The sequence below is a fragment of the Myotis myotis genome, unplaced genomic scaffold (assembly GCF_014108235.1).
Source record: "Myotis myotis isolate mMyoMyo1 unplaced genomic scaffold, mMyoMyo1.p scaffold_m19_p_20, whole genome shotgun sequence".
Taxonomy (NCBI): Eukaryota; Metazoa; Chordata; class Mammalia; order Chiroptera; family Vespertilionidae; genus Myotis; species Myotis myotis.
Genome location: NW_023416325.1, coordinates 15563076 through 15634363, shown reverse-complemented (window position 1 = coordinate 15634363; position 71288 = coordinate 15563076). Strand labels below are relative to the sequence as shown.

The 71288-nt window shown below is 46.7% G+C and overlaps 2 protein-coding genes across 3 annotated transcripts; one reads left to right on the top strand and one right to left on the bottom strand.

Annotated features, from left to right (window-relative positions):
- The first annotated feature begins 28591 nt into the window (after positions 1 to 28591).
- On the top strand, positions 28592 to 38065 carry MYL2 (myosin light chain 2). Of its 2 annotated transcripts, none has more exons than XM_036354237.1 (7): positions 28592 to 28705; positions 30172 to 30261; positions 32985 to 33060; positions 34765 to 34869; positions 35666 to 35744; positions 35833 to 35881; positions 37720 to 38065. In XM_036354237.1, the coding sequence occupies exons 1-7, from the start codon at positions 28703 to 28705 to the stop codon at positions 37816 to 37818; spliced, it is 501 nt and encodes a 166-aa protein (XP_036210130.1). In that variant the 5' UTR covers positions 28592 to 28702; the 3' UTR covers positions 37819 to 38065. The 2 variants fall into 2 exon arrangements, with proteins under 2 accessions (XP_036210130.1, XP_036210131.1); XM_036354238.1 differs by lacking the exon at positions 37720 to 38065 and adding an exon at positions 36076 to 36132.
- Positions 38066 to 39937: 1872 nt separating this feature from the next.
- CCDC63 (coiled-coil domain containing 63) lies at positions 39938 to 68755 on the bottom strand. Its single transcript, XM_036354239.1, has 12 exons — positions 68649 to 68755; positions 64736 to 64808; positions 64171 to 64340; positions 60463 to 60652; positions 58645 to 58764; positions 55548 to 55729; positions 54560 to 54738; positions 53643 to 53863; positions 48592 to 48666; positions 44336 to 44528; positions 42833 to 43036; positions 39938 to 40086 (listed from the first exon to the last, which is right to left on the bottom strand). Exons 2-12 carry the CDS (start codon positions 64742 to 64744, stop codon positions 39938 to 39940), a joined length of 1692 nt encoding a protein of 563 aa, XP_036210132.1. The 5' UTR covers positions 64745 to 64808; positions 68649 to 68755.
- Positions 68756 to 71288: the final 2533 nt, after the last annotated feature.

The window sequence follows — 71288 nt, the reverse complement described above, 5'->3', positions numbered from 1 at the left end:
CAAAGCTAATAATTACCCTCCAGACACAATCACACAGAATTAGCTGGAAGACTAATCTGGTCTTTGAACTTTGTCCCTCCTCAGTAATTTTAACTCTGAAATACTGTCATTTACACAAGAAAGAGTTGGTGTGCAGGCGCAGTGGCATGGCCTTTCGATGGATCTGCCACAAGTAAGCGACCTCAGGAGAGGCAGGGTCAGGCGCCAGCTTTGCCCAGAGCTCATCCCTGATCCTAGTTGCAAGCCAAGATTTCCTCCCTCCACTGCGGCCAGACGAGCTGCTGGGGGTTCAGGTGAAGGAAGTACTCCATTCCAGGATGCTGGGCCACAATCACACTTACGCCTTTGCCTTTGAATTGGTGATAAAAGAACACCTTTTACGTACGATTAAATGAGATGAGGCCCATAGGACACTATCATAATGTCTGAAACTCAGTAGACCCACAATAAATGAGACTTAGTATAATTATTTTTATTTTCATTATAGTTATTCAGGATAATATTAAACATGCCTAAAAGACAGCCAATAGAGGGAGAATAAAGAGGTGGGATGGTAATACATTCAGTTTTCTTTGCAGCAGAAGCTCAGAGCAAACACAAACTTTGCCATATTCTCTTTTCCTTCTGTCATAGATGAGTGATGTCCCAGATAGAGGCCACTCCATTAGCCTGGACTACCTACGCACAATTGGCATGTAACACAAGTGAGAAATAAGCCTGTGTTGGTGTAAGCCATGGAGACTTAGGAGATGTTTGTTACTGCAGCATAACCCAGTCTCTCCTGACTGTTTCAGAGGGCAAATGAGTTGCCCAATGATTCTACTCTGTGATATCAATAAGGTTAAAGAAGAAAACTCCCACAAGCTCCTCCAGAAAGCCTTACAAATAAGACATGGCTCCAGTCTGTTCTATCATAACAACAATCATAGCATCAGACTGTTAGCACATGCTAAGGGGGATAATTTGGGTGGAATGGGAAGATGCTCTGTACCCAGTATTTTACTGTTAAGGGCAAATTTGCAGAGATTTGGAAAATTGGGTGCTGTGTAGAATAAACACACTGAACAAGTTTTCAGCTACAACACAGCTGAGCTCCAGGGAATGGGGTTTGATAGTTAGTGTCAGCATAATGAATTTTTAAAAATGTTCCAGAATATCTATGAAACACTGTCAAGTTAAAAATTATGCCTGTGGGTTGTTTTTTTTTACAAGCAATTTCCCTAACCACTATGACTAATAATATCTCATTTTATTAACTCTGAAAGAAGGTCTTTTAAAAATACTGTAACATGTCATTTCCCAGCTTCAATTCTTTCAATGACTTCCCAAAGATCAAGTTGAAATTCTTTAACTGCCCTGCAAGGACCTTCATGACTGGGCCCTGCTTAACTGTCCAGCTTAACTGTCACCTGGGTGATCTCCCTTCCTATCCTATGATTCCAACACTCAAGGACTGAAAATTCCTTTTAAAAGCCATGCCCATTCTTCCTCTGAGCTTTTGCACTTGCTGTTCCCTGCCTGGAACATTATTCTGACCATTGCAAAAAGATTCAGTTCATGTGTAGAGCATTTTTTCTTTATTCTTCAGGTTTTAGAGCAAATGTAACTCTCCCTCCCCAGGAAACCTCCTGTTGACTATGCCCTCCCCATCAAGTTTAGTAGCTTGCCTCAAGGTTACCAGAGTCCCTGATACTTCTTCCAAGGCCACAATCATCATTCAGCAATTTTTACCTAGAAGAAATTTCCAACAATTAGCTCAGCACTTGGCACATAGTAGATGCTAAATAAACAATTTACTGACTGTTAAAACTAAAATATGGCCCAAACCGGTTTGGCTCAGTGGATAGAGCATTGGCCTGCGGACTGAAGAGTCCCAGGTTCAATTCCGGGCAAGGACATGTACCTTGGTTCCGGGCACATCCCCAGTAGGGGGTGTGCAGGAGGCAGCTGATTGATGTTTCTCTCTCATCGATGTTTCTAACTCTCTATCCCTCTCCCTCTCTGTAAAAAATCAATAAAATATGTTTTTTTTGAAAAACTGAAATATGCATTTCTACCCCATTCCAATCCTAGGCAGGATCCCAGTGCCTGATTTGGGGATAAACTCATATGACTGATTGCATTTGGCAATCAGTGTTGATTTGGTCACTACATGGGCTGTCAAATTCAAACAGTAGGTGTGAGCTTTTTGAAACAGGTATTCAGCTCTCATAACTCATACCCCTTTTTAAAAATGTTTTATTGTGGTAAAATATCTATGACATAAAAACTGCTATTTTATTACTTTTAAGTATACACGTCACTGGCATGAAGTATATTCACAATGTTGTGAAATCATCACCACCAACTATTTTCAAAACTTTTTCATCACCCTAAATAGAAACAATGTATCCATTACGCAATAATTATCCCCATTCCCCTCCCCAAAGTCCCTGATAACTTCTAGTCCACTTTCTGTTTCTGAATTTGCCTATTCTAGATATCTATATATATGAAAGCTTAAGCGACCATTCTACCATTCAACTGGTAGCTATGATGCACACTGACCACCAGGGGGTAGACGCTCAACGCACAGGCATGGAAACATGGAACAGACTGATGAATCTGAGGGAAGTAGGGAGGGGAGAGGGTAGGAAGAGATTAACCAAAGATCTTATATGCATACTAGAGGCCCGGTGCACGGGCACTGGTGGGGTCCCTCGGCCTGGCCTGTGGGGATCACAACATCCCCCAATGGCTCTCCAACATCCCTCGATGAGTCCCGGGTTGTGAGAGGGCGCAGGCCAGGCCGAGGGACCCCACCGATGCATAAAACTGTGCACCGGGCCTCTAGTTTCATATAAATGGGGTCATACTCTATGTGACCTTTGTGTCTGGCTTCTTTCACTTAGCATAATGTTTTTAAGATTCATTCACATTGTAGGATGTATCAGTACTTCTTTCCTTTCTAGGACTGAATAATATTCCGTTGAATAGATATAACACACTTTGTTTATCCATCATCAGTTAATGGACATTTGGATTGTTTCCACCATTTAGTGATCGTGACTAATGTTACAATGAACTCTGGCATACAAGTATCTGTTTGAGTCCCTGTTTTTCAATCTTTTGGGTATATATCTAGGAGTGTTATTACTGGGAATTCTGTTTCCTTTCCCATCCCCCTATTTTCAAGTGACAATATTATTGTTTGTGGAGTCCTGGCTATATGCCAGCTCTGTGCTGGGACCTTTATCTGCACATCAGAGCCTTTGGCAACTTCTTGCTGTATGTGCATGTATTACCCCCATTTTTTAGGTGAGTCCTTCAACTTTCCCCAAATTACACACCTACTAAGTGGTGGGCAGGGATTTGAATTCCAGAGTCTGCTACAGGCAGCCTTCCTCCCAAATCACATGGTGTGGTGGTTGAAGGGGGGGCAGGGAAAGGAGGTGGGTAAGACCTTCCTTCCAAGAGTGCTGTTCATCCAATAATTATCAAGAATAAGTAAAATTCCTCGCTTGGTAGTCCCAGAACTTAAATTCAATTGAAGGTTTAATACTGTTTCGATATGAACATCATCATTTGACTATTTTATCTGAGAGAGGAGAAGGCTGGTAGTACCTTACAGTAAGAGCAATGTACTTTACCAAAAATCAAAATGAAAACAAAGCAAACAAGCAAAAAGAGGAAATCTTCTAAATTTTTATTTATATACTTTGTTTATATACTTTCTGGAAACGAATTCCTAGAAACAGAATTGCCTGGTCCAAAGAGAATACCTTGCAGACTTTTGATAATTTCTTAACCAGGCATATTTGATTGTCAGGAATAGACACCTACTTGAACTAGCTCAAATTAAAGATGGTTTATTAAAAGGACACGGGCCTCAGGCAGGGCGAAGGTGGAGCAACCTCAGGGTTCTCAACTCAGTCTTCATTTCAATTTTATCCCAGTTATCAAGAAACGGAATCTGCTTGGTGTAGTCTAAGCCTAGTAACCTGGTTCCCCAGGGTCAGGGAGCTTCATGAGCCAGGTAGGGTCTACCTAGAGTCAGGTAGGAGCAGGGAGGCCCATCTGGAATTCATACCTTCCTATCACACGAAGTAAATCTTAATAATAGTTTGAGAATAGAAATGTGTCAGTAGAGAATAAACAGACTCCTTTCCTTCGTAAATGGATTATTATTCTCTGAACATAGATTAATCAGGATTGTGGTTGTGAGTGACAGAAACCCAGTTCAAACAGGCCTAAGCAGAAGTGTATGGAAAAATCATTAGCACAAAGGTGTTAATAGTAACAGCTTCATGTGACTGGAAAGATCAGGGGTTGATCCATCAACAAACACAGCTGGATCCAAGAAGCCCATAGTGTCACCAGGACCCTCTCTTCCTCCCTCCCCTCTGCTCTGCTTTCTTCTGCAATGGAGTCATCTGCAGGCTGACTCTCCCATGGACATGACTATTTTACCTAAGAGAGGAGAAGGGGTATGACGGCGAATAGCTCCTGTCCTATATCCTACCTCCTTGGCAACCCAACAGGAAGAGGACACCCCTTCCCACCAATTCCAGCCGAAGTTCATGAGTTTAGTCCTATTGGGCCAACATGACTGAACCGCTCACCATGGGCAAGAGAAAGGAATAATCTGATTGGTCAGGCTTAGGTGCTGGGCCTGGCCCTGGGGCTGGGCAGTAGGATCAGCCCCACCTGAACTACAAGATAGTGAGCAGTGAGTAGGAGAAGGGTGACTCCCAGAAGGAAAATTATGGTGCTTTTCCTAAAATACAGGGAACGGGTGCTGAGCAGGAAACACTAATAGTGTCACTACAGGGGAAAAAGTAGGGCTTAGAGTTTTTTTCCAGTAGAGGCAATAGATCATATTGAACCATCCCTGACTTTATTTTTCCTATTTCTCCCAAATGAGAAATAGGAGGTTTTGTGAACATGTTGAAACAAGTGGAGCTGTCCAACAGAACTGTCTGTAACCGTGGAATAGTCGCATCTCTGCTGCCCAGTACAGGAGCCACTAGCCACAGTGTTGCCATTGAGCACTTGAAAAATGTCTAGTGGGACTGAGAAACCAAATGTTAAATTTTAATTACTTTTCATTTAAGTAGCCACATGAAGCTAATGGTCAGTGTATCAAATTTAGCAGAATCAAAGCCTGCTAAATTCTCCTGTTGGCATTGTATAGAAATGTGAGGTCTCCAACGCATCCTGACTTCAGAAAAAGAAACTCTTGCCCTTGTCGGCTGGCGGGGAAACTTTCTGAGTCTCGGGGAATTTTTCCATGAGAGCGATGGGAGGTCTGCGCTGTGTCCGTGGGGCCAGCGGTGAATGTGGCGCCTTGTAATGAAATAACTGTAACATCATTGTGACTGTAGAATCAAGGGTCTTCCTTTCTTATCTCCAAAGTGCCCATGTTTTACATGAAAAAAGCATTTCTAATTAATAGGCCAGCCCCTCTTGAGTTTGATAAAAACAGAGGAGAAAGGAATTTGATTAACCCACGATCTTTTCAATTTGGCGTGTTCTGCATGAGTGAAGAGTGTTTTCTGCAACGGAGCCAAGCCGGGCCCGTCCTGGTTTGCTGTGATAACATTCTTCCTTTGTACAGCCCCCACTTACCCCAGCCTGCCAGGAGAGCTTGCTAGGAGGACATTCTCAGAGGTAATCTGGATTCTCATACAGATAGTGGCCCACACGAGGAAGGAAAAGATGACAAAGGCTTCCATTGTCCCCAAGTAAGAGAGTTTGTTCAGTCCTGAGAGAGAGAGTTGGAGGTTTGGGCTGAGCAGGGTTGGGAAGACTGTAAGGAAGGGTGGGTGACTCCAAGTCAAAAGGTCAGGGATTGCCCGGCCGGTGTGACTCAGTGGTCGAGCATTCACCCATGCACCAAGAGGTCACTGATTCGATTCCCGGTCATGGTGCATGCCCAGGTTGCGGGTTCTAACCCTAGGGGGGAGGAGGGAATGCAGGAGACAACCATTGATGTTGTTTCTCTCTCATCCATGTTTCTCTCTCTCCCTCCTTCTCCCATCCTTTATCTCTAAAATCAATAAAAACATATCTATATCTATATCTATATCTATATCTATATATATATTTTTTTAAAGTCAGGGACTGAGATGGGGCAGGAGGGGGAGAGTCAGTTGTAACACTGTCCAGTGTGGTAACCTGACATCTGTGGGCCCTCCTGGCTCCGGCTTGTGCCAAAACTGTGTGCAGATGACCCCAGCCTGGGCCCAGGAGCTATGCGTCCCAGCCATGACTGGGACAGGTACCTAATCTAGTGAAGAGGGTTCAGGAAAGGCTGCAGAAGGAAGTGACACAAAGCAAACCTCTTTTTGCTACATAATGCTGCAATGTGACAACATGAGAGTCTATAAGAAAGGCTGACTTAATGTAATAAAATGCCTACATACCTTGACATTTCAACTGCTGGCTCATCCACAAGGCTGATCCAGGTTGAACCAACATCCCATGGTTGAGGCAAAATCAAAACACACCCCTTTCCAGAAGTCTCCCCAGGAACCTGGCCTTCCACGAGGGACCAGGAAACCAGCAGCCGGCTTCAGACCTCGCCTGGGCTTCCTGCGGCGCGTGCTTCTGTCCTCGCTGACACGCCGAATGTTCTCCCCAAATTATTTCTGAGTTCTCCTGGCAGCGGCTCAGCCTCCCCCGCCTCCCCTCCCCACTGCCGTTGGCAGATCTGTGTTATAAAATAAGAGGCTCGGGATTATGTCTGTCTGACAACTGAAGAATGAGCAACGGAGCAGATGCAGAGTCTTACAAATCCCGTGAATTATACATGGCCATCTGCAGCCCCGTGCCGTCCAGGATTTCCACCCCTTCGCACGGCATTCCATATGGAGTCATATGTTTTTAGTATCGGAGCCATGCTGTCAACGTCCAGCAATCCACCATGCAGCACATGTGTGATGCAAGCGCCCAAATAAATGTTATCACAGGCCCAGGAGTGCCCAGCAGGGGAGCATGGTGGCTCCCTCCGCCCCATCTTCTCAGAAGGGCGGTGGCCTATACTGTACACTTTTTCAAAATTATAAGTTGTTGAATCTCTTTGCTGTCACTAGCCTGGTAAATCTCACATTCTCCACCTCACAAATGCCCTAAGGAAAGGCCTGATTTTATAATAAAATTTAAAAAGTCACCAGATTTAAGTTGAATGCTGGTGGATGTTAATGGATTCTTTGGAGATGGGGTCCTGGTTCCCACCTTTTGCTCCTCCCTAGGGTTGGGGCGTGAGATCACGTGATCTCACCCTGGCTGGAGCTGATTGGCTCAGGATGGGGCTCCCTGGCTGCAGCTGGGCCAGTGAGACTCTCTTGTCCGTGAATGGGACTCAGGGGTGCTTACTCGGGCCGTGCTAGGACCTTAAAGAGAGGAAATTGGGGGGGGGGGGGGGGGCGGCGGCGAAGAGGGCAGTTGTGAAGCATTGTTGGGCCATGCGCATGGGGAAGGAGAGAATCCAGACTGCAGAGAGGAAGAGAGAGAGAGAGGGAGGCGGGCAAGGTGGGAGGGAGTATGAATGAATCACCATCTCTTTGCCAATTCCTGTTAGTCACTCTCCTCCTGAGCTACATTCTTGCCCCTGTGTCTGAATTCTTCTGGCCTGCCCAGCCGGTGTGGCTTTGTGGTTGAGCATCAACCTATGAACCAGGAGGTCATAGTTCGATTCCTGGTCAGGGTACAGGCCCTGGTTGCAGGCTCAATCCCCAGTAGGGGTTGTGCAGGAGGCAGCCAATCAGTGATTCTCTGTCATCATTGATGTTTTCTATCGCTCTCTTCCCTCTCCCTTCCTCCCTGAAATCAATAAAAATATATTTAAGTTCTTCTGGTCTGAGGGCTGTTTCTTGGTTGAAGGTTTGTGGTGAGAGAGAAGGAACATATTTAAGCTCTCTGGGTTAATCAGCCAAAAGTTGGTGAGGCCTGGACAGGATCTCCTTGCCTCCCAGTTAGGATGGAGAGGGCTAGCGATTTCAGGACACCAGGAGGGGCGGCTGAAGAAGAAACATCTGTGGGCTCTGGTAGCCTCCCCTCGAAAACATCATGGTGTCCAAGGACCTGAGAAGGCGATCCAGCTCTTGGTTGTTCTATTACCTGGAAGATCTGGGTCTTGCTCTGTTGTGCAGTTTCCAACTTTATGTCCACAGAGGCTATCTGCTGTCTGGCCTCCAGGACATCTCTTTTCCCTCCCCTGGTAACAGCACCCTAATTTTCCTTTGGGAGACCACCCCTCTCCCGCTCTGGGTCCATCTGGTTTAGTTGGTTTAGTTAATGGCTCCAGAGGGGACCTTTGATCTAATCTGGGACTTTTGCTGAAACCAGTAGGCAAGAAGCATTCTTTCTACCCAAGAGTTGCTGATCTGGTAAATTGTTAGCCTGGAGCTGCCGATGGGCACTTCTACCATTGCAAGAGGAGAATAAACCAACACAGAAGAAGGGAGTGGGGAGAGATGGGGAGCAGGTAGAGAGATGAGTGGATGACAACGGGACAGAAAGATGGATTAAGTCCAGATGACACAGTATTAAAGCCTGGGTCCAGCCATGCCTGAAGTCCTTTACACCGTAACTTCTCAGTTACATGAGTCAAAAATCCCCTTTTTATGTAAGCCATTGAGTGGTAGGGCTCTGCCCTTGCAACCAAAAGAGTCATGAGTGACACAGCATCCTAAACACCCCCTCCTTGAAGCTAATGAAGCAGGGGAGGCTTTTGGAATAACCAGAGGACAGAGGGTTCCCTGAAGAGACTGCTGAAGACGGTGGTTGGAGGGATGGGTAGAGAACCAGGCTGTGTCATGTGATGTGAGACTTCCTCCTACATCATCAGGAAGCTCTTTCAGGGACCTTGATCTCTCATAGGTGTGGATAAATGCCCTAAGGGTGTAAAAGCAGGTTCTCGTGTCATTGAGGCATCTCAGTTGCTATGACAGCAACAGCCAAGAACACAGAAAAAGACCCAGGTAGGCATCGCAAGACCCAGGACTGGGCCTTAAGCCTTGTGGTTGAAACAGACCTGGATTTGAATCTCAGCCCATCACTTCCCAGCCCTCTTTCCTAGGCAAGTCCCTTCACCCCTCTGAGCCTCAGTTCCCACATCTGTAGAATGGGGATGATGATGGAACCCACCTTATGGGGACATGGTGAAATATAAAGAAAGTAAAGTATCATCACCCTGGCTATATACATCACTGGGAGGTACTAAAGGTGATTCTAAGTTGGACAAAGATTAAGGGGTTTTTTTAAACAATTATGTTTTTATTTTTAAGGTTACTATCTGCTTTTGGCAAGTGATACTTGTTTTCCATTGATGACAGTGACCTAAAGTTCCTTTTCAAATAAGAAGGGAGCCGATTTAAAGTAAAATATTAGGACAAAAACAGTATAGATGGAACTTCCTAAAACTGTGAAAAGAAACTCTAATGACTCATTTGCTGGGGTAATACCTGATACTTGAGATAATGCCCAATGCCTGGCACACAGTAGGTGCTCACTAAAAGTGTATAGATTGAGATGAGATGGCATTTGTCCCTGGCTGCAGGCAGCTGGGCTGTGGCTGAATGAGAGATAAAAAGCCAGAGGTATGTGACCTGATGCTCTGATGCCTCTTAAAGGGCCAGACACACACTATGTTACTCAAATGGTCCTTAAAGGGAAGCATGAATCTCAGAGGAAATGATTCTGAGAGAAGTCAGGCTCGGGCAAGCCCTGGCAATTGCAGCAGCAAACTCTAATCCCCTCTTTGGTCTGGAAAGCTTCCCACCTCAAATGCCTGACCCCTCTTGACAGCTGTCATCACACCCACCACGTGAAAGGAAGAGGGAGCCCAGGACAGAGTGCTGTAAGATGAGGGCTTTTAGCTGCCCCAGGAGGCCACAGGGACTGGTGGGGGGCAGATCACCTTCCCTCTGGAATTGGAGACACAGTCTTCCCTAGAGTGAGCAGTTGAAGGGGCCCAAGCATATGTGTTTTAGGGAGCCTGAGAGGCTTGTAGATCGATGGAACAGAATAGAGAGCCCAGAAATAGACCCACTCATATATGGTCAATTGATTTTCTACCAAAGTACAAAGGTAATTCAAAGGATAGTCTTTTTCAACAAGTCATGCTAGAACAACTGGACATCCATATGTAAGACAAAAACAAAAACATCAACCGATACCTAACCCTCGAAACAAAAATTAATTTGAAATGGAGCACAGATCTAAATGTAAAACCTAAAACTATACAACTTCCAGATGCCTTTGGAGAAAATCTTTGTGACTGGAGTTAAGCAAAGATTTCTTATATAGGACACAAAACCAAATAGTAAAGAAAAAACTGAGATGTGGGATTTCATCAAAATTGAAAACTTCTGCCCAGCCAGTATGGTTCAGTGGTTGAGCATCGACCTATGAACCAGGAAGGTCATGGTTCCATTCCTGGTCAGGGCACATGCCTAGGTTGCCGGCTCGATACCCAGTAGGGGGCGTGCAGGAGGCAGCCAATCAATGATTTTCTCTCATCATTGATGTTTCTGTCTCCCTCTCCCTTTCTGAAATCAATAAAAATATATTTAAAAACATTGAAAACTTCTGCTCTTTCAAAGACACTTAGGAAAATGAAAAATCAAGAAGCTGCATCCTGGAAGAAAATATTTGCAAAACACATATCTTATGAAGGATTTGTATCCAGGATAAGTAGATAAAAACTCTCAAAACTCAATTTAAAAAAGAAATCCAATTTTATTATAAAAACAAACAACCCAATTTAGAATGGGCAAGTCACTATCTGTCCTGCACTGAATTGCCTTTGCACCTTTGTTGAAAATCGGTTGTCCATTTAAGTTTGGATCTATTTCTGGACTCTGTTCTGTTTCATTGATCTTTTCACCAAGAGCACACTGTCTTGAATACTGTAGTTTTACAATGTCTTGAAATCATGTAGTGTTAGTTCTCCAAATTTGTTACTATTTTTCAACACCATCTTCACTGTTCCAAGTCCTTTGCATTTCCATATGAATGTTAGAGTCGGCTTGTCAATTGCTATAAAAAGCCTCCTGGGACTTTGATTAGAACTGCATCGAATCTACAGGTCAATTTAAGAAGAATTGACATCTCAACAATATTGAGTCTTCTGACTCATGAACAACAGACCTCTCTGTTTTTTGGGTCTTCTTTCATTTCTCTCAGCTTTGTAGTTTTCAGTCTACAAGCCTTATGCATCTTTTGTCAGACTTACTGCTAAATATTTCCTATGTTTGATCTACTGTAAATGGCCCTGTTTTAAAAAGCTTCCAATTGTTCACTGCCTCTATGTAGAAATACACTTGGCTTTTGTATAATCATCTTGTATCCTGCAACTTTGCTAAACTCACTAATTCTAGTAGCATTTTTGTAGATTTTGTAAATGTTCTAAGTGATTGATCAAGTCATCTGCAAATTTTACCCCTTCTTTTCTAATATGAACGCCTTTTATTTCTTTACCGTGCCTTATCAAAGGGGACATAAACTCTACTACAGAGGTTAAACAGAAATGGTGACAGTAGACATCCTAAACCTTGCCCCATATACAAAAATTAACTGAAAATGGCTTTTAGACTTAAATATAAAAATATAAAACTATAAAGCTAGGTTAGCACCAAGATGCCAGCCAGATGAGTCTTAGTGGATCTTCCCACCCCCAGTTGAGCTGCATCAGCAGAGGCCCCATGGAGCAGAGACAAGCTGGCCCCACTGCGTCCTGTCCACATTGCTGATTCATGAGCACAATAAGTGATTATTGTTTTTTCAAGCCAATAAGTTATGGGGAGGTTTGTTTCACAGGAATGAATAAATACAGCCCTTATCTAGAGATATTTTTAAATAATATAGAAATGACCCCAGAGTCTGGCCTGTGTGACTCAGTGGTTGAGGATCAACCTATGATCCAGGAGGTCAGAATTCGATTCCAGGTCAGGGCACATGCCTGGGTTGCAGGCTCGATCCCCCAGTAGGAGGCGTGCAAGAGGCAGTCACTGAATGATTCTCTCTCATCATTGATGTTTCTATCTCTCCCTCTCCCTTCCACTCTCTGAAATCAATAAAAACATATCTTTAAAAAAAAAATGACCCCAGAGCCACAGTAAGAAAAGATCGATAAATATTTTAAATTGTAAAACTTCCGCATGTGAAAAATAGTCATAAAAAAAGTAAAAAGGTAAGGACACTTTCTTCAGGGAATATACACAAAAGAATTGAAAGTAGGAACTCAGACATATTTGCACACTCGTGTTCATAACATTATTCACAATAGCCAAAAGGTGGAAACGACTCAAGTGTTCATTGATGGGTGAATATGGTATATCCATACAATGGAATATTATCCAGTCTTACAAAGTAAGGAAATTCTGTCACATGATATAACATGGATGAACCTTGAAGGCATTATGCTAAGTGAAATAATCCAGTCAGAAAAGGACAAATATTGTATTACATGAGGTTTCTAGAGCAGTCAAATCTATAGAGACAGAAAGAATAGAGGTTACCAGGGCAGAGGAAGGGAGAAATGGGGAGGTAGTGTTTAATGGGTACAAAGTTTCCGTTTGGGAAGATGAAAAAGTTCTGGAATGGATGGTGGTGATGGTTGCATAACAGTGTGAATGGACTTAATGTAACTGACATGTACACTTAAAAATGGTTACAATAGTAAATTTTATAATATATGTATTTTACCACAATAAAAATGAAATAAGGTAAAGACAAATAGGAAAACTGGAAAAATATTTGCAATATAGTTGCAAAAATAACTAATATTGCCAGTTGTTGATTTTTTAACATGGGAAAATGGCAGAAACAAACAATGTGATATAAGAACGAGGATGAAGAGAAGGAGGAAAAATAAAAATGGCTAAAAAGCACTTTGGAAATATATTCCATCTCTCAAGTAAGCAGTTTTAGTGAGGGTGTGGGATAACATCACATACAGCTGGTAAGTGTGAAAATTAGCATCTTTCGAGAAGGCAGTTTGGTTCTATGCATCAAATCTCTTTAAAAAGTGCCATTATCCCACAACGGCACTACTAGGAATTAATTCTAAAGAAGTAGTCAGACAAGATACCAGGAAGCAATAGAAAATGGCTTATCATCAGGCAAAAATTTGAATCACCCTAGCGGTCCATTAAGAGGGAGTTGGCACATAAATGCTGATTGACAAACAAATAGGTATAATTTTGATTCATTCACACCAACGGCTATTGCTGTGTTGGCTATTGTCACTTTTTTATTTGTCAGTCTAAGAGAAAAGAGGTCAGTGCCCCTGACTAAAAGAGTCAGGGATTGCACGTTTTAAAAATTCTTGCTGCACACCAGTGTGCTGTGGCACACCGGTTGAAAATTGCTGCTTTAGATATCTCTTAGATATTAAGTGATGAAAGCAAGAACAGAAGACATGTTTTAAATGAGCCCATTTGGATGTTTTAAAATATGTGGCATGATCTTAATTGGATTGGCTGATTGATTGATTATTGTTTTGACAGTATTCTTTTCTTAGAGAAGTAAAATTCACAAAACATAAAAGTAACCAATTATGGTTACTTTTATTCAGTTGCATTTAGTACATTCACGATGTTGTGCAACCATCACTTCTATCTAGTTCCAAAACATTTTCATCACCCAAAAGGAAACCTCATTCGGTAAACAGTCCCTCCCCATTCCCCTTCCTCCAACCCCTGACAACCACTAATCTGCTGAGTCTATGGAATAACTTATTTTGGATATTTCCTAGAAATGGGATCATACAATATGTGACCTTTTATGTCTGGCTTTTTTCACTTAGCAAAATGTTTTCAGGGCTCATTCATGCTGTAACAGGTATCAGAATTTCATTCTGTTTTACAGCTGAATAATATCCCATTGTCTGTGTATAGCACATTTTGTTTGCCCACTTATCAACTGATGGACATGTGGATTATTTCCACCTTTTGGCTATTGTGAATAGTGCTGCTGTGAATGTTTGTGTATGAGATTTTGTTAGAGTACCTCATTCCAGTTCTTTTGGGTATACATCTAGGAGTGGAATTGCTGGGTCTTATAATAATTCTATGTTTAACTTGTTGAGAAACTGCCAAACTGTTTTTCCACAGTGACTGCATCATTTTATGTTCCCACCTGCAATATACAAAGTTCTCGGTTTCTCCACATCCTCACCCATACTTTTTATTTTGCTTCTTTTTTTTATTGTAGCCATCCTAATAAGTGTGAACTGATATTTCATTATAGCTTTGATTTGCATTTCCCTAACAACTAGTGAGCTTGAGTATCTTTTCTTGTGCTTGTTGACCATTTGTATATCTTCTTTGGAGAAATGTCTCTTCAGATCTTTTGCCCAGTTTTAAATTGGGTTATTTGTCATTCTGTTGTTGAACTATAAGAGTTCTCTCTTTGGTTTTTAAGTATATTCATGTTTAGGTGTGTCATTCATTCAACAATATCCATAAGTGTTTATTGAGCACCTACAATGTACCAGCCACTAGACAGTGGTAGTAGACAAGACAGACAAAAATGCTTGCCTATAAAGAGCTTCTAATCTGATAGGGGAGAGTGAAAATAAAGAAGCAAATAAACAAAATCTACTCCAATTACAATAAATATTAAGAAGAAAGTAAAGTGATGTGAAAGAGTGAGAGGAGGACTTATTTGCTCTGAGCGGTCAGGGGAGCCCTCTCTCTTAGGAGGAAAGATCTGGGCTGACACAGAGAGAACAAAGAACCAACCTTGTAAAAATCTGGGAGAAGGGCTCCAGGCAGCGAGAACAGTTGGTGCAAAGGCCCTGAGGCAAAATGAGCTTGGCCCGTTTAAGGAGCAGTGAGAGGCCAGTGTAGCTGGAGCAGAGTGAGCACAGGAGAGAGAGAGATGTCAATAAAATCAGACACGTGGACAGGGGCTGGACCATGTCTAAAAGCTGGACACACAAATCGACAGTGGCAACTTCTGGGGAGATGCAGATCTTCCCTTTCTACTTTACATACTTCTCTTGTGTTTGGTTTTTATAAAAAGCATGCATTTATTTTGTGAGAAAATTTAATATAAGAAGCAATGCATGCCCCAAAATAAAATATTTAATATAGAAACACATAAAGAATAAAATTAAAATTACCCATATGGCCAGCCCCTGGAGCCAAGCCTGCAGTGGGGTATTTGTTTCTCTTCAGGAAAAACAATTTTGTACCAAGAAGCATATCCTTGGGCCCCTATAAGGTCCCCCAAAGGCACTCCCAAAGCCCTCCCAAAGGCACTCTCAAGAAACACACAGCTCTCACATAAAAAGCTTCCAAAGTGTGCACAGCCTTTGGCCCAGCATTTCCACTTGTAGAAGCGCCCCTAGGGAAAGAACTGGGTACTTGGACAATGTAAAAATGTTACAAGAACGGTGCCTGCATCACCATTTATTATTGAGAAAAATGGGAAACAGCCGAAATGCCCATTAAAGGGGGAGATGGTTGAATAAAATGTGGGACATCCATACAATAGGATTTAAATGCTGTTATAATAACGATGTGGATCAATAGTTATTAACAAGGAATGATCTTCTGGTTATGTTAGTAAGCAAACAAATGCTTATAAAACTATTAGAGGCCCGGTGCATGACATTAGTGCACTGAAGGTGAGGGAGTCCCTCAGTCCATCCTGTGCCCTCTCACAGTCCAGGACCCCTCAGGGGATGTCCACCTGCTGGCTTACGCCTGCTCCCCACAGAGCAGGCCTAAGCTGGCAGGCGGACAACCCTCTTGCAGTCCGGGATCCCTCTCTCCTTACCAGCCCCCTGCTCGCTGCTCCTTAGTGCTGCCGTGGAGGCAGGAGAGGCTCCTGCCACTGCCACTGCACTTGCCAGCTATGAGCCCAGCTTCTGGCTGAGCAGCACTCCCCCTGTGGGAGTGCACTGACCACCACCAGGGGGCTGCTCCTGCGTTGAGCATCTGCCCCCTGGTGGTCAGTGTGCATCATAGCGACCAGTCATTCTGGTCATTCTACCATAACGGTCGGTCATTTAGGCTTTTATTATATAGACTAGAGGCACGGTGCATGAAATTCGTGCATGGGTAGGGTCCCTAGGCCTGGCCAGCGATCAGGGCCGATAGGGACCTTCAAGCTGCCAGCCCGGGCCTTCCTTCATTCTGCACTGCCCCCTGATGGTCAGTGTATGTCATAGCGAGCAACTGGTCTCCCGGTTGAACTCCCACGGGGACAATTTGCATATTAGGCTTTTATATCTATAATAATAAAAGCCATAATATGCTAATTAGACTGGATGTTCTTCCAGATGTCCTTCTGGATAACCTTCTGCACAAAGCTGGGGCTGCAAGGGAAGTCCAGGTCCTGGGTGCCAGAGGGAAGCCAGTGCCAGCAGCCGGGGAAGGAAAGCTTACTCTTGCACTGATTTCGTGCATCGGACCTCTAGTTTTATTATATAGATTATATAGGTATGTATGGAATGACCCCACTTTGTAATACATATGTATAGATATATCTTGTATATATCTGTGTGTACATATTTACTGTATATATTTGTGTATTTGTACATGTGTATGCTTAAAATAGACCACAAAAATATACACCAGTTATTTCTGGGTAAGAATTACAAATGATATTTTTCTTTTTCAATATCTAATGTTCCCACAACAAGTGGATATTACTTTGTACTTTTAAAAGCTAAAACAAAATAGCATGCCAGCTCAGCCTCACCAGGGCCTTTGCACTGGCAGTTCCCTCTGCCTGGAATATTCTTCCCCCAAATCCTCCACTTTCTCCAAGTCTTTGCTCAAATGTCATTTCTCCAGGAGCCTTCCTTCTCTCACCACTCTCCTTAAAATCGCCATCACACACCTCTTTTTTCCCTCTTCCTATGCTGTATGTCCTTCCGTTGTGTCACAGAACTTATCAACTTCTAACCTACTATGTAACTTGCTTATTTATTATGTTTATCGTCTATCATTTCCTCTCCGCCCCACCCACCCTATCCCTCGGCCCCATTGTGGCCCCTAGCCAGAAGTTTAGCTCCAGGAAGGCAAGAATTTTTGTCTGTTTTGTTCCCTGTTGATTCCCAGAACCTAGAACTGGGTTTGGAGTATATAGTAGAAGTTCAATAAATATTTGAGGGATGGGTGGATGGAAGGAATATAAACAAGCAAATGGTTTTCCTTTACAAAGACTTTCATCCTCGCCTTTCTCTTTTTCCGAAGTGATGTCGATGAGATGGATCTGGCAAGCCTGGGGAGGGACAGGTGGCAGAAAAAAACGTCCCTCTCCCTGTTCAGATTTCTTCTCCCTTCATTTGCAAGCGAGAAGACAGCTGTGTTGAGTCCTAAAGTAGCACCGCCCCCTCCTGGGAAGTTTGAAGAACTGCAGCGTTCCGCTGTCTCAGATACATTTCATACTATTAAACCCAGGAATTTGGGAAGGAACAAAGTAGGGAGGTGACTGGGAGTGAAGTCCCCATGTTTTCCTCTGGGAAACCAGATAAACCTGTGGGGCCTTTTCAGGCTGAAAGAGGGGCTGAGAAGGAAATGGGGTGCACTCTCTCCAATGTGGGGCCCTGAGTTCATCTCTCACAGTGGATGGATTTCTCCTGGTGAGAAATTTGGCCAAGACTGGCCTTGATGGAAGTCAGATGGCGGCAACTCAAAGTCAACTCTCCAGGGATCTTTGTTGGACCTTCTGGCTTCCCTGGGGTCAGTTCAGGTCTAGGGTATTTCTCAGGTTGTGTATCTGTTATCACCCCACACAAAGAGAATTTCAAACCCAGTTTTTACCCAGCCTTTTGTGCTGGCTCCGTTACAGAAGGTGGAAATGGATTGGCCACGCCAAGTTTGTTCATTGACTCAGCATTTTTATTGAGCAGGTTACTGTTTGTCAGGCATGGTCGGAGGTGCTGGGGCTGCAGCAGAGAAAAAGACAGACAAAAGTCTCAGCCTTCATGGCGTTGATATTCTGGCGAGGGAGACAGATGCCTGACACATAAATACATTCAAATACCTAATTTAAAACTGCGGTCAGTGCTCTGAAAGAGAAAAGCAGGGTGTTGTGAAAAGAGTAACAGGGTAGCCTTCAGTTTTGGGAAGTCCATATGAGGATGTGTTTAAATTTGGATTTTTCTCCCAGTAGCCAGGGGCAGTGTGGAGGAAGGGAGGAAATTTCCAGGCTTTCAACCCTGGCACAGTATCTCCCCAGAGAGGAATAATTTGTCCATTTTAGTCAATGTTTGCTCTGTGGAGTATGGTAACACAGTGGTCTAGAATCACAATCCTGGGTTCAAATCCAGGCTGTGCCCTCTTCTTTAGTTCCCACTTCCTGGTCTCATGGAGTTATTAGAAAGACTTAGTGAGATAATAGAGATAAAACAATTGATACATACCTGGCAGTCAGTCAGTGCTCAAAAAATGCTAATGGCTATTAGTAAAGGCTCTGAGAAGTTCTGAAACTAAGAACCCATTTAACTAGACTCACTCTTCAGCTGTAGAAACATTTTGTTGCTGAACATTTTGTATTCCACTATATATTTTGGGGAAATATTACTTCAGCTATCTAAGGGGAGGTGGGGTCGAATAGACAATATTCATTGCCTATCCCAAATCTATTTGCCATCTTTTTTTTTTTTCCTAACAGAACTCTGTTCAGGATCTGGCTAAAAAGCCTTTGATCTCAAAGAAGGCAGGCCACACTTGGTCTAGACATGGGCACCTTACTTGTTCTGGCCAATGAAATGTTTGGAGAGTCTCGTGGGGGCTTCTGGGAAAGCGAGCTATTTTTCTCCCTGGTAAGGAGATATGCTCCTAAAAAAACCAAACAAACAAACAAAAAAACTACCATGACACCCAGCAATTCCACTTCTGGGTATCCAAAGAAATCCAAAACCATAACTCAGAAGGATATGCACATCCCTATTTTCACTGCAGCATTATTTACAATAGCAAAGATATGGAAGCAACTTAAGTGTTCATACATAGACAAATGGCTAAAGAAGATATGATACTTATATACAATGGAATATTTCTCAGCCATAAAAAGAATGAAATATTATTATTTGCAACAACATGAATAGACCCAGAGGGTATTATCTAAGCGAATTAAGTCAGACAGAGAGACAAGTACCTTATGATTTTGCTTATACGTGGAATCCAAAAAAACAAAATAACTGAACAAACAGAACAGAAACAAACTTACAGATTGGAGAACAAATTGATGGCTGCCAGAAGGGAGGGTGTTTGGGGGATGAATGAAAAAGGTGAAAGTGATTAAGAAGTACAAGTTGCCAGTTATAAAAATACTCATGGAGATGTAAAGTACACATAAGGAATACAGTCAATAATATATATATATATATATATATATAAACCTAACATGCAAATTCTCCCCTCGGGAGTTTGACTGAGAGACCAGGAATTCAATTGCTCGGTATGACGTGTGCTGACCACCAAGGGGCGGCACAGAATGAAGGAAGGCCCCAGCCGGCAGCAGGCAGCTGGGGAAGATAGGCCCCTGCTGGCAGCCGGGAAAGGGAGGCCCTGGCCAGCAGCTGGAAGGCCCCGATCGGCCCTGATGGCTGGCCAGGCCTAGGGACCCTACCCATGGATGATTTCATGCACCGGGCCTCTAGTACAACAATAACAATGTATGGTGTCAGATGGGTACTAGACTTATTGGGGTGAGCACTTCATAAGGTACATAAATGTCTAATCATTATGTTGTACATCTGAAACTAATACAATATTTTATATCAACCATAACTGAAAAATAAATGTAAAATAAAGTAGATGTGTGTGTAAAGAAACACCACCCTGCCCTGCCCAGATACTGGGATCTGTGAATGCCATCTTGGGAGCATGAAGGGAGTCAATAGAAACACAGTAACAACACGAGGATCCCTGATCAAGTCCAGCTGCTGAACAACCCCAGGACTGTCCATTCCCAAACTCCTGGTTATGAGAGAAAAATAATCTCCCATTGGTTTAAGCAGCTACTAATGGATTTCTGTCACTTGTAGCCCAAAGAATTTCACACTGATCCAGGGGTCCCAGCTCTCTGTTCAGAATTAAGATGAGCCTTGCTTTCTCCATTTGTATTAATATTCACTCGGTTACCCTGAGCACAGCCTCTGGGCATGGTACCAGTCAGAACCGCTCCCTTCACTGGGCCTATTCCCTTTGTAAAACCATGACTCACCTCAGAGGCCCTTGTTGGCCTCACACCTTCATTCCAGAGCAGATGCCATAATCCACCCCTCTTTGTCTTTCCCATTTCACCAGTCTATTTTTGTTCTTTGTAAAATGCCCTGGCCCCTGGCCAGGATACAGAGGTATTAGTACACACTCTCCCTTAATCCCTCCGGCTCCTGTTCCATTGTCTAAAATCACTCAGGAGAACAGGGCAAATGTAGCTGTTTCTGTCTGGCTTTTCCTGGGGAAATGGAATGGCTCCATTGTGTGCCACAACCTCTGAGTTCTCTCCTATTGTCCTTGCCCGCACATGACCCTAGGACTTGCTTTCTGTCTCATGTCTCAGAGGACACCTACAAAGGAGGAAAGGCAAATACATGGCACATGGCATGGGTGCACCACTCCCTGAACCAGCACCCATGGAAGACAGTGCTAATCAATCACGGCTCAATTGGAGTTGGCAGGAGAGATGAGCTGACATTCTTGATCTTTCTCACAAGGCAGGGGATAAAGAGTGTCATCCATACTCAACTCAGGAAGATTTCTCTGAGGCCTGTCACCCTGATGCCCTCTTAGTCAGCCAGAGGGGGCCCAACCTGAAGCCTTGGACAGGTAGAGGTGGGTGCGAGGAGCAGTGACTTCCGCCCCCAAGACACTGCATTGGAAGTGTGCCCAGGCCTTTCCCACCTGTGTTCTAGACTCACTTTGGGACCATCCTCGGTCCTTTTGGAATTCAGTTCCATGAAACAAGTCTATAGTGATCACCTACTATGTGCTAGGACTGAGAGCCCTATAAGGATGAATGAATCCTATCCTCTGTCCTGACAGAATGCAGTGAATGCCGCAATGGAGCATCCCTCAGCCATCCAACAAATACTGACTGAGTGCCTACTATGTGTTAGGCACTGTGCTGGGTGCTGGGGGAAGATGGTGAATGATATAGGCGTGATCTCTGCCTTCCGGCACTACAGCCCAAGCAGGAGTCAGATGCTCATCGAATTATCAGACAAATAAATGAGACATGCAGCTGTGGTAAGTGAGGGAGCCAGGAGCCAGGTGCTGGACACCTTCATTCGAGGAGTTGGGGAACAATGAATAAAAGTTACCTAGACGAGTGGTTTTTCAATGGGGATGATTTGTACCCCGAGGGGACACATGGTGATGTCTGGAGACATTTCTGATTGTCATGACTGGGTGGCATCTAAGAAGCCAGTGGTGCTATTAATATCCTTCAATGCACAGGTTAGCCACCCCACAAAGAATTATCTGGCCCTGAATGTCAATAGTGCTGATGACCTCACTCTTGACCCACCCACCCCCATCACGTGAGAGACGTCAGGATGTCAGCTCATCTCCCCTGCCAACTCCAATTAAGCCGTGATTTATTAGCAATGCCTGCCACGGGCGCTGGATCAGAGAGTGATGCATGCATGCCATATGCCGTGTATTTGATATTATATCTCCTTTGTAGGTGTCCTCTGAGACCCGAGACAGAATAAAGTTCTAGGAGCATGCATGGTGACACTGAGAAACCCTGACCTAGATAAAGAAGGGAGGGAAGGAAAAAGGAAGAGACGATGGAAGAGTTTTTATCTAAAGAAAGTAGGCAGCCATTTAAAGGTAGGGGTTGTGACAACTGGCTTTGAAAAGGTCTCTCTGGCTGCCAGGTGCCCATGGACTGTAGAGGGCCAAGGACTGGAGGCAGGGAGACACACGGGGAGCCTGTTGGAGTCACATGGATGTGATCCTTGTAGCTGTGTGCTCACTGCAGGCCGGCACTGACACAGGACAGAAGACTCGGCATGAATTCCAGGGAGAAGTTCTGAATTTTGGTTACCACTTGGGGCTGGACGTTCTACATAGTGAAGTAAGACTGTATTTGGGATTCAGTGACCATGGAGTACGCAGAATAGCCACGAGCAGAAAAGTCTTTTCCTCCGACGGCGAGCACAGATGACCCCAGGATAGGATTTGTGAAGACAGAGGGAGGCAAGAGCCAAGTTCCGTTTTGTTCAACATTCTCTCAGTCCAGCCTCACAGCATCCCCATGAGGTTGGCATTCTGACCCAACCCATTTCGCAGATGAGAAAAGGCAGGAAAAGCACTTGCCCTGTGTCACCAGCGAGCAAGTGACAGAGGTGGCATTCTCTCCCAGACCCGACTCCAAACTACCCTCCTTCCCCACGTCCAGGATAGGAGAGACCAGCAGGAAAGGCAAAGGGTAGTCCATGGGCTTCAGCACCCCAAAACCATCTCAGAGTCTACTGGCAGGGAACCGTCTCTCCCAGCATGGTAACAATTCTCTAGGTCAGACTGGGAATGATTTCTCCTTCAAGGGGACAGTTGACAGTATCTGGAGACATCTTGCGGGGTGAGGTTTGCTACTGGTATCTACGGGGTAGAGACATGGTGCTCAACGTTCTAGAAGGCCCAGGACAACCCCCCGCCCCTAACAAAGAATTATCTGGCCCAAAATGTCAACAGATCTGAGGCTGCAACTCCTGCCCCAGGATCTCAGCCCCATAAACACCAGTGATAGTGCCAGGAAGGGCCCAGGGGTGTGCTAGCTAAAGACACGCTGAAAGGTCCTTCACCTGAGAACCTCGGGTTGGATGACTGAGTTGGAAGCTTGTCCTTTAAGCAGCTCCAGAGCAGGCGTTACTGATAGGCATTAGTGACAGGTCCAGCTGTCAGGGCACCACACGGTCTCAGCAAAGGGGGACTCCATCAGGCAGGCAGAGGAGAGTGTGGAAAAGCTGGTGGGGGAGGTCCGGGCAGCAGCTGTCACTGGAATCTGGACCTCACCAAGAGGACATTGCCCCCAAATGCCAGGCATGCCACCAAGACAGCTGAGCCTGCTGGGGTGGGTGGGGGTGAGGGCGGGCAGACTGACATCTGAAGGGCACCAGTAAGAATGGAATTGTCTAGGTGCCTCTGTCCCCCACAAGGGCAAAGCAGATGATCGAAAGCTAAAAATACCAGGAACAAAAATGCCATCACAGGGCTGTCTGGCTGCCTGGTGCTGGATCCACCCGCTGGGCTCCCTGGAGTGGTGAGAGCTGGGGTCCAGATGCCCAAGTCCTGAAAACCCCACTACCAAGGTGAGGAAAAGTGCAGTGGTGGAGCCTGAAATTCTGGGTTCAAATCTATGACAGGCACTTGCAGTTGGGCCCTACAAAGTGACTGCTCTTCTGAGCCTCAGTTTCCTCATCTGAAAAATGGGTCTACTATTAATTAGTGCCTTCTTCTCAGTGTTGTGAGGATGAAATAGATGACAGGTAAAGCATTTAGCACACAGGAAGCTCTAGATAAGTGGGATGGTAATTATTTTATTTCTTTGGGAACCACAGTTTGGCAAGCTCACAGAGCAGTGGCTGGGTGGTGGCCGTGATGGGCAGGCCTGCTTTCCCCAGTCCTTATTGCCTACCCTCAAGGATCTAGCACAGCCTTAATATCCTTTCCAAGACTCGGCCAGTTAGCGTGCATCCTTCCTCCACCAGGAAGTTATCACTGAAGGCAAGAACAACTCCACAAATGAAATGCAGCCAACAAGTGCCACAAAGCATCTTCCCAAAAACTCTTCACGAGGGACCTGGAGGGTGAGGTGGGGCTGGAGTAGGAAATGAGGCTGGAAAGGTAACTGTTAATAACCGTGCGCGCGCACACGCACGGACACACACACACACACACACACACACACACGAACTCATGGTGCAAGTACTCTCTGCCTGGTGCTGAACAAGGCCATTTACACATATTGCATGAGTGGTAACATGGAGGGCACTTGGAACAGTGCTTGGCAGAGTAAGCGCACAATAAATGTTAGCTGCTACCATGAGTATCACAATTACCTAGGTTTACTATAAAGGATATGTTCACAGCAGCATTATTTACAATAGCCAAGATCTGGAAACAGCCCAAGTGGCCATCAGTAGATGGATGAATGGATAAAAACAACAACAAAAACGTGGTACATTTACACAATGGAATACACTGCAGCAGTAAAAAAGAAGGATCTCTTACCCATTGAGACAGCATGGAAGGACGTGGAGAGTATTATGCTAAATGAAATAAGCCAGTCTGAGAAAGACAAGTATCACATGATCTCACTTATATGTGGAATCTAATGAACAAAATAAACTAATGAACAAAATAGATCCAGAGACACTGAAACATGCAACAGACTAGCTTATTTCAGAGGGGAGGGAGTGGCAGTGGGAAGAGATTAACCAAAGAACTTATGTGCATATATGCATAACCCATGGGCACAGACAATAGTGCAGAGAAGGCCTGGGGAGGGCGTGGGAGCAGGGTAGAGGGGATCAATGGGGGGGGAAATGAAGACATCTATAATACTTTCAACAATAAAGACAAATTTTAAAAATGATAATAAACACAATCTCGTAAGATCAACACTATTGTTTCCCCCATTTATCAAGTAAGAAATCTCAGGTTAAGTCACTGTCCAGGGCCCCACAGCCAAGAGGCACTGACCTGGAACCCAGCTTTCAAACATTGCACCATTCTGGTAGGTCAAGGTCAAGTGGCAAAAGATCTTAACTGTCAAGCCTAAGAGGCAAGGTTCTGTTAGGTAGTGGGGAACCATTGAGTGTTCTGGAACATATGTGGGTCATCATCATTGTTCTTGGGGGAAAATATTTAGAGTATATTGGAGGCAAGGGAGCAGAGGCACCAGACCAATCAAGAGCCACTACCATAAGCCAGATCTGGGCAGGACAGGGGGAGAGAATGTATTCATAAGACATTTTAGAGGCAGAACAGATAGACTTTGTCACCAAAGGGACAGAATCAAGGTGGCTGAAGATTTGGGTCTGGGTGCCTAAGAGAGAAATAAAGTTATTAATAGGAAAGGGGTTAGGGAGAGGAAGAGGAGAGGAAATGAATTCATACTTGACCATGTTGTCTCTTTTACCCCCTCTCTCTCAACACAGGTGACAGCCAGCACTCTGGATTAAGAGCTGACATTTACTGGACACTCACTGTGTGCCCAGTGCCCTAGTACTTCACACGTATTAGTTAACTCATTCGAACACCATGAGGATGCTTGGAGGCCCGCTACTGTCCCCATTTGATAGATGAGGAAACTGAGGTGTGGTCTGCTCATGGTGCTTGCCCAAGTTGCACTCGGCACACAGTGGGTGGCCCATCAGTGTGGCTGACCCATTTACCCTGGGTACAAGGCCCAGTCCTCTAACTGGCAGCTCTCGCTCACGCCTGGGGGCCCTGACATAGGGAGATAGGCGCTATCACTTGATGACAGAGTCTATCAGCCACCCTGCTTTGGGCTGGCAGGGCCTGGTATGCCTTTGTTCCATAGGAGACGGCTGACTTCACCTCCGCCCTTAAAGGGGCATTACACCCCAAGGCAAGTTGACCTGCTAAACCAGTTACTGGCAATGATATCCAAATAAGCACTTCTATGGCACTTTGCTGGGCCAGGCATTTTCCTAAATGAGAATGTTACTAAATTAACTTTAGGAGTTCACTTGGTCTGCGGAAGAACGGTACTAAACAACCACACCGAGAAGGGGTTCCTTTTCACCCGACCAGGCAGGATATAACGACTTCGACTTGAATTCGGGGAACTGAAGAGGACACGGGTCCTCGGTGTAGGGCTGGTGAATCTCCCCAAACATAACACATCTGTGCACACAGCCCCTGGGTCAAGATACATTCCCAGTGCCCCAGATGGCCCCCAATTACTTCTTGTTTTTCTCCAATTCCGATTTAACTGGCATTCTATATGCAGTAGGTAGGTACTCACAGCAGAGATTCATTTTGCCAGTTCATCCACATACCATTTTGAGATTGAAAAGGTTAATGTTTACTTTAGGAAAACATCAGGAGCAGTGATCTGCAAAGCGGGAATCAAAGGCTTTACAGGAATGCAAACGTCCCTTACCTGTCAGGGGACTCGGGGCAAAGGCGCTGGATCCCATTCCACATGCAGGTTCCGACCCTGCGGCGCTCCACCCCAGGCTCCAAAGAGTCGGTGGAAAGAGGACAGTTCCCGGCCAAGGATTCCCCTCCACCTGGTTAGGCCCCATTTTCCAGGCCTGAGAAAAGGTGAGGAACTTCCTGGTCCCGCGTGGGGGGGTGCACCCAGGTCTGACAGTCAAGCACCCAAAGCAGTCACAGTGGCTGACATTTATCACGCGTTCATCCCATTCCATCCTCCTGACACCCGTGTGAGGTGCGTGCCATGCTCATCCCCGTGTTACAGATGCGGAAACTGCGACGCAGACAGAACAAACCTGCAGGGGAAGCTCACGCAACCGGCCTGGATTCGCACCTCGGTTACCCGACTCCCGAACTCTGGGCAGCCACACTGGGCCGTTCGGAGGAGAACCGGAAGGAAGCGTGCCTCGTCCTCAACCGGGCGGATGACAGGCACCTCGAGGGGCTTGGGGGGCAGTGGGCCGCAGCGCCCTGTCTCTGCTCGCCCCCAGCGTGGCCGCCGGAAAGCCTGATGCCGGCCAGAGTGCTTCCGCCGGGGCTAAGTTCTCTGTCTCTGAGCCCCGGGAGCTCCGTGACTTTCACCGGGACATACACTGTGGTGTGTGCGTTCCCTGCTCACCCTCCCGGCGTCGGAGTCCCGCGGAGTCCGCCTCTCCTCGGCTGGAGGAACTGTAACAGCTGACCCTTGACCCACGCGGGTTTGAATGGCAGGGGTCCACTTACAGGCGGGCTTGGTTTGGTTTGGTTTCCCCCAAACATGCAGTTGGCCCTTCGTATCCTCCGCGGGTTTCGCATCCGGGGATTCAACCAGCCGAGGGTCTACAACAGCATTTTCACGCGCGCAACCGCAGATTCGCCACCGCGTGTCCACCACGCCGTCTGGGTATGTGCGTCGCTTCCAGGCGCAGTTTGGCGAATCTGCGCATCTGCCTAAGCCAGTGGTTCTCACCCTTGGCTGCACATTAGAATCACCTGGGAATCTTTTTAAAATCCTGGTGCCTGGATTCTCCTCCGGAAATTCTGTTTCTTTGTTGCTAATATTGTGGCCCCACCCCATCACAAAGAAACAGAATTTCCGGAGGAGGAGTCCCAGACACCAGGATTTTAAAAAGATTCCCAGATGATTCTAATGTGCAGCCAAGGTTGAGAACCACTGGCCTATGCGAAGGGCCTTCTGGAGTCAGAAGTTATGCACGGATTTCCTGGGGGGCAAGCACCCCTAACCCTGGCGTTGGTTGAGGATCAGCCGTGCTGGCTCGCTTTCGGCCTCTCCTTCTGGCCTATGATTTGCGTCTCTTGGTGGTTTTACTCAGAGGTGTTCCCTGCACATCCTTTTCCCAGCCACTGTGGGGACTGCAACATCCTTTTTGGAAATTCACCTCCTTCATTGTTTCAGGTCACAAATCAGGTCTTGAAGTCCAGGAAGTCATTTTTGGGTTTCGCTTGTGTTTCCCTAAGTTTTGCTTGCTTCAGCTTTCGTTTTATGTAGTAAACCAATAGTTGGGCTTTAAAAATAATGAAATAATACACTGCTGTGCTTGTGCATGTGCAGTGCAGGTGCCACTTGAGTGTCTGTGTACACGCCTATGAATACACAACAAAACACGTATTTTGTTATTAAAGATTCTGTTAGAAGATGCTTTGGGGTAATTCTAACCCATGTATAACTAGAGAAAGGGAAAAAAATCTCTTTTTGTCCAGGCAATAAATGGTTCTTGGGTTTGTGCCTCCAAAATGAATTTTTTTTTTTTCCACCGAGAAGGAAAGTGAGTGATGACTGCCATTTACCGAGAACCTGCCTGGCCCATAGTGAGTGCTCGGTAAGTGAGTTATTAAGTAACCGACAAGTATTTGTTGAGCAGTTGCTTTGTGCCGGCCGTGAGCGGGGAGCCAGGGAGAGCATGGTGAGGACCCTGCCCTCCGGAGCTGTCTGCTGACACTGAACAACAGAAATAAGTGAATTCCGCTCACGCTGTGGTGCATAGTGCATTAAGGGGTGAGAAAGGCTGTGGAGAAAAACAGAGAATGGAGTTCCGGGCGTGAATGGCTGCTTCAATCAGGCGGTGGGGGAGTTTCACTGAGAGAGTGACATTGAGCAAAGATCTGAAGGAGGAGAGGAAGGGAGCCTGGCAGATGTCGGATGGAAAAGCATTCCAGGTAGAGGGACCTGCAGGTGCAAAGGCCCTGAGATGGGACCTGTGCCTGACCATGTGAGACTTCTCATCCCCTCTCCCTGCCATTTTCCATCTCAAAACTGACAAGCACAAGTGTCGCCCGCCCAAGCGCTGCGGAAAGCATCTCTCCCGTGACCCAGCCGCCTGCCTCTTTAACCTTGAATGCCTTTTTGGGTCTCAAGTGTCACAAGGTGTCGAATGAGCTGCCCTTACTTCAGAAGAACGGCATGGGGTGGGGGTGGGGGGGGCCTTACCTATTAACTGCCAAAAGTGGTCATGCGGTTATTTTTAAACATGGGGAGGAAGTATTTATTGTTTGGGCGAGGAGAGTGGGCAGCCTGTGGGATTCTTCTAGGGAACCAGCGCTGAGTCCTTTCCACCATGGTGAGTAGCCAGGGCTCCCGGAGGTGAGTGATGCTGGGTGGACGAGAAGGGGACCACCTATAAACAAAGGACTGAGGGGGCAGGAGGGGGGAGGGGCAGTGGCTTTTGAGGACCCCAGGCTCCGATGGGGAAAGCGCTGCTGGCTGTGTCCGCATAGAGGATCCCCAATCAATGCCCTGATAAGCCACAAATAACAGCAGCTCCCGGGGACTTGCAAAAACAAAATAAGAGAGTTGGCTTTTTTATGGCTTGTCTGCTGACCTCCGGAGGAATCAATAACTCTCAGGGCTTGCAAAATGGGATTGAACGCTTTTAAGGATCAAATTGTAATTCTTTTCTCTTGTTTGGGCAGCTGGGGAAAAGATCTTTTTGTTTTCACCTTTTGAACTTGCAAAATTAAAACCTTTCTCCAGGCGCAGTTCGGTTAGGTGTCCCCCTCCCGAAGCAGGAAGCCCCCAAATTAGGGCCAGCAGAGGAGAGAGGTCAGGAGCACAGACCCTGGAGCCAGACTGCCCAAGTTCAACTCCAGCTCTGCTTTTTGCTTTGTGACCTTGGGCAAGTGACCCAACCTCCCTGAGCCTCAGTTGCCTCCCCAGTAAAAAGGTGACGGTAATAACAGCATCTACTTGACAGAGCAATTATGAGGATTGAATGAAATAATGTATGTACCCGTGTTTAAGCTGTGACTATTTAAAGTCTTCTTTGCACTGTCTGTGTGGTGCAAGGCCGGAACATTTAGAGAGATTTCACTGCCATTTGGATCAGGGGGAAATGGTGTGTGTGGGTGGGGGAGCGATTGGGTTTTAACACCCTGAAAAAGTGTCATTTCATCTCGACGTTCCTCATGGTTTCGTGAGCCTGACTCCCGCCCCCAATCAATTCTCCTTCTGTGCATTACTGAACTTTTTGTGAAATGCATTGGAACAAAAGCGGCTGGGCCCTGCGGGGGCTGATCTGAAAGCATGGCTCCATCCCCAGAGACACACCTAAACTCCTAGTTTTAAAATATTTTTAAATATGTTTTTATTGATTTCAGAGAGAGGAAGGGAGAAGAAAGGAGAGACAGAAATATCATGATGAGAGAGAATCAGCCATCAGCTGCCTCCTGCACGCGCCCCCTCTGGGGACCTAGCCTGCAACCCAGGCATGTGCTCTCACTGGGAATCAATTCGCCACCTCCTGGTTCATAGGTGGACACTCAACCACTGAACCACACCAGCCGAACAAGCTTTTAAAAGGAGCCTGCTGCAAGAGCCTCAATCTCTTATGATCCACCAGAACCAGGGGGGCCTTTGAGAAATGTCATGTTGTGTCATTTTATCCCTCCAGCATCAGTGTTTTGAGAGGATTGTGGACACCATACCCCCATTTTACAGATGAGCAGCTGAGATTTACCCAGAGACAGGGCCTGAGCTAATTTTCTAATTTCTGACTCTTTTAATCGATGCCTCTCCCCCCCACTCTAGGCACCCAAGAAAGCCAAGAAGAGAGCCGAGGGCGCCAATTCCAACGTGTTCTCCATGTTTGAACAGACCCAGATCCAGGAATTTAAGGAGGTGGGTGCAGCTATGGAATCATTAGCCTGGAGGCAGAGTCCCACCCTTTGGGGAGCACCTTCCCCTCATTCCGTGTTCCCCATGGGAACCTCTTGCTTAGATGTCTTTAGCCTCCAAACAACCCCAGATTTTTAATAACTTTTGCTAATCATCACAGTAAAGCTTTTGTTGTTGTTGTTGTTGAAAATGTAGGAAAATTTTCAGAACGCACAAATGACCTATAATTCTACAACCCAGAGATAGATTATCAGTTAACATTTGGGTGTCCAGCCTTCTGGACATGTTTGTTATATATATTTGTTAAACAAAGTTATAGTCTTCTGCACCTGCCAATGAGTGTCTGGTAGTTTTCTTTGAGCAATTCAGTATCAACATTTTCTATCATTTATTTAAACCACTTCCTACAGTGGGATGTTACATGTGTTTAGAATGTTTTATTTTTTCATAAGTAACACATTTTTGCTTGTATCTTTGGTTATTTCCTTGGAATAAAATCCTAAAAGCAGAATTGCTAGGTCAAAGGAATTAAATACATACATACATAGCAGCCCTGGCCTAGTGGTTCAATTGGTTAGAGAGTCATACCGTATACCAAAAGGTTGTGGGTTCATTCCCCAATCAGGGTGCATGAAGGAGGCAACCAATTAGAAGTTTTTCTCTCACATTGATGTTTCATTGGTCCAAATTGTCCTCCAGAAATGAGATGCTAATTCCTCCTCCCATTGACCCCAAGAGGAAAAAGTACTTTTTTCTCTCACATCTCTGTCAACATTGGCCAATAGTCTAAAATATTTTTGCCAATCTGGGAGATGGAAAACAGTATCTCTTGCATTTCGAATTTTACAGTCCTCGATTGTTGAGTACCAGCGAGGTCTGAAACCCTATCACATTCTCCGGGACTGTGCTTAACGAAGTAAACTATGTACCAATCAGGCAAAACGAAGCCACCCCCTGAAGGCTTAGAACAGTGGTTCTCAACCTTGGCTGCACATTAGAATCACCTGGGAATCTTTTTAAAATCCTGATTTCTGGGCCTCACCCTCCAGAAATTCTGTTTCTTTGTTACCAATGTTGTGGCCCCACCCCATCACAAAGAAACAGAATTTCCGGAGGATGAGGCCCAGAAATCAGGATTTTAAAAAGATTCCCAGGTGATTCTAATGTGCAGCCACGGCTGAGAAACCACTGGCTTAGAAGGACAGACAATTGATTCTTTTTCCAGCAGTTGTGATTGGCGCACACTGAGGCACCCACGCTCCCAGGCCCTGCCCTTCAGGGGAAAATACGCTAAGCTTTGCTAAAGCGGCCAGTGTGTTTTATACCAAAGGGGAGACCACGGGGCGTCCAAATGGGATGTGCACACTTGCACCTTTTGTCCCCACTAACTTTCAGTCACAGGAACGTTGTGCCCACAGGCCACCAGGGAAAGAGGAATTCCTGGGATGAAATGTCCTATCTGAACTTAAAATAGTCACCTTCCAGGAAGAAAAAAGCCACCACCCCTCTCCTTCACCCTATCCCAACCTCTGAGAGGAGATCAGCTGCTGGAGGTGGGGACAGGGGACAGGGTTCCAGCTGCCACAAAGAACTCAAAAAAAAAAAATAGTGATGACATATCATTTATAAAATCCCTGGGCATTTACACAGCTCTCGGAGTCTCCCTGCCAGCTAGCTGAGAAAGACTACCGGCTGTCTTTTACAGACAATGTGGGCTGGCGAGTCGGGGGGCAGACACGAGACCCTGGTTTTTAACTTTTCTTTTTCAATAACAGCTTTATAGAAATACAAATACCACAAATTGGCAAATTAAAAGTAAGTGTACAGTTCAGGGGCTCTTTAGTACAGACGCGGAGTTTTGCAACCATTATCCCTATCTAATTTCAGAACATTTTCATCGCCCTCAAAAGAAAGCTCATACCTGTCAGCAGTCACTCCACGTTTCCCTCTTGCCCAGCCCCTAGTGACCACGGGTCTATTTTCTGTCTCTATGGATTTGCCTACTCAGGACATTTCATAGAAATTGAGTCACACAATATGTGGCCTTTTGTGCCTGGCCTCTTCCACTTGGCATCGTGATTCCAGGCTCACCTATATTGTAGTACCTGCCATTATTTCCTTCCTTTTTTTATGGCTGAATGGTATTCCATTGTATATCAGGGGTGGGGAATCTTTTTTTCTGCCAAGGGCCATTTGCATATTTATATCATCATTCACAGGCCATATAAAATTATCAACTTAAAAAATAGCCTGCTATATTTGGTCAAACATTTAATTAACTCACCCCTAGTGCCTTGGCAGGGCCAGAACAAATGATTTTGAGGGCCTTATATGTCCCGCAGGCCGGATGGTCCTCACCCCTGGTATAGACAGACCACATTTTGTTTATCCATCCATCCACTGGTGGACATGTGGGCTGTTTCCGGTTTGGGGCTATCATGAATCGTGCTGCTGTGGACATTCATGTTCAGGTTTCTGTGTGGACAGAGGTTCTAATTCTCTCGACTGGAAACCTGCCAGATGAGTTTCTGGATCATACTCTATGCCTAACTCTATACCTAACATTTTAAGGAACTGCCAGATTGTTTTAAATCTTTGACTCTGGATTTATTCAGTGTTCCTTGAAAATCCCAGAATCCCACTCCCCGTACCCCCTGGCCCAGCCTCTTGGGCTCCTGCCCCCCGATTTTTCCTGAGCTGACCAGCCAACCACCTCCCTTCCACAGGCCTTCACCATCATGGACCAGAACAGGGATGGCTTCATCGACAAGAACGATCTGAGGGACACCTTTGCTGCTCTTGGTACGTCGCCCCTCTCGGCCTGCAGGACGGTCCATCCCACGCCCATGAGGGCCAGGAGGTGGGACCATCGAAACGGTGAAGAGCTTGTCGTTTTCCAAAGAAACAGCTCAACCATGATTGACCTTTAAGACAGATTTCAGAGGATAGGAAAGAAGAGTTTAACTGTTGCGTGTCCTCATATCTTTTCTTTTTATTACTTTTTGTGTGTGTGATTTGAATACAGTGCCAGCTCACAACAGGACACTTGGGAAATTTAGAGAAGTTTAAAGGAGAAAACAATAGTACCCTTTAGGCCACACTCCACTGTTAACATTTCAGCCTCTAAGTCTTTTCTAGGTATATTGGAGGGGGAGATTAATCATTGGAATCATTCTATTTTGGATTCAGCTTTTTAAAATGTATATCTCAAATGTGAACATAAGTGCATGGAGCTTTTTCATAATATACTAGAGGCCCGATGCATGAAATTCGAGAGTAGGCCTTCCTTCCCCCTGGCTGCCAGCACTGGCTTCCCTCTGGCACCCAGGACCCAGGCTGCCCTCCGGCAGCCGGCACCCAGGACTCAGGCTTCCCTGGAAGAGGGAGGCCCCGTCCACCCACCACAGCCCACAGGTCGATGCCCTGGGGCGATCATGGAGCTCCCCAATTGATTACCCCACTGGCCAGTGGCATGGGCCTCCCTCTGTGGGGCAATCATGGGGCGATGGCTGAGCCTCCAACCAATCGCATCGCACCCACCTTGGCTGACCTGGTACCAGTGGGTGTCATAGCGTGGTCCGGGATGGTCGTCCGGATGGTCATTCCTCTGTTCGGCTGTTTGGTCGATTTGCATATTACCCTTTTATTATATAGGACATGTCCCACCTGCCACCACTCACCCCCTCCACACACACATACACACTCCGATCCCTAGAGCTCAGGGTCACTGTGAACAGCAATACAGGTTGTGCACTGCACAGTTCGACAGACTCCTCTTCATGTTTGTAGCCATTGTGGATTTTTATATTTAAAACATAAATTATCCTGGCCTGGCCAATGTGGCTCAGTTGGTTGGAGCATCATCTCATATACTGAAAGGTTGCGGGTTTGTTACCCAAAGACAACCAATCTATGTTTCTCTCTCACAGCAATGTTTCTCTCTTCCTCTCTCTCTCTCTTTCTCCTTCCCCCCTCACTCTAAAATCAATAAGCATATCCTCGAGTGAGGATTAAAAAGAATAAAAATAAATTAAGAAGGGGTATCTTTTTCTAATTTGCTCAAAGGTCCTATATAGGCCTGCAGCAAGGACTAGCATGAGGAGGTATGTCAGAATCTCCAAGGCTCCTGGGTTACAGCAGCCATAATTTGAACAAGTACCCTCCAGGGACTCTGATCTGTCTCTCCCACCTCCAGCTGAGAAGGGCCAATGTATAAGATGGCCCTCTCCCATTGGAGTAAAATATTAAAATATCTGTATAAAATGTTCCAGGTTCCAAAGACACTATTTTAAATATAACTAACCCCTCCTACATCAGAGTTTGGCCTGGCTATTATAAATAACACTGTCGGGAACATCTTCTCACGTGAATCTCTGGCGGGTCCGCTCTGTCTCTGATTATTCTTAAACTAGATTCCCTGAAGTGAAATTACAGGGCAAATGCCAGTGTGCTGCGTGCTGTTTCCGTCCCGGCTGAGAGGCCCTGAGTGTGTGTTTCCTTTCCTAGGGCGTGTGAACGTGCAAAATGAGGAAATCGATGACATGATCAAGGAAGCCCCAGGTCCCATTAACTTTACGGTGTTCCTAACGATGTTTGGGGAGAAACTTAAGGGTAAGCTGGTATGCATCTGTGTGTGTGCGCATCTGTGTGTATGTCTGTCTGTCTTTATGTGTCTTCATCTTTGGGTATGAATTAAAGCACTAGGAGAATAGACAAGGATTTCCAGGAGACAGAGGCAGAGTAACATTGGGGGGAAAGAATAAAAACAGCAGCTAGCCCGGCCGGCATGGTCCAGGGGTTGAGCGTCGACCCATGAGCCAAGAGTTCACCAGTTTGATTCCTGGTCAGGGCACATGCCTAGGTTTCGGGCTCAATCTCCAATAGGGGGCATGTGGGAAGCAGCCAATCAATGTCTCTCTCTCATCGATGTTTCTGTCTTTCTCTAAAAAAACAAAAACAAAACAAAAACAAAGACAGCAGCTAATGTTGCTTCAAGGCACCCACTGAGCTAGAGTTCATGCTAAACACTTTGTACGCATGACCTCATTTAACAGCATCCAGGCATGGGATCTATTCTGCTCCCCAGTCTGCAGATGGGGACTGAGGCTCAGAGAAAGTCACACAGCTAACAAGTGCTGGAGTCAGGATTTGAATCCCAGTTTTTCCAAATCTAGATCCACCTTTGATCTTGAGTTTTGCTCAAAAATAACTGGATTCTTAACCCACTCTTTAAAAAATATCAAGGCTCAGTGCTCAGAGGAAGGCAGGGTCTCTTCTCCAAAGAAAATAGCCTTTGCCCTGGCCCCCCAACCTGGGCAAGGGAGGTGGGGGGCTTAGGTCCTGCCTCCTTGGGTCCAACAGGTTCCAAGCCACCCGCAGCACCTTTCAACCCTGTTTTCTGTTTCAGGGGCAGACCCTGAAGAGACCATCCTCAACGCGTTCAAAGTGTTTGACCCCGAAGGCAAAGGGGTGCTGAAGGCTGATTAGTGAGTGGGGTCTATGGGGGAGGACATGGGGGCTCCCTGCTTCCCCCACACACACCTTGAGCCAACACCTTCTTTTCTCTCTCTGCAGCATTAAGGAGATGCTGACCACACAGGCGGAGAGATTTTCCAACGAGGAGGTAAGAGGGCCCTTTGGACGCTCTCTGCACCCCAGCTCCTGGCATCACCCTTCCTGGGACTCCATCTTCCTCTTTTCTAAAACACCCCTGACCCACACTGAGACAGAACCTGCCATTGTTTACTGAGCCCTTATCCCATGCCATTCTCTCAATCACCCCACGAGGTCATAACTAGTATTATTGTCATTTTATAGATGGAAAAACTGAGGCCCAGGGAAGTAAAGTCACTTGCCTAACAGGACAACACTGACGGTAAATGCAGGTCTGGCTCCAGGTCTACCTCCCCCACAATGCAGGGAGCCCTGGGTACAGCACCAATCTCCTAATGGAGGAAGGGTGGCGTGCAGGTACCACGGACTGCCACGTAGGCTCCGCACTACACAGTTCTCCTGGAAGCTGTTCTTATAATATACTAGAGGCCCGGTGCATGAAATTCGTGCACAGGTAGGGTCCCTAGGCCTGGCCAACGACCAGGGCCGATCTGTGGGGCAACTGGTTGAGTGACCGGTGGCTGGCCTGGGGCCTGCAGGCTGGGGGCAGCTCCTGCATTGAGCATCTGCACCCTGGTGGTCAGTGCATGTCATAGCGACGGGTCGTTTCACCGGTAGTTCAACCATTCGATCGATTTGCATATTAGGCTTTTATTATATAGGATATCAGAGTGTGTATTTGTTGCAACAGTTTCCCAGCAGATGGCAGTAAAGTGTCTTTATAATTTTTTTTTTTTAAATCAGAATATATAATTTTCTGGCAGGTGGCAGTAAGGTGCCTGGAAGAAGGGACACCTAATACTTTGCCAAAAGTACTATATGAACCAGCAACAGTCTTATCAATATTATTAATGTTCCATAAGGAGTCTATTTAAAATAGTCCCTACTCAGGCCTGATTCCATCAAGTTCCACATTTTACTAAAAACTCTACTTAGATTTTTCTCTCCAAAACTTAAGCAGTTAAAAGAGCCTGCCTTCCCCTTTGGACCTGCTCCTTAACCTCCCTGTGCCCCAATATCCTCATCTGTAAAGTAAAGACAGTAATAGAACATACCTTAGTACACTGTGAGGATTAAACAAGTTAGTGTGTGTAAAGTGCCGACATGTGGTAAGGATAATGTTATCACATGTTAGCTATTAGTAGCCAGTATGGTTTTTTAAGATAACTAGCCAATATTTTTTAAATGTGGAAACTGCGTGTTTTGTTTTTAATCTAGATTTCTAGACTCAGATTCCCTCAGAGTCTGATCTCCTTAACCACGTGGCCATAAGCAGCTGGCCCTGAGCAGTTGCCACTTTTGTAGGTGGCCCATGTGTCCCTATTTAGCCATAGTCCCCACCAGGCCCACGTTGCTCCCTTACATAACCTGTCCAGCTCCTTTGCACACTTGAGTGTGTGATCCCTGTTTTATTGTCTCAGGTTGGGTTCTGGGGGGACATCCCTACAGAGTGACCCTTGGGGTCAGCACCTGGGAAGGAAGGGCAAGGAAGGAGAAGGACTGGAGGGAGATACTGACCCAAGGAGTGACCTGGTTGACACTCCCGGTGGCTAGAGTAGCCCTTCCGAGAGGTCCCACGCTGGGCCCACACTGATCAGAGGCTATGGGCTGCCCCAGGAAGGGCGTGACCTTGAGTCCTGCAGCTCTGCAGCAGCTGGGGGACAAGGTCTTCCTGGAGGGGGTCTAGTGACACATCTCTATGTCTACTACCCCCCTGACACGAATCCTCACCATCCCCATCCCATACCCGCACCCCCACTGCCTCTCCATCAGGCCTGCCCCTGCACACAGCCCTCCTTCCTTCTTCCCCTCCCATCATCCTCTGCACCTCTTGCTGGTTCATTGCAGATTGACCAGATGTTTGCCGCCTTCCCCCCTGATGTGACTGGCAACTTGGACTATAAGAACCTGGTGCACATCATCACCCATGGAGAAGAAAAGGACTAAGGGAGGGGCTCACTGCCCAACCTGGGCTTGTCTGTGTGGGGAGGGGGAGGGGGTCCCTGCTCTCCTATCACTTGGCCCAGGAAAGCCACCATCCCTGCCCCTGGCCTGTTAGCTGTGGCTGCCTCATGTATCTACCTCCACCTTCTTTGCAGCCTGGGTGGCTTATTGACACCACATGACCATACATCCTCAGATGGAAATCCATGCAGAGGCCACGTCCAAATAAACAGGAGGTCGTGTATTTGTCCACAGTGTTTCTCTGACAGTAGGGACTGCAGAATGGCTGGCCCTTTGCTAATTCCCACAAAGGCAGAGTATAAGCTAGTGATGGCCCTGCTGTCATTATTATTGAATCTTAGTGACTATTTAAAATAGACTTCAGCCACTCAGCACTATTTCTATCAAGGGTTACATTTTACTGGAATGTTAACTAGAGCTCAAGCAGTTGTAGAGCCCAGCTTCCACGACACCCTTTCCCCCAGGACACCATTGGAGTGCTCCTCCAACAAATGTGCTTAGACAGGCCCCGTGATGACTTTAGAGGAAGAGGCTGCACATGCATCCTAAGAATATGTTCGTTTGGCAAAAAAAAAAAAAAAAAAAAAAATCACATCTGTTCATTGTAAGAGATGAATTTCTAATTTGAGATAAAGTAGAACTTGTCTACTTCTCTCTAGGAAGTTGGAAAATGGGTACTGATTTCTGACTCTGAGGTCCAGGAACTAGGCCTAGGCATGAATTGATTCTTGATTTTGAGTGATCAAAGTCATTGTTAAAGCATTTGGGTCTATTTTAGCTGTGAGAATACCAACTTAGGAAACAAATGGGTTCACGTAACTGAGAAGTCCAAGGGCCTCAGGCATAGCTGCATCCAGGAGCTCACAGGTGCCATCAGCACTTGAGGAGGCCTGTCCCCTGCACTGCTTTCTTTCCTGTTGCTGGGCTCTCAAAGGTAGCAAAACGGCTCCTGTCCATTCCCTCAGCAATCTTCCTGGAAAGAAGGCATATCTCTCCCAGCTGCACACCATCCCAGAAGAGGGCCTTTGGGGTATCTAACCAACCCTGAAACAGGTGAAGTGCTCTGACTGGCAGAGCTGGGTCACATGATTAACCCTCATCTCATCCTGGGGCTAAAATCAGCCCCTTCCCCAAACACATGGCTGTTCCCCAGATGCCTTTCAGGAAGAAGAGGAATGAACGTCAGACCCTCGTAAGTTTTCAAGAGAATCCCAAGAACTCGGGACACAGCCCAAGCGAATGATGGGATGGGAGCCAAGAGCTGAAAGTGGGGGTGGGAGTGGCAGCTGGAGCCACCCAGAGGAATGACAGGGTCCAGGCAGTCAGAAGAGCCAGGCTGGAGAGAGTCTTCAAGGCTCAAGAATAACCTGCAGGAGCTCAGGGGCAGCCCCATCAGCATGAATGACGACCTCAGCCTGGGCTGCCGGGAAATGGGGCCCCTTTCAAAGTCAACAGCAAACTGGGTAGGCAAGGATCCAGGGCGCCCCACTATGTCCCACTCACTGCAATGACCCACATGCCTCATGCCCAGAACCTGCAGAAACACAGCCAGGTCCCTGGAAGGCCTGGGAGGGGCCCCAGCTCAGAGCATTCAAGTGCAGCGTGTGCTTCAGGGCAAGACGCCCTGGACACAGCTCTGCAGTAATACGTTCACCCAACACACACACACACACACACACACACACACACACACACACACACACACAGAAAGAGGAGGGCAGGGAGAGAGACACAGAAGTTATGTGGCTTGCAGTTCCTGCCTGTGAATGGCTGCTGCACCCCCATGTGATTCTGCGACGTGAAGATCAATATTTTGGCTTCCCCACTGGCCCCTACACTTTACTCGTCCCTGCTTCACCGAGTTGACATGACAAGGGGGACCTGTGCTGACCACAATCTCAGGTTCTCAGGGGCCATGGTGGCCTCACACAGCTCTTGGATCCTGTGCGGGCTTTAGACCTCAACCCCTCCTGCTCCTCTACCCTGTTCCCGGGTGCTCCCAGCGCCCTAGTCTCCTAGCAGTGAGTATGAAGGGGCAGTGGGGTTACAGAACAAAACATTTATTCTCTCGGGTTACGGTACAAATGCGGCCCCACCCATGTCAGATGCTGACTACCTTCTTCTTGGGCTTCAGGTCGTCCCCCTTTTCAGGAATGCTGTCGAGCTGTAAATCCTTATATCGAGAGTCCCTCGCGATGTTGTTGCTGAGCACCATCTGCCGAAGGCTGTCGTGGTCCAGGGGCTGGTCCACTGCGCCAGAAGTGAGACTCGGATGAAGAGTTTGAAAGTCGAACCCAGCACACCTCCCTCCCAGGGACAGTGCCTCTCTGCCCCATTCGTGGGTGCCCAAGGCAAGAATGTCCAAGCCTTTTTTGGGTTCCCCCACAATGCTGGGGTTGGAGTATGACCATTCTTGAGGTTCAGGGAGGAAGAGGATAGGCAGGGATGTACTGCTCAGGGATGCCCGGACAGTAACTGCTGTTTTCTCCCAGGTGAGTTTGGTTTAATCTCAAGGAGACAGGGCCACCCCTGTGCCGTTGTCCAGGAGGTAGACAGCACAAGGATGCCAGGTGGAGACGAATGAATGAATGAATGATGAATGAATGGGCTGAAATCCAGCCCCTACTAGATTGCCAAACCACATGTACCCAAAAAGGGCACCTTTTTCTAATTAATGTGCCCAGAGGGGGTGCCTCTTTTAATTCACACATGTGAGCCACAGAGGTGAGTGAGCTAAGAGAAGCCAATATTTATCAGCATTCCCTTGAACACAGGAGCAGACACCTGACCTTGCCATCTATGCCCACAAACCACCTCTTTCAGGAATTCAAAGGGCCAAGGGAAGCTGTCCTAAGGCGGCTGACACCAGACCCAGCTTTCACTCCTGCTAAGTTTCGGTTGCCTCGGCTAAATCGAACAGAAGGCGTGCCCACACGTGCGCATGCGTGTTGGCAGGTCTTTCCATCCGTCCCTGGCATACCTGCACACTTGAAATGCTGCTCAGAGAGGAGGAGCAGCATTTTCAAAATCTACTTTTTTCTCTGATTACTAAAGTAACACAGGTCTTTGTAAAAAAAAAACAACACACAAAAATTTCCAAAAAAAAACAACACTTAAACAATACAGAAATGTTTAACTCAGAAATGTAAAGTTCTCTGCAAACTACCACCCAGAAATATCTGCCATAAGTTGCCTCTACATTCTCTTTGTTCTCAAGTGCATAATCAAGGTGTTGCCCTCTTTCCCTCCCTCTCAACTTCCCTCCCTCCTCCTCCTCCTCATCTTCCTCTTCTTCCTTCTTCCTATTCTTATTCTTTTTTTAAAAAATATATTTTATTGATTTTTTACAGAGAGGAAGGGAGAGAGATAGAGAATTAGAAACATCGATGAGAGAGAAACATCGATCAGCTGCCTCCTGCACATCTCCTACTGGGGATATGCCCGCAACCCAGGTACATGCCCTTGACCGGAATCGAACCTGGGACCTTTCAGTCCACAGGCCGACGCTCTATCCACTGAGCCAAACCGGTTTCGGCCTTATTCTTATTCTTATTCTTATTCTTATTCTTATTCTCTTATTCTTATTCTTCTCTCTCTCTCTCATCATATATATCAGGATTATGAAGGCCTGTCCAGTGCATTGTACGATTGTTGGATTTTAGCAGCATCCCTGGCCCCTGATGCCAGTAGTATCCCCTCCTCCAAGTTGTGACAACCAAAAGTATCTCTGGACATTGCCAAAAGTCCCCTGAGGAGTAAATCACCTCCCCCCCCCCCCCCCCCCCGTTGAGAACCACTGAATATATAGATATATTATATACCATCACATTCTTTTTAGTGGCTGTGTGGTAGCCCATTGTATGTGGAATGAATGGTAACTTCTTTAGCCAATCTCTAATGAGTGGGAATTTCAGTCATTTCCAGTTTGGGGCTGCAGTGAATATCCTACCACCTTCATCTTAGACCCCCGAATACGTTTTTCCTGGATGACCAATTCCCACAGGTGAGATTACAGGCTTAAGGGGTGTATCCACTTCTCAGGCTTCCCATACATGCTGCCAAACTGCCCTCCCCTCCCCAGATTCAGGGAGAAGGGCTGGTTCCTCACCCCCCTTGCCATGAAGGGGAGCATCATGAACTCTGAAAGGAAGGAAGGTAAATGGAAGGCTTCTGGATGGGGAGGGACCAAGGGAGGTCGTGGGTTATGGAGTGAGACTCAAGAGCACAGGGTGAGGGTGAGAGATGAGATCTTGTGAGCCCCTAATCTGCCAATTTGGAAATTTTGGATATCTTAAGATTCATTTTATTTTATTAAATGTATTTTTGTCGATTTCAGAGAGGGAGAGATAGGAGCGTCAATGGTGAGAGAGAATCATTGATTGGCTGCTTCCTGCACGTCCCCTACTGGGGATCGAGCCCTTGACTGGAATTGAATCTGGGACCATTCAGTCTGCAGGCTGACACTCTAGCCCAGGGGTGGGCAAACTTTTTGACTCTAGGGCCACAATGGGTTCTTAAACTGGACCGGAGGGCCTGAACAAAAGCATGGATGGAGTGTTTGTGTGAACTAATATAAATTCAAAGTAAACATCATTACATAAAAGGGTACGGTCTTTTTTTTTTTTTTTAGTTTTATTCATTTCAAATGGGCCGGATCCGGCCTGCGGGCCGTAGTTTGCCCACGGCTGCTCTAGCCACTGAGCCAAACCAGCCAGGGCTTAAGATTCATTTTAAATGGTCATAAAACAGTTGTGATTTTAAAATATATCCAGGATAACTAAACGTCAGGATCTGCGGTGAGGCCATCGGGCCACAGGGAGAAGCATCCCTAAGGGAACCATGTCAAGTGGCCACAGCCAAGAAGGTACCGGATGAAAGCGATGGGCTCATAAAAAGGGGGAAACTGAGGCTCAACACTGCAGACTCTCCTGACTGCAGACTTCCAAGGAGCCTTGACCCAGCGACTTGGGCAGATCTGGGTAGAAAGAGAACTCACCTTCATCCAGCCTGTCACTGAAGGGGTCAGCCCTGAGCACTGGGGGGCTGACCTTCATGGGTTCTGCAATCTTGAAGAGGGCAGAGCTGTCCCAGAAAGGGTTGTGGAAGGTCGGCAGGGTCTCGGTGTCGGCCTCTTCCATATCCAGGAACCGCCGGAAGGACTCCAACAGCAGCAGGTCGTTGGTCTTCTTTTCAATAATGGCTGGGGGAAAACAAGGCGGTCAAGACCACCACCAAGAGGGGAATCTCGGGGTGGTGCCCCCCCACCCCCGCTGGAGAGGAAGGGAGGTAATAGGAAGTGGGGGCTGCCGTGCGCTCTTATATGGACAATGGCTTTCTCTTGGGTTACACCATGCATTCTTAAGGGGGCAGTATCACCCCAAAAAGGTAAAATTTGGTTCTTGAGAGGCAAAAAGTGAACTGATTCTATAAGGTAGGGGTGGGGAATGTGTGGCCCATGGGTGAAATCATTTGGTCTGGCACGGCCAAAGCATTAGGGGTGAGTTAATTAAATGACCGAATATAGCAGGCTAATGCTTACTAGTAAGTTGATAATTTGTATGGCCCGAGAATGATGCTATAAATATCTAATGGCCAATGGCTCTGGGCAGACAAAAAGGTTCCCCTCCTGCTATAAAGTATAAAGCACGCATACAAGACATAAACAGCTATCCTTATATCTGTTTATGTTCTGCATGTATATGTGTGCTTTATACTTTTATACTTTATACTTTTATAATTTAGTGTATCAACAGTATTAAATTCTTATGAGGATGGGGCAGTCAGGGAAAGAATATCTAAAAAGGCTCCTTAGAAGGTGATAATAAAAAGAAGGTTGGGAAACATTGGGTTACAGTAAAAACTGGAAGCCTGGGCCTGCCCTGCTTTAAACTACTGATTTTTCCTCAGTGCTCTCTCTGTCTCAGACTTCAGGCCTTGCTCATTTAGGCAGGCTGTTCCTTCTGCCTAAAATGCTTTCACTACACCTTCCCTGAATAACCCCTACTGGAGTTTTAAGACCCAGGTCAGGCCCTGCCACCTGCAGGAATGTTTCCCGGATCTGTCTAGGTTGGGGGAGCTGCCCTTTCCCCTGTGTTACATAGCCCCGTGCAGTCTCCAGAGTCATTCATTCATTCTACAAATGATTATTGGATGCCTACTAAGCCAGGGACTGTGGTAGATTGTGGATGCATCGAAGAAACAATTCAGTATCAACAAACTGGCAGTACTGCCCTAATAAAGATCACTTCTTTCTTTCTTTTGATGAAAAAACTAAAGCACAGAGAGGTTCAGAAAGTTGCCCAAAGTCACACAGCTTATAAGAGTACAACCAGGATTTGAACCCAGGCAGGCGAGCATTAGTGCCCACATGCTTTACCACCAGACTTACTGCCACAAAAACAAATAAGCAAACAAACAAACAAGAACAAGTCCTCATGCCTGGTTACAGAAAGCTCTGGAAATGGTTCCTAAGATTTTAACGGGCCCCAGCTTGACTCACCCAAGTACTGTGGAAGGTTGATATCGGTGACTTTCCCTGTCTCCCCTAACTGCACCAGGATCTTGGTGGAATCACAATTTATTTTCTTAAAAAGGTCCTCCACTGAACTCCTGAGTTGCTCCAAGGTCTTTTGGATCTCCTTGTAGCTGTTCTCATACATATCTGCCTCCTCCGTGGTCTTCTTTAGTTTCTCCTGGTGGCAGACCCAGATTCCCACCCCAGGTCAGCCAGGCTGCCACCTTGGGGTCAGCCCCCCCTAAAGACTTTCAGTGGGGATGAGGGTTCAGGACCCTCTGGGGCCAGGGTCTCCAAACTGCAAGTTTTCAAACCTCGAAGGGGGTGCAAGATCAATTAATGAGCCTCAGCATTAAAAATGGAGTAGAACAGAAAAGAAAGAGAAAAATACTAGAATGCATTGCAGGTAATAGGATAAGTATTATTCAATGTAAATTTTATTGTATACATAATGTATGTATAGCTACATGTGTACTGGATAGTTAGTTAGTGTGTTTTTTTTAATAATCCTCACCTGAGAATATTTTTCCATTGATTTTTAGAGGAGTGGAAGAGACAGGGAAAGACAGAGAGAAACATCGATCTGAAAGAAACACATCGGTTGGTTGCCTCCTGCATGAGCCCCAACCAGGGTCCAGGCCTGGGCCAAGGAGGAGCCTGCAAGCAAGGTATATGCCCTTGATGGAATCGAACCCGGGACACTTTGGCCCACAGGCCGACACTCTATCCACTAAGCCAAACCTGCTAGGGCGTGGGTTAGTTGTTTTTTGGTTTTTTTTTTTCATTGAAAGCTGGTGACTTAAAAATTATAGCCCACAGAAAGAAATATATTTTATATTTGCGGCCTAATTCCTACCTACCTACATATGTATGTGTATGTGTGTGTATTCATATATATTATCTAATCAAATGAAATTAAAGTTTCACAAATCAATATTCTTATTGTGTGTTCTAATATTTTCTTTTCTATTCTGTCTCATTATTTTTTAAATGCTGGTTGCAGTCCAACAAACTAATTTCACCACTCACGGGCTAAAACATTGCTGGAGCCCCGTGGTTCTCAAAGTGGGGTCCCAGGACCAGCAGTTCAGCTTCAATGGGGAATTTGTTAGAAATACAAGTTATGGGGCTGCAGTGCAGACTAAACCAGAGGCTCTGGGTGTGGCCTGGCAACCTGTGTTTTAATGAACCTCCAGGTGATTCTAACGCCCAACGAAGTTTAAGAACCTCCACTGGATCGCAATCTTGCCTTCAAGTTAATATCACCTCGGAGCTTTAAAATATTTGCTGTGTAGCCCAGCTGGTGTATGGTTCAGTGGTTGAGCTTTGACTTATGAATCAAGAGGTCAGGGCTCAATTCCCAGTGGGGGGCGTACAGGAGGCAGCTGATCAATGATTCTCATCATTAATGTTTCTATCTCTCTCTCCCTCTCCCTTCCTCTCTGAAATCAATTTAAAAATATATAATATATGTATTTGCTGCACAGACCCCAGTGTCAGATTCAGAGTCACTGGTCTGGGGTGCAGCCTGGGCATCGGGAATGTCAAAGCCTCCGAGGTGATTCTGACTTGCAGCCCAGGCTGAGAATCACTGCACTCGGTTGAGTGCTCCAACGCTTCCAGCATCGCCCTCTGAGCCCTCAACTTGCAAAGGTAAAATGGACCCTGTAAGGACCCACCCCGTTCCCCAGGGCTCTGTCCCAGGTCATTATTCCAAGGGGTCAACCCTCCCTGCACACCCATTTTCCAGGTGAAGAAACTGAGGCTCTGAGACACACAGCCAGGAAAGGGAAGCCAGGATTCCAACAGTCTCTCAACCACTGCACCAGGCAGCTTCCTGTCCTAGCTACTAGAATGTTCAGTGCCCAGGACTGCATTTTTCTCATAGTTAAGCAAGAGCTGCCCTCTCTTTCTAAAGGTGCATCAAAAGTTCACAATTTGCCCTAGCTGGTTTGGCTCAGTGGATAGAGCATCTACCTGTGGACTGAAGGGTCCCAGGTTCGATTCCAGTCAAGGGCACATGCCTGGGTTGCAGGCTCGATCCCCAGTAGGGGACATACAGGAGGCAGCTGATCAATGATTCTCTGTCATCACTGATGTTTGTAGCGCTCTCTCCCTCTCCCTTCCTCTCTGAAGTCAACAAAAAATATATTTTTGAAAAAGTTTACATTTTCTTTAAAAAGCCTATTGTGACAGTGACAATATGTGTCCAACACCTAAAAGGTTCCAGGCATTTTACACGCATCATCTCAACTCATCCTCACAACACTGACCCAGTTTTCAGATGAGGAATATTGAGGTCAGAGAAGAAAAGTCAACTTCTTTTTAGCTCTCCTGTATCAAGTTGTCTAAGTACCTGACCTTGGGTTCAACTCTTCACTTGTACAATTATTAGTAACAAGGTGATAGTAACGGTCCTATGAAGTGAGAACAATTATTACCCCCACTTTACAGGTGTTAAAACTGAGGCTAAGAGAGGTTGAATCACTTTCCCAAAGTCACACAGTTAGGAAGTGACTTTCCTGAGAGTTATAGCCAAGCATTTGTTTCCGAGGCCTAGTTGCTTAACTCCTATGCAAAACCCTCCCATCAAAGACTGGCCCCACCTTTTCTCCCAGAGGGGCTGGAGATGACAAAATGAAAGGTGTGTGGCAAGGCTCCAAGAATAGAGCAGATGGAAGCAGAACTAAGAAAGCTGGGGGGCTATTAAGACAAATCCTGTTTTTGCATTTGAAAAAGCCTCCAGAAGGCCCTTTAATGCCAAACGAACTAAGAGCTGATGGTGGGAGAGATGCTTGGGGTTGCCTGGTGAGCCCAGCTTCCCTAAGCTGCCCTGCCTTTAAGCCTTTCAAAGCTCAGAGATGCAGAGCAGCACTTACCCCAACCTCAACAAAGCACCTGGACGTTGGGTGACCCAAAGCCGAGGACATGGGACTGTAAGTCTGTGCCCAGCGTGGGAAGGGTCTCCTTGGACTTGGGTCCTGCCTGGAAGTCAAACTCCTCACACCTGGACTCCTGGGGAAGGCCTCTGAGCGGCAGCAGCTCAATGGGCATCGTGTGCTTTGCTTCCCCCCAGTGGCTCACTAGAGAATGGCACCGCCATAGCTGTCTACCAGGTGCATATGCCAAGAACAGAAAGAAGCCCGAGAGAAGAGAAGGGAAATGAGCTAGGAACACAGTTCCTGGGCCAGAAACCATTAGATTATACGAGGGCTTTAAAGCCAACTGTCTGAATTCACATCTTTGGCAGATGTCTGGTATCCATTCTCCCTTTATATCTGGATAACAAAACCTTGATTGTATTTAGGGTGTCCATGTGCCCAGCTAAAAATTGTATTTCCAAACTCTCCTTGGCAATAGGAATGGCCAGTGAGGTGCAAACACAGGAGTCATTGGCTGAGACTTCTGGGAAAGAACTTTCAAGCTGGCTGACTCAACCATGTTATGGCTGGACCATCGGCAGCCATACTCATCCTCACGACTAAGAGGCATCCTTGGGAATGTAAGCCACACACTAAGGATGGCAAAACAAAAAAGAGGAGCCTGGGTCCCTGATGACATCATGACCTCAGTCTTATTTCTTAACTTGATGGAAGTAAATAAACTTCCATCTTGATTAGGCCCCAGTTATTTTGGGTCTGTGTTATTGGCAGCTAAATACTATTACAACGCAAAGCTCATACAGTATTTCAGCTCCATGATGTTGGTCAAGTGACTTTGCCTCTCTGAACCTCAGTTTTCTCATCTGTGAAATGCTCCACCTACCTCATAGGGCCGCTGTGAGGATTAAATGAGAGTGTAAGCAAAGCACAGCCTAATACCTGGTATGTAGTACTTGCTCAAGATATGTTTGTAATAACTATTATTGATTGAGAACAGGTTACAGCCAGGACAAGGGAGAGAAAAAAGACTGAGGCAGATATCTGTCTGCAATTTGCCAACCTGGGATAAATTTATAGTTGCAAGGGCCTGGGCTAGGCTTCCTGAAGTGGGGGACTCTTTAAATGGACACAGTGGCCCTAGGGACAAAATTCTGCAGCAATACCGATAGCAGAGGCTGCCTGTGACAAAGGGTCAGATCTGCCAAGATGTGACTCAGGCCAGTAGAGAGTCACAGGGCAGGTTTCTTACTCCTCCTGAGAACCAACTGACAGGCTGCCTGACAGACAGACAGACAGACAGACAGACACACGACAGACAACGGAAACTCCTGTGTCCCTTCCTTCCCATCCTGGTCTTACCTCCAGCTGTTTCATGACAGAGATGTCATTATCATCAGACATTTTCTGCTGGGATTGCAAGTGGATGATCTCATTCTGCTCGAGAGAAAAACCAGACCATGAAAAAAGGAGGTGCTCCCCTCCCTGCCACACCTGGAAATCAGACTGTGCCTCAAGGAGTTTGTGAGGATTTAAGTTATCCAATCCAAGGAGCCCAGAACCCCTGAGCCCCTCTTATGGCCGTGGAGGTTTCCTAATTTAAAAAAGGTGAGGGCCCGGCCAGTGTGGCTCAATGGTTGAGTGTCAACCCATGAACCAAAAGGTCACTGGTTCAATTCCCGGTCAGGGCACATGCCCAGGTTGCGGGCTCGATCCCCAGTAGGGGTTATGCAGGATGCAGCCAATTGATGCTTCTCTCTCATCAGTGTTTCTATCTCTCTATCCCCTCCTCTCTCTAAAATAAATAAAACGTATATTTTTTTAAAAAGAATACTACAGTAGTCAGCAACAACAACAAAAATAAAACATTGCGAGAATAGGAGGGTGGATGGCTCTTTTTTCCTGGATAAGTGTCTAGAACAGTGTGGTCAATAGAATTTTCTGTGATGGTTGAAATGCCCTGTCTGCATCATCCAGTGCTGCAGCCACCAGCCACACATGGGTACTGAGTACTTGAAATGTGCTAGTGCCACTGAGGAACTGAATCACCACATGGAGTGAGTGGCTACTGTAATGGACAGGCAGCCTCAAGCAGAGGCTCTCTAGCACTTACATGAACCAGAATCACCTGGAAACTTTATATGGTCTTGGATTACATTTTCCCACAGGCATGTAGATTATGTTTCCCATCTTTAAAGGGAAAAGAGTAACCCAAAAAGAAATCTTCCAAAAAGATTAACCAATGCCATGCCCGGGTAATGGGATGCTTCTTGATTTGGGGTTTCCATTTATACTTTTTAGTATTTCCAATTTTTGTACATAACCTGAGTAGGTGGCATTCCTCTTCTGCCCAGAACTCTCCCACGGCTCTTGTTTCTCAGCGTGACTGCCAAAAACTCTTCTGGAAATATACTCTGCCCAGAACCCATAGCATCCCTCCCCTCTCAAACCTCAGCCCCCACCCCATCTCTCTCTCTCCATTCCAGGCACCCTAGACTGCTTGCACTCTCCTGCCCCAGGACCTTTGCACTGCTGTTTTCTCTGCCTGGAATAGTCATCCCCGCCCCGCCCCTTCCTCCCCCCCCCCCCCGCAAAGATTTGCACAGCTTATTCCCTCACCTACAAGTCTGATTAAGCTTAACTTCTCAATGGCCATGCCCTCACCTGACTCCAGAATCCCTCTCTTCACATGCTCCACTGTATCTTTTTATACACGTTTCTCACTTTCTAATAAACTCTATCAGTTATGTGTTTGTTGGGCTTGTTGTTTTTTGTCTGTTTCTCCCTGGCAGAAAAGCAGCTCCATGAAGGAAGAGCTTTTTGAAACCTTGCTCACAGACATATTACCAGTGCCCAGAACAGTGTCTGGCATATAGAAGGTGTTTAACAAATAACTTGCCGGATGAACAAATATCCCAAAAGAACACTTTTTCAATTATAATATACAACTTTATGCATAATATGTGATAATAACTATGTTACATTTTTAGAGCATCACCAAAAAAGATCAGAAGAAAACAGTTCAAAATGATTGTGTTTAGGCAATGGAATAATGGGCGGTTTTTAAAATTCTTTCTATCCTTAGGTAGTTTCCAAATTTTCTATAATGAGCATATCTTTCTCTAATATTTTTAACATATTAAGCCTTCCCATTGGAAAGCAGAGTTTTCAGGATTTATTCAACAAGCATTTGCAGCTCTATTTAAGCCCCTAAAGGCACTTCGGTAACTTCAAAAAGGAGCTCAGAAACTACTGTTCTGGTGCAAACATCACTCTACAGATGGAAAATCTGAAGCTCGGAGAGGGCAAGGACCTGCCCCATCTTCATCGGACACATCCTGCCCTAATGCCAGAGGCAAGCTGTGTAGCAAAGAGTAAGTACCATCGTGGGGAATGGGAAAGATCTAGGTCAATTCTGTTGGGGAACCATTTCCTGGCCAGGTCAGTTTCCTCAAATCCCTCTCTATGGCTTGTCTCTGTCACCCCACTGGGACTAGTAAGGTGCTCCTTCCTGGAAAATAAGGATTCGGGGTCCTGCCAACTCCCAGACCACCCTTCCATGTTCCTTCAGATCTCTTTGTATTCAAAGACCATCCCTGCAATGCTGCACATGGCCACCAGAGGGGAGTGGTGAAGCATCTACATGGGAGATCGCAAACTCAAACCCAGCTGGCCTGGCTGAAAGAGGGCAGGCTTGGGGGATGATAGAGGCAGGGAACTAAGCTTCCCGCGCGAAAGTGGGCAGGAGTTGTCAAATCTGACTTTCCAAGAGAAATCAGAAACCCAGAGTTTCATTTTTAAATGCTAGCAGCTAATACATTTTTTAATATGGGGGTGGGGGAGACCAAGCAGAAAAAAGGAAAGCTGCATACATCCTATTGGGGAACTAGCCCTACCCATCGCTCTAACCACAACCCTCCAGGTAGGGGTGAAGGCAGATGTTAGAATCCTATTTGTTTTTACTTTTTTTTTTTTTTTTTTTTTTTTTTTTTTTTTTTACCTAAGCCCTAGTTTGAGCAGAGATGCCACAAGAAAGCCAAAAGGTTAAGTCTCAGGCACCTCCTCCAATCACCCATCCACCTCCACCCCTTTCATCAGTTTATCTGTTTTCTCTACTGGTGTTTCCTCAGAACCTGAGTTTAAACAAAAATGTTCTATAGATTCTTTTATAAAGTCTTGGAAACTACTGCTCTAGTGCAAGTAGTCACTCTACAGATGAGGAGACTGAGGCCCAGAAAGGGTGAGAATTTGGCCATCTTCATCAGACACATTCGTCCCAGTGCCAGAGGCAGTCTGTGTGGCAAATGGAGGACAGGAGAGCACCTCAAGGTGAATGGGAAGGTCAAGGTCAATTACTGTTTGGGAACCAATTACTAAATGTGCCTTCCATTGTGTGTGGGGGCGGGGGGGGGGGGGCTTCCTGGGCATCAGGAATGCAGAGGGAATACACTGTGAGCTGGACATTCTCCATCTCTCCCAGAATCTACCTTCCTGCCTTTTGGCTTGGGTTGGGCCTAGCCAATGAGAGACATCAGCTGGAGATTACAGGGCAGAAGGAGAGTGAGGCTGGGGGTACTTCCCCACTCCTTGGCAGGTCACTACTTTGGCCACATCCCTCCAGGAAGGGCACACAGACAGCTTTCTTCTCCACACACCTCGCTCCTGATTCCAGAAACTGCTCCCTCCCCTCACCCGTTCTGGACCCCTCTCCTCTTGCTGGTCCTGCATTCTCCCTTCTTAATTTTCTTTGTAAATACTCCCTTTTAAAAAAATCACCTCAATTTACCCATTTGGGGCATGCCATCTGTTTCCTGGGACAACCCTAACTGATACAACCGCCTACATTTCTGCCATTTCTGCATGCCACCTATACTATTATTATCTATCAACCTACTATTACCTCTGAATAGTCTTTAATTCAACCAAACTTTATTTTAACATGTTGATCATTATTTGTTTACCATTATTATTACTGATCACACTAATAATATCCAAGTCACAAGTTTGCTCTGCAAGCTACATTTTTCCTAATCCTCATTAAAATTAATTCATCGCTGGTAAATTACAAGTTCCACCTATACATTCTAGCTATGATCTACTTACACAAGCCCCACACTCAGGAAACAGTGCCATTACAAAAGAAAGTGGTTCCTCTAGTCATATAAACAGAACACTGAGACCTCAGAGGGAAGAAAAAATTCCCTGAGGAGATGCATTTGTGCAGGGCAGGGACTAATGTGCAGTATTTCATCAGAAGAAGGGCAAGGGGATGGGAGGAGGAAGCAGCACAAGAAAAGCCTCTGGGGAAGGAAATGCATGGTACAGCTGGGTCTGGCAGCTGCAGAGGGAGCCTTGGGGGTCGTGATGGGGGCGGAGCCTGCAGGGGCAGGTTGAAGCTACATTTTGAAGAGCCTGGAGTGTCACCCTGAGTTTAGACTCTACCCTTTGTAGACATCCCAAAGGCTGTTTAGGTATGCTCTGGGGAATAAGTAGCCCAGAGAGCCAATTAAGTTTGGGAAATGACAGACTCAACGAAGGCAACCAGGTTTCTTCACCAAAGGGCTTGGCAGAGCATTTACTATGCTCATGGACATCAAGTCTCTCCAAGATGAATTGACCATCTCCTCTCAATTCTGTGAAGCTGCTGATTAACAGAAGGCAGTAAGCTTTTGAGGCAAAGAGCCAGATAGATTTCTCAGGATTTATAGGCCACGCATGGTCTGTCTTATATATTATTCTTATTTGTTATACCCCTTTAAATATATAAAAACCATTCTTAGCTCATGCGCTATGCAAAAATAGACTGCAGGCCACATTTGGCCATGGCTATAGTTTACTGAACCCTGGATTATAAAACATGACATGGATAATAGGTGTCACTGGGAGTGAGGGGACATGGCCACGTTAAGTGTGTATATCAATTGAAAGGCAAATACCAATTCCAGACAGGTTGAAAATGCAGGCAGGACATTGGGGGAAATGTAGTGTTTCCTGAGTTGATTTGCCCTTGAGGCCCTTTTTGTTGCAGAGCATCTCGAAGAGTGTTCCAAAGAGCCCCCAGTGGGTAAGGCTGCTGTGGGGGCGGGCCGGTCTCAGGCCTAGGAAAGAAGAGTGTTCCTGCCCAGCTGGCATGGCTCAGTGACTGAGTGTTTGAGTGTCAACTTACGAACCAGGAGGTCACGGTTCAATTCCTGGTCAGGGCACATACCCGGATTGCGGGCTTGATCCCCAGCATGAGGCATGCAGGAGGCACCTGATCAATGAGTCCCTCTCATTATTGATGTTTCTCTCTTCTCTCTCTCTCTCTCTCCCTCTCCCTCTCCCTCTCCCTCTCCCTCTCCCTCTCCCTCTCCCTCTCCCTTCATCTCTGAAATCAATTAAAAAAATTTTTTTTTGTAAAGAATGGCTCTGACCTGGATTTTCTCGGTCTTCTTCTCCATCATCTCCATGTCATTGTTGAGCTCTGTGACATACGTGAACCGGGCAAAGTTCTTTTCCTCCTTGGCCAGAAATTCCTCAATGAGCTGATTCACGTTCCCATTCTCTGTCAGCTTCAGCAGCCGGAGGTGGGCCACCTCGTAGCTCTCAAAACTCTCACCCTTGCTCTTCCTCCTGGCCCTCTTTGGCTTGAGAGCTAGAAAGGAAAAGCCAGTGATATGAGTGTGAAAAGGAAGGTGCTCAGTGCAGTGCCCAGCAGAGATGCGTTCTGTGTTTATAATTATTGTGCCTTGGGGAGGACGTTAGGCTTTCCCAGGAGATGGGGCAGGAACTTCACTCCTTAGCTGCTTCACAAATATCTTAACTGCACACCTACTATGTGCCAGACACTGAGTGGGGCTCTGTGAGTACAAAACCTTTGCCCCATGGAGCTTTGGTGGGGGAATCAGGAAAAAAGAAGAGAGCCAAGTAAAAAGAAAAAGAAATCCAGTAACTACCATTGTGGCCTGAGGATGGAGGTGCTGTGACGGGAAGCTGGATGGTCAGCGAAGTCCTCTCAAAGGATGAGACATTTGAGCAGGACGAAATTCAAGGAGGCCCTGGGGACAGGGGCCTGAGACAGGCTCAGAACTTGGCGGATTCATGAAGTCAGAACCAAGAAAGTTCTCTAAACCTTGCTCTCTCCAGCCTGGATACCTGCAACAGCTCCTACTCTCCTGAACTCAGTCTTATCTTTCTGATTTGGTCCCCATGCGGCAATTAGAAGGCTCTTTCCAGGCACCTCTGGTCACCTGAGCCCTTGACATGCTGTGGCTCTCCATGGTTGCTGGGCTGAAGCTAAAGCTTCTCAGCCTGCTTTACCATCTGGTCCCTCTGCCTCAGGAGAGTGTACCTTCCTTTTTGGCCTGCTCTTCGAACTCCATCCGATCGTTCAGCTTGATGAGCAGGAAGGATTTGAGCTTGGTCTCATGGTCATAGACACGCTCCAGCTCTCGGATCTCTAGGTTGTACTGAGAGATGTCCTTCTGCTGGCGATCCTTCATGGCAGCCATTCGGGCGGTGGCTTCCAGTCTGGGTGAAGGGGGCACAGAACCTGAGTGTCCAGAGGATCCTCCCCTCTCCCTGCCAGCCCATAGGGCCTTTCTGCCAATGACCACCACTTCTTTCCATCAGGGAGTGGAGGAGCAGCCCTCTTTACCTGAATGACAGGAGCTACCAAGTCTAGACCACCCCCAGGAAATTCTTCTTCTTTCATCACCACCAGAACACACATCACCATCATCACCTTCACCATCATCAGCATTATCACCATCATCATCATCACCACTTGTCAATTACTATGTCCCAGCCACTCCTTAATACATATATAATTATTTAATCCTCACTACCACCCAAAGAGGTCCTACGACAATATAGTAGTGTTAGCGTCAGGATTCGAACCCAGACCTCACTGACTCCAAAACCTGTGCTCTTCACTGCTAAACTATATGTCTTTTGGCCCTGTGAGGGTAAAGCCGGGAGACTAAGAGAGACCCCTAGGACCAGAGGCAGGGGCACCTGAAGGAGATAATATGGCATAGAGCTTTGAATCTCAGATCTGCCATTTATCTGGATCTCAGGTATTTTGGCATCTCTAAGCCTCCACTTCCTGGCCTATAAAATGGGGGTATAACTCCTATGGCATTTGTGAGGACTGAAATATTCCCCAAAGCACCTAGCATCAGGCTAGGCACACAGTCAGCGCTTAGAGTTATGATGATGATTTAAGGTTCCTCAACACATAAGCACAGGAGGCAGCGGTGGCCCAGAGTAGGACATTAGATGATCAGCAGGGGTCTAAGAGACCTTTCTTTCCCCCGAGGGTCTCTCCCTCAGCCCACCTCTGCTCATAGGCCTGAGCGGACTGCTCAATGGCCTCATTCATGATTTTCTTCTGCATTAACAGGCGCCCATGGAGCTGCTGGTAGGCGTGGTCATAAGCTGCCTTCTCAAACCGTAGGTCCTCAATCTCCTTGCGGAGCTTAGAGTTGGTGGTCAGCATCTTGTTAAAGTTCATGGTGACCTGTGGGGAGGGGTGTGCTTCAAAACAGGGCTCGTTCCTAGGGCATGAGACAAGTTTCCAAAGAGCAGCCGGAGGGCTGGGAGGTCTTCCCCCAACCTCCTACCCCAGGCCCAAAGGACAGTGGCTTGGAGCACTGGGTGAGAGGCTTAAGTTGGCCACCAATTGGCTCAGTGGCCTTTGACAAGTTACTTTTCTTGGATTTCAAATGTCTCACCTATGTTTATACCTAACTTCTGGTTTTCAGTAATTACAGGGGCGAGGGGAACAAGCTGAATGATACCATGAGGAGCAATCAGCCAAATCCAGCAAGTAGAACTTTCTACAGGACAATTGACCTGGTCTCTTCAATAAGTTGATGACAGGAAAGAAGTTGGGATGGGGCTGTTTTCACGCAGAGCTTCTCACACTCAGCACTCTTGACATTTTGGGCTGGATGATGCACTGTGGTTAAGGGCTGTCCTGTGCTTTGTGGAGTGTTAAAGATGCAAGACACTACTGAATTGACTCGGGAAGAAATAGAAAACCTGAATAGACCTCTAACAAAAAGCCAACCTCTACAGACAAGTCATCATTAGATCACGTATGCGTTTATTAATTCATTCAATCAATAGATGTCTGCTGAGCACCGACTGTGAGCCTCACACTGTGCCAGGCATTACTGATTCTTAACCACCTTTATCCTCACTGGGGTTGTTAATAAATAGTGCAGCTCTAGCCAGTGCGGCTCAGTGGGACTGCTGGGACTGAAGGGTCCCAGTTGTTTCGATTCCAGTCGAGGGCACATGCCCGGGTTGTGGACTCGATTCCCAGTAGGGGGCGTGCAGGAGGCAGCCAATCAATGATTCTCTCTCATCACTGATGTTTCTATCTCTCCCTCTCCCTTCCTCTCTGAAATCAATAAAAATAAAAAAATATATTTTTTAAAATAGTGCAGCCTATGTCCAAGCCCGGGAGATTCTGAGGTAACTGTGGAAGGGGTCCAGAAACCTGCATTTTGACATGCATCCTAGGCATTCTGAGCATGGCAGCAAATCACTGTGCAGGGATATTAAAGAGATACTGCCTTGCCCTCAGGCAGCTTCCAGGCTAAGGGGGCAGGGGCAGGGGCAGGGGGGGAGGAGGGTGGGGGGAGGCAGACAGAGACCAAGTCAAATTTGGTTCAGCCATTCCTGGGTAAAGCTTGGTGGTCAGAGTTTTGGCAAAGCTCAGATCGTTGTGTAGTGAGTTAGTGACAAGCTTCCCTCCAAATCAATTCACTTTCCTTCTCTTCTGGCTAGTGACTGGGGAGCTGCAACTTCACAAGCCAGACTGGAATGTATTGCTTGTACCTGCCCAGCATTCCTTATCCCTTTCTTTATGCTTTTCTTTTTTTAAAATATATTTTATTGATTTTTTACAGGGAGAAAGGGAGAGGGATAGAGAGTTAGAAACATCGATGAGAGAGAAACTTTGATTCAGCTGCCTCCTGCACACCCCCTACTGGGATGTGCCTGCAACCAAGGTACATGCCCTTGACCGGAATCGAACCTGGGACTCTTCAGTCTGCAGGCCAATGCTCTATCCACTGAGCCAAACTGGTTAGGGCTCTTTATGCTTTTCTAGGGGAACGTCTCCCTCAATCTCAGACCACATCATTGGATAGGGCTGCCTTCCCCAGTCTGATGGGAGAAGGGGGAGGAGGGAGGAATGCAGTCCAAGGGTAGCCACGTGACTCCAGACCACAGTGATTGATTCAGGGATGGGCACAGGACCCAGGCTGGCCCCATGGGAACCCTGGGACTTGTGTCTGAATTCCTAGGGAAGAGAGACTCCCTTTCTGCTGGTGTCTGTTCACGTTGGAGGCTGCCCAAGAATGATGTCCACCCAGAGAAAAAATGGACAGCTAACGTGTCCTAAAGACATGTTTGGACACCTAGATCCGTGGTTCTCAACCTTCCTAATGCCACGACCCTTTAATACAGTTCCTCATGTTGTGATGACCCCCAACCATAAAATTATTTTCGTTGCTACTTCATAACTGTAATTTTGCTACTGTTATGAATCATAATGTAAATATCTGAAATGCAGGATGTATTTTCATTGTTACAAATTGAACATAATTAAAGCATAGTGATTAATCACAAAAACAATATGTAATTATACATGTGTTTTCTGATGGTCTTAGGCAACCCCTGTGAAAGGGTCGTTCTACCCCCAAAGAGGTCGCGAACCACAGGTTGAGAACCGCTGACCTAGATCCACCTATGCCTGAAGGTACCACTTCTTCTCTAAAAATCTTCACTTCTATGACCAATACATTAGCTATTTTTGCTTATTCCAGTTTGCAACAAAATCCTGCTTAATGCCAAAATCACAGCAGATTGAAGGCGATCAGGAAACGCCACTTTCTTTTTATCAAGGTATGCAAACCTATGCCTACTATTTCTCAGCGACATCAATGACAACCAACAGGCACTCGCTCTAATAGAGGCACGAGCAGATTGGCATGGGGGAGGGAAGTCTAACTAATTCTGCCTGGTGAAGGGTAATATTTGAGCTACTTCTTGAAAACAAGTAGGAGTTTATGAAGCAGGGAACTAAGAGTAGGCATCCCAGAAAGGGGGGAGGGAAAGGGGAGGAGTAGAGGGTATGCAGGCATCCTCATGTGCTAAGGTGCAGAGAGCAAAAAGGAGAAAGGCACCTTGGTTAACAGTGGTCCAACAAGAGAGGATGGAACAGAGAGGGTGGAACAGAGTGAGTGGATGGTAAATTCTAAGAGGCTGCCTGATCTAGACGTACACATTAGCTCACCACCTCCTGAGCCTGTCTACTAAACGAATATATATATTCTGCTAATGGCTCCACAGACATCATTCTTTACCCTGAGCAAAGGGAGGCAGAGATGTTTGCAAAGCTGCAGAGAACCCCTTACGTACAAGATTCAAACTTGTCTCTAGCATGTGGATCTGTTTTTGCAGTTTCCGGGGGTGATTGGACTCCTGTGTTTTTGTGAAGATCTGTTTTTGGTTTATAATTTTTTTTTCCATCTGAGTAATCTGAAAAGATAATAATAAAAAAAAAAGAAAACCCAGCTGTGTTAACATCTGTATGGATACAAATCCGACAGTTCACTAACTTGAGTGTGCTAAAACAAAAATTGCAGTGTTCTTTCTTTTCCTATAAATAGAATTTTAATTTCTCAGATACATGCTCAATTCAACTTAATCCTAGCCAGTTTGGGGTAAAATGAAGCAATTTAGAGGTTTTTTGTTTTGTTTATTTAAATCCTGACCTGAGGATAGTTTTCCATTGACTTTTAGAGAGAGTGGAAGTGAGAGGGAAAAACAGAGAGAAATATCAATGTGAGAGAAAAACATTGATTGGTTGCCTCCTACATGAGCCCCGACCAGGGTCCAGGATGGGGAGGAGCCTGCAACTGAGGTAAGTGCCCTTGACCTGAATCGAACCTGGACCCTTCAGTATGCAGAATGACACTCTATCCACTGAGCCAAACCGGCCAGGGCAATTTAGAGTTTTTGCTATAAATTTCACTCACCTGTGGGCATAAATTCCACCTTACCCTAACCCATGGTTCCCAACAGAAAGTTTCCAGCGGGTATTTTCCCCACAAAGGGCCTGCTGTAACCTGGTGGAGTGTTTTGGGGCTCTTGCAGTGATGGGACTCTAGTGGCACTTAATGGGCGGGTCAGGAGATGTCACACATCCTGCAACATCTGAGACCACACCAGACATCCAAGAACTGTGCCCCATCCTTGGTGACTGTCCAGTGCCCCTCTGGAAGGTATGCAGCTGTAAAATCCTCTATAATCTTCTGTACCTAGAATCAAGCTGTCTCCTACATATAAACACAGTTTGGGGGTTTTTGTGTGTTTTTTTAAATATATTTTATTGATTTTTCACAGAGAAGAAGGGAGAGGGATAGAAGAGTTAGAAACATCGATGAGAGAGAAACATTGATCAGCTGCCTCCTGCGCACCCCCTACTGGGGATGTGCCCGCAACCCAGGTACATGCCCCTGGCCGGAATCGAACCCGGGACCCTTCAGTCTGCAGGCCGACGCTCTATCCACTGAGCCAAACCGGTTAGGGCTAAACACAGTTTTTATTCAAAAAAATAATTAATAAGTAAATATCCTTTTGATCCACATTCCTCTTGAGCATTATATGTTACCTGCAGCCAAATGCATCCTTAACTGTCACACCATGGATGTTACCCACCACTTTATATAACCCCTGATCTCCCAGCTCTATTAGTCCATTTCTCCGCTGTGTTCTCCAGTGCCTCCTCACTGTACTTCGAGTAAATTTTCAAATTCTTACTGCATCCGTCAGAAGATGTTTGGTTATGCTCCAGTAATAAACACCCCCCAACTCAGTGATTTAAAACAAGAAAGGTTTCTTCCTCATTCATGCGTCATATCTATCAGTGATTGGTGTTTGCAACTGATATTAGTCAGATTTTGGATTTTACCTGGACTTTACCTCTAGCCAATCCCTAGAGGTAAAGTAAGAATTTGGAAATTTATTTAAAGTACAGTGGGGAGGCACTGGAGATCATGGTGGAGAAATGGATCAACAGAGCTGGAATCAATAGTGGTGGAGAGAGTGGCCAGTCACATTTAGGAAAGTGAAGATGGGAGGGGTGTTATATCTGCCCTAAGGCATCATGGGTACTTCTCATACCCCTTCCCCTTGCTCTGTGTTCTGTTTGGCCCTTTAAAAGTAAGACCATACCTTCTCATCCAGTTCAGCCAAGAGCATTTTCATCGATTTAATCAAGGAGTCGTAGTCCTCTTTGGTTTGCAGCAGGAAACGCAGCTCCATATAGTTTTTCTCATTCAGATCCAAGTTCTTGGAGGACTTGATGAGATTCAAATGCAGGGTGATCTCATCCTGCTCTTCTTGCAGGGACTTGATTTCCTTTCTGTTAGGAAAGCAGCGCCCGATTAACCCTGACCCCGAGTTCGCCTTGGTCAGACTCTCCAGAGTCCTTCGCTGTGAAAGGAGACTCGGAGAGGTACAGCCCACTGAAGCGGTGGAAGGGACCTGCCCAAGTCCTCGGTCCAGGTCTGGAACTCAGATCGCCTGCCACCCAGTTCACTGCACCGCCCACTGCTGTGCCTTCCTCCAAGGGGCATTTTTTTCCTAGGGAACAATTTGGAGCTGTGCCTGTCAAAACCCATTATCCAGACATGGCGGGGGCCCCCACATTCTCTTTTGCCCCAAGCTCACTGGCATATTTCCAGATTTTACTAATAAAAGGGTAATATGCTAATTAAACTGGGAGACCTTCAGGGAGACCATCCGATGTCCTTCCCGACAAAGCCATGGTGGCGGGGCCAAGGCAGCGGCTGTTAGGGGCGATCAGGCTAGGAGGGGAGGGTTGGGGGTGATAAGACTGTTGGGGGGGGGCAGTTGAGGGTGAGTGGGCCGGCAGGCAGAGTGGTTAAGGGCAATCAGGCCGGCAGGCAGGTGAGCAGTTAGGAGCCAGCGGTCACGGATTGTGAGAGGGTTGTCTGACTGCCAGCAGTCAGACATCCCCCAAGGGGTCCCAGATTGGAGAGGGTGCAGGCCGGGCTGAGGGACACCCCCTACCCCCCACATGAATTTCGTGCACCAGGCCACTAGTCTCTAATAACGAGAGACAAACCCATCAGACAATTTTGCAATTTTGAATCAACATAGTAACTCTAACTTCCCCTAGTTTCTCTACTTGGGGTGCTAATAATTTGTTAAATTGGCTGACCTAAGTCTCCTCCTTTCTCTCCCTCTGTCTACTCTGGAGAAGAGAGAGGGTGGGGGAATATGGGCGAACGGGGGTTTCAGAAAGAGAAAAGGCTCAGGAGACTACACAACAACTGAACAACAGAAAACGGCACAGCGGCGACGTTTCTGGTGAAGACTGGGCACCCCACACCCACTGCCCAGTGCGGTTTGCGGGCCAGCTGCCCCACCATCCTCGGGAAGCTTGGAGAAATGCAGAGGCTCAGGTCCCAGCCCAGGACCTACTGAGTCAGAATCTGCTCTGTAACAAGCTCCTCAAGTGATTCGTATGCCCACTGAAGTGCTGGCAGTGCCACACTAGAACAGCGTCTGCAAAGCCTTTTCTATAAAGGGCCAAAGAATAAATATTTTAGGTTTTTCCAGCCAGACGGTCTCTGTTGCAACTACTCAACAAAGTAACCATAGGCAATGCATGAACAAATAAATGTAGCTGTGGCTGTTTTATTTTACAAAAAACAGGCAGCCAGCCAGACCGTCCTTTGCCGACACTGTCCTAAAACAGCACCATGCAATAGAACATTTTGCAGTGATGGCAATGGTCTCTGCTGCGCTGTCAGATAGCATCCACCAGGCACGTGTGGCTTTGAGCGCTTGCAATGTGCCTAGTGCAATTGAAGAACTGAATTTTCAATTGTGTTTAATTAACTGCAATTTTTTAAAATATATTTTTATTGACTTCAGAGAGGAAGGGAGAGGTGGAGAGAGAGAGAAACATCAATGTTGAGAGAGAATCATTGATTGGCCGCCTCCTGCACGCCCCCTGCTGGGGATCAAGCCCACAACCCGAGCATGTGCCCTGACTGGTAGTCAAACCATGACCTCCTGGTTCATAGGTCAATGCTCAACCACTGAGCCACACTGGCCGGGCAATTGCAAATGTACATAGTCACATGTGGCTAGGGACTGCTAGCGTGCACACCCAGTTCTAGAGCATCTAGTCTTCCAAGCCTGGCAGGTGGGACTTTCTCCCCCATTTAAGCCCAGGCACAGATGTGCAGGCTGGGGACTGCATGGCCCAAAGGAGCACCGTCTGCTTGAAAAAATATCGATTTGTTGATTTATTACACTTTTCTGGGAGACACTTTATCTTGTTCTAACAAACCTCTACATGGTGACAATGTTTCCAACAGATGGCAGTACATCTCTCGAGAAAGGGTGCCTTTTTCCTACTGACATGCAGATCCCATGTGGACTAGCAGTGCCTGCGAGTCAAATCCATGGGAAATCTAAAGAGCCCCTCTCCCTCTCTTCTGAACCTCACGCATTGTCTAACAGCAAGATCTTCTTTCTAATAATGGACAGCTTCTGCCTGTACAAACATTAGGGATGGAGCTGAGAAATTACATTCCCTTGGAGGGAATCTAAAAATACCTGTTTAATGTTTGCTTATTTAACCTCAGGAAACACCTTCCTACTGTCCAAAGAAACTATACATACCATAACCCTAGGGCAACCTGATTTCAAACATTCTATGAGAGACAGAGAGAGAGAGAGAGAGAGAGAGAGAGAGAGAGAGAGAGAGAGAGAGAAAGAGAGAGAGAGAGAGAGAGAGAGAGAGAGAGAGAAGAAGAAGAAGGAGGAGGAGGAGGAGGAGGAGGAGGAGGAGGAGGAGGAGGAGGAGGAGGAGGAGGAGGAGGAAAAAAAAACCATTGATCTGCTGCCTCCTGCATGCCCCGACCGGGAACCGAACCAACACCTCCTGGTTCACAGGTCGATGCTCGATCACTGAGCCATGCCAACTGGGCCAGTCATTCTACCTTGCAGATCCCATCAGGATGCACAAGCAGGAAACATCCTCTGGGGCAGCGGTGGCCAACCGGTGGTCCTCGGACCACTGGTGGTCCGTGAGGTCCGAAAGGTTGGCGACCGCTGCTCTGGGGTGTTGACAGCCTGGTGACTTCTTCTCTGGGCATTCCCCACCTCCAGGGCTAGGACCATGGGAATGATACCTATAGCCATCTTGTGTCCTAGGCCTCAGCCCCACCTCCGGCCACCACTGATTGTTCTAGGAGTAGACATCTGACCCAAGCGGTCCCAATCAGATTCTCTCTCTCCTGGGAATTTGGGGTTGGAATTGATTCACAACAGTCTCTCTGTGTGACCTTTGATAGTTCAAGAGCTGGAGGCAGCCTGGCCAGTGTGGTTCAGTGGTTGAATGTCAACCTATGAACCAGAGGGTCACAGTTCGATTCCCAGTCAGTACACATACCCAGGTTGTGGGCTCAATCCCCAGTGGGGGGCATACAGGAGACAGCTGATCAATGATTATTTCTCATCATTGATGTTTCTGTCTCTCCCTCTCCCTTCCTCTCTGAAATCAATAAATTTTTTTTTTTTTTTAAGGAAAGAGTTGGAGGCAGCCATCTTCCACCAGCCATGGCTGAGATTCAGAGAGAACACCCATGTATAGAAAGAAACAAGACCCAGAAATGGTTTCTCATTTGGGTCCTTCCTTAAGACATGGATGCCCTGCTCCCCTTGGAGTCCCTGAGACACACTGGATTCTGAGAATCATTTCCCCCTGCCCACTGAAGCTATCCCAAGTGGTCCTCAGATTGGGTTCAGAAGTAGGACCCTGGCCCAAGGCCCCATGAGAGGGCAAGCCACGTGAAACTTTCTTACAAGTTCACTTAGGACAAAGCCCCAACCATCACTCACTGCTGAGTCAAGATCTTCTGCTGGGAGCTGAAGTTAAAGGACTTCCGACTTTCCACCATCTTCCGGAATTGCTGCCTCAGCCTCCGAAGCTCCACCTCAGCCTGCTGCTCTTTTTCCTTCTCTGTAGGTTCCGGGGGATTTTCGGAGTCTTTTCTCCTGATCTTCTTTGACTGGGTGAGGCAGAGAGGGCATGAGCAACAGGTGAGGTAACCAGAGACGCCCACATTTCAGCTCCAGGGCAGAGGACAGGGTGCCTGGGGCAAGGCTGGAGGTGGAAGGTCACCCTTGAGTGATGTCAGCGGAGTATCTGTTACGTGGGAAACACCCCCAGCCCCAGGGTGCCAGAATGGAGGGAAGCTAGGCCCCATTGCTGCATACTGAAGAGGCAGCCTTGCTGGATGACCTTGGGTGAGTCACGTCACATCTCTGAACCTCTCGTCTCTCATCTACAAAAGGGCACCCATACATGTGTTGTCGGGATTCAAGGAGTTGAGATGTGTACACTGGACGGCACAGCACCTAACCCACAGCAAGCCCTGTCTACACGAGAGCTATTCCCACCTACCATCGGCATCTTGAAGGAATCGTGCTTTCCCTCTGCTCAGCCAGCGATTGCTCCCCCCTCTCTCTGCAGTGCCCTGTCCAAAGAGGCAAAAGGGAGAGAACTTGTGAGCCACTCCTGTTGGTGGTGCAGGACCAGAGTAACCTTCTCCTCCCCCCACCCCCCACCCCCAGCTTGGCACATGAGGAGGACACGGCAGATGGCTGCCCGGGTGTGAAAAGAGGCTTCTTCTTCTTCTTCTTCTTTTTTTTAAAGCAATGTTTGCCTGAAACCTGTTCCTCTCACGATTTATTATTAGGAGCTGGGCAGATGGTTCCAGCATGTTGGTTACCCTCCTGCTCCCTGTGTTCCCAAAGAAGAGGGGCAAATGGCATCAGGGGCAGTGTGTCCCCTGGTGGGGTTTGAGCAAGATTCTCGCCCAGCTTCAGCTGTGGGGGACCCCCTGGTCTGTAGGTATTCAGAGGAGAGGGCAACAGTGTTAACCCTACAAGTCCTCCAGGGCTGTGAGATCCCCTGCACCCCAACTCCCAGACCTCAGGGGCTAGATTCCTGAGGCAGAAACTACCAGCTCTGCTACCTACGGAGGGGTCCCCTGCAGCGTAAAGCAGTGGTTGTGTCAATCATCAGAGCTTGGCAAAAGTTCCTCTTCAGCCACTTATTAACCTTAGACAAATTGCTTCAGTTCGCTGGGCCTCCGTTTCCCCCTCTGGAAAATAGAAATTCTAGAAGCCTCCTCACAGGTTGTTCAAGGTGTTAGGCGCTGAGCCTGGCACGTGGTAAGTGCTCAATAAATGGCGGCTGGTATGATATGGGTTGTTTCCTGTGGTGAAAGTCCCTTGTTTATAAGGGTCTGAGGAGTGTCCAGAATTTCTCTGTCTCCTAGATACACAGCACCCCCCACTCCTGGTCATTTTTTGTCCCTGTGGGGATGATCCCACCCACCACCTCCTGTTCTCAGTGATTGGTCTAAGAATGGGCATGTAACCCAGATCTGGCCAAAAAGGAGAAATCTATTTCTATTCCTTTGGAACAGAAAGAGCTTGTCCCATGTTCTTCTCTCTTCCGCTCTAGGAAATCATTGTGAAGGCATGATGGTTGGTGCTGCAGCAACAACCATCCTGTGACCATGAGGAGAAATATACTGTCACATTAAAGGAGACCAAAAAAGAAAGATGGGAGGAAATTTAGGTCCGATTGACCGTTTGCCATCGCCCCATTCTTGGAACTGCCTACCTCTAGGCTTCTTGTTAAATAATAAGTATCACTATTGTTTGAGGCATTCTTATCAAGTATTTTGTTCATTGCAGCCTAGAGCATTCCTTTCTTACATAATCCACTGCCTTGGAAATGATTTTCAAGCAGCTGTTAGAGGCTAACAATATCAGAATCTCTGGCTTTTCCCTGAGATGTTCTAATCTAGAGGGTTTCTAGAGGGTTTGAGGACTAACTGAATTTTGGTAAATAATAGGTGGAGAAAAATATCTAATATTGGGAAATTCCCACAGGCAGGGAGGTGGGGTAAAGACAATGAATGGTTCCATAGCTTTATTATCTCTGGGAGAGAACTTCAAGGTTGGGGTAGAGGCTGTAGCAGGATTCACCTGACCGCTAAGGTCTGGGCAAAGGACACTCACTCTGGGATCTCTTTCAGCTCTGGAATTTCATACAGCTCCAACTTCACATCATCCAGGAGCTTTTCTAGATTCGCGGGTGTTTCTGTTCCTAAGTGGGCCTGCAATGCGCCTTTCTAAAAGCATGACTCAAGTCAACCTGACATTCACTGAAAATGAGATTTCCCCCCTCTGAGCCTCAGTCTCCTCATTTGTAGAATGGGGATACCCACATCCACCCTCAGCAGAAAATAATGCATACAACGCTCTTAGCTCAGTGGCTAGCACACAGCACGTGTTTGATGAATGTAGCTTGTTTGTGAATCAGGATCTTTCAAGTATCAGTTCATCTTGCCCTTGAATTATTTGGTGTGTTTTGTGTTTCTCTCCAGGAGCTGGAGATAACACACACACAGAACCAGGCTCCCCAAGGATACTGGCTTCTCTCCAGTTCCCAGATACCCAGATAGGCCTTTCCCGTTCTGTGCCCTCTGGGCTGGGCCCAGTCCTGCAAACAAATCTATCCCCATTCTCACAGAGAGGGCTTCAGAGAGTCCCACGCCTATCCTGGCCCCGGCCCACACCACCCTCTCATTAACTGGTCTCAAACTCAAGGCCTACAGGGCAAATTCAAAATGCCTTCAGTTCTGCTTAGTAGACAGTGTTTTAAAACGAGAATGTGGGTCATGCACTCACTCTCCTGGCTGCAGGCTCCACTCCTCCCTACTGTCTAACTCCTCCCCCGCCCCCAATTCCACATTTCAGCAGGAATTTGAGTTTGCAATTCCTGGGAAGAACCTCACAGCTGCCCACTTCTGGGGAGCAGTGTGTGTGATAGAAGGTGCTGAGAAACCCAAAGGTCCAGGCCAGGGAGAGCCAGGCCAGTGGGCCTCAGTCTGCCCACTCCTGTGTCTGTAGTGTGGAGCACATGACAAACTCTCAGCAAATGCTGTTTGAATGAATGAACTCTGCTCCTAGGTAGATAGCACCTTTACTGGCTAATAGTTAATTAGCTGAGGTACGGGGAGGCCTGCTCCTCCTCCGCTGCTACAACTTAACAATCTGCCTTTACTAATAAAAGAAAAGGCTGGGTCATGAAGATCTCTGCAGGCCCCTGGGAGAAGCCACTACGTGGGTTATAAATGCCAGGTCTGAGCGAGAAGCCTGGAGAAACAGAGCCAGGGCTGCCTAACCTGGTGGGATGTTAACCAGAAGCTTGGGGCACCAGCCAAGCAGGGACGCAGGAACACCCACAAATTAAAATCAAAGTCGGGGGATCATTATGGGGTGAAATGGAAGTTTGTGGGACTTTCTTGGAGTCATCTCACACACTGTCATTTATGTGTAAGTGAAGGGGGCCATGGTTATTTCCAAGGTTAGGGCAACCCAAAGTCTGGGTGGGCTGGGGACAACCACGTCGTTGCTTTTACCCAGTAGGGGGCGCTGTGGAGCAGCAGGTGCAGCCACACGGGCTGGAAACCTACCTGGGAGCCTGCAGAGCGCTGCAGCTGTGTGTCCTGCGCGCGCGGGCAACGCCCAGAGGGATTACCGCTGTGCTCGCTCGCGCAGCCCCGGGTCCGGGCGTCTCGGGCCCCTGGAACAGGCGCCACTGTGACCCGCACAAGCGGGCGTTCTCCTCTGGAACGCAATGGAAGGGCGCAGGGCCCACAGGTGGGGGTCACAGAACAGCGGGTGATTGGGAAGCTTCGGGGGGACGTGGGGACGACATACTTCTCAGCGACCCCTTAGCCAGACGAACTTATTGACTCAGGCAAGGCTCTGCTCTCCTTCCCTGAATCGGCCACTGGCAGGCTCATTCACTGGCTTCTCCACTCACTCTCTCCTTACCGCCCCGCCTCCCGCTCACACTCAGGCATACTTACCTGCTTTACATGCACCAACTCAAGAGAGAATTTAAGAGAACTTCCCCCGTGCAGGGGATCCGCCTATCAGTTTTCTTCAGGAGCACCCACTCCCACCACCTGTGAGCAGGACACGGGGAACCCCAGTCGGACCCGAGCATTTTTCACGGGCCTGAGTTTGTTGGTTTAAAAGATAAACAGTTTTTATACACAAATACCCCTGAAATACGAGCCGACCACGACCACGTCCTCTGGGCCTAACTCAAGAACCAGCCACGCTGCTGAAGGGAAATGATTTGGGGGGAGGGGGTACTAGTTTTCTATGGCAATTTCGATTTCATGTGATTTCTACCCTACCTTCTAATCTAGCCCCTTGAGTGAATGAACTGTAGTTCAGTCATACTAAGATACCTAAGCTCTTGGAACAAATGTCTTAGGACTTACCATAGTTGTTGGTTTCAGGAGTGTAATATGGTGCACAAGAAAGCACGCTGCCCTCGATGTTGATGGCAGCCCCATTGTAGCCATAAGGATGTTCGTGTGACAGTATTATGACCTATGAGGTTAGAGCAACAAGCCCAAATCAAATGTGCTAACATTTCTGCAAGGAAATTCATGCATATTAATGCCAAGTAGAAGTTGCCCCATGTCATGCCTTGATGACTCACATGGAGTTGTCAACAAAAGTGCGGAAAAAGGAGAATCTTTATTCAGGTTTGCAAACCCAGGGAAACACAGCTTCAAGAGGAAATCAAATCATGCTCTCCCCACACAAGGGAGAACCTGCTTTTTATAGTGAAAGTTCCCAGGGAGTGGGTTTGGCTCAGTGGATAAAGCATCGCCTGTGGACTGAAGGGTCCCGGGTTCGATTCCAGTCAAGGGCACATGCCTGGGTTGTGGGCTCAGTCTCTAGTGTGGGGCATGCAGGAGGCAACCAATCAGTGATTCTCTTTCATCATTGATGTTTCTATCTCTCCATCTCTCTTTCTCTCTGAAATAAATAAAAATATATTTTTTAAAAAGTTCCCACTCTGTTTCCTGATTGGTCCATTTTATGCAAGGGAGGAATCCAAATTTGCACAGTCTGATTGGTCCAAAAAGCACTGTCTTGATTGGTCAGAGCAGTTCTGATTGGAGGGAGCAGGTCTCAGCCCATTGGTGGAAAGAGGATGCCAGGAGTTCCCTTATGAGCTGGCAGGAACACAGCAAAAGGCTGATAGTTCGGTCTCTGGCTTTTCCCTGAAATGCAGGATGTGTGGGAGGCCTCTGTGAGCAATGGCTGGCAGACTCAGGTTATGAATTTGTGCCCAGTTAATCACTAGGAGCCTTTCCTTCACAAGGTTCACAAGTGTTTTTGGAACAAGTGTAACCATCCCAATTTTACAGATGAGGAAACTGAGGCTTGCAGAAACAGGCTGACTTTTGCAGTAAGTGGGGGAGCCAATATTTGAACCCACAGCTATCTGCCTCTAGAGCTCCATGCTTTACCATAACCCCGAGTGAAGCCACAGCTCCAAACCTGAACAGTTCTTCTGGAAGCTGATATCTACCATCTGTCTGATGGGCCCCTCCATACATAGCCCAGTGACTCACACATTTCAAGTGTCAACAACTGACAGATGATTAAGTTCAATTAGGTTCAGGACTTGTTAAAAATAGGCTTTCCTCAGAAGAATTTACTCTCTCTGTCTTTATGGGCACCGACTTCAGCATCCCCCATGCAGAGAAGTGCAAGGCTTTTAAAATTAGAACATGCCAGAATCAATTCTGCTAAAGGGATCTTTAGCTCCATCAGCAGGGCTTAGAGCAGAGTGAGATGCCAGCTTGCCAAAATGATGAGCCAGCGGTGAGAAATGTTGGCGATAGCACAGTCTACAGAATAGAGGAGGAAATTAGAATCAAGCTGCAGAGGGGCTGGGCAAAGGCATTTGGCCACAGACCAGCAAGTTGATTGTCCAAGGGACTCTGTGCTTACAAGGATCAGAAACTCACTCGATATTATTCAAAATGATGTGTGTGTGTTTTTTTGCCTCTCAGTATCTGTTCCCCCCTCCTCCTCCTTCCTAGAAGATCCCAATTTAATTCAGGTAACCATCCCTCTCCCATTCAGCATATGTGACCAGGAGAAGTTTCACATACACAATAGATCTCGACCACTCTTAGCCAATCACAGCCATCCCTGGCCAATAATTGGACTTAGGACACATCTGTGCACAGCATTCTCCTACAGACTGCAGCTGGTCCAGGAATAGGCACATAACTGACAGTGGCTTAATCAGATAAAAAGGAAGGACTTACAGTCTGGGGTTAGAGGGAGGATGCTTTTTCTAGCTCTATGGATGGGAACAAGGAAGGATGTGGCCCCTGTTGTTGCTAGCAGCCTTCTTGTAATCATGAGGAAAGCCAGTGTGAGATCAAAGCCTACACACTGTGGAGTCCAGAGAGAATTGCAGAACGATGTAGCTGGAACTCTGATCCACCTGAAGTTCACCTTGGCTTTGTACTTGTTAAAGGAATAAATACGTGTTCTTAATGTTTAAGACCGTCTGGATTTCGGTTTCTATTACTTGCAGCCAAAAACATGTTAAATTATATGAACACATTATTGCATGTAAAAATAATTACATTATTGCATGTAAGCGGGAGGCAGACCCTCCAGAGGAACAAGAACCAAGGACTAGAAAGCTGTCGAAGGCAGCTCCTCTCTCCAGCTCGCGCTCTCTCTCTGGAACAACCTGCTCTTTCAACCTGGCCTCTTATTTTTAAAGACTATTTTCTCTGCTCTCCCCTCTTCCAATCAGCTTGCTTCTCATGAGTTCCCATTTGGGCCTCATTTTTAAAAATCCGTGTCCTAATTTCAACTTCCCAGGAAAGAGAATCCAATTCACCCAGTCTGGATTTGATGTCCGCTGCTGGTCCCATCACCTGGGCCAGGAGCATGATCAGGTGGCTGTGAAGATAATCCTCAAAAAATGGGACACGAGCAGGGAGGGCACAGTGATATAATGAAGAGAACACTGGACAAGGTGTTAAGATATCCAGGTTCTAGTCCTGTCTCTGCCACTAATTTGCTGTGTGCTTAGA

Coding starts and splice junctions, on each gene's coding strand:
- CCDC63 (XM_036354239.1), bottom strand. Junction 55,730..58,644: donor TAGAGACAAGTTTGAATCTT/GTACGTAAGGGG, acceptor CCCTCCCCACAG/GTCACCATGAACTTTAACAA. Junction 43,037..44,335: donor CAACCTTCCACAGTACTTGG/GTGAGTCAAGCT, acceptor GTTTTCCCCCAG/CCATTATTGAAAAGAAGACC.
- MYL2 (XM_036354237.1), top strand. Junction 34,870..35,665: donor GTTTGGGGAGAAACTTAAGG/GTAAGCTGGTAT, acceptor TTTCTGTTTCAG/GGGCAGACCCTGAAGAGACC. Junction 35,745..35,832: donor GGGGTGCTGAAGGCTGATTA/GTGAGTGGGGTC, acceptor CTCTCTCTGCAG/CATTAAGGAGATGCTGACCA.